Raw genomic sequence first — 72089 nt, forward strand, 5'->3', positions numbered from 1 at the left:
ATATGAAGACACCTAAAGAAATATGGTTGTGACATCCACCAGATATTGACAAACTTAGAGTATTTGGCTGCATAGCCTATGCTCACATTAGACAGAACAAAGTCGAACCTAGAGCTCTGAGATGCATGTTCATGGGATACCTTGAAGGAGTCAAAGCATACACGTTATGGTGCCTAGAGCCAGGTCACAAGAGGCGTATCATCAGTCGATATGTAGTTTTCAATGAAATTGAGATGGCTTTCAAGAAAATTGATGATGTTAGTCGTAGTGCACAGATATCTGAAGAAGAGATGTAACAAGAAGAGATTCTTGTTGAGGTGGAGCATGTCGATGTTGAATTGCGTATCCCAGATCAAGTTGAAGAAGAAGTACAAGATGCTGAAGATACTAAGAAAGATGAGGAAACTGTCGATGAGTACCTATTGGCAAAAGATAGGCTGAGAAGAGTCATCAAGCCACCTCAAAGACTTGGGTATGCAGATCTCATAACTTATGCCTTAATCTCTGCAAGTGAGGTTCTATATGAAGAACCTAGAGACTATAAGGAAGTTATGAGGAGTCGAAATAAGACTGAATTGCTGAAGGCCATGGATGATGAGATGAAGTCTCTTCATGATAACCACACTTGGGAACTGACCAAGAAACCTGCTGGAGCCAGGTTAGTCAATCGTAAGTGGATTTTAAAAGTTAAGGAAGGAATCAAAGGAGTGACGTCAAAGAGATACAAGGCAAGATTGGTCGCAAGGGGTTTCACTCAGAAAGAATGTGTTGACTTCAATGATGTGTTCTCTCCTGTTGTGAAGCACAAATCCATTCGAATGTCACTTGCCATAGTGCCACAATTCAACCTAGAACTAGAACAAATGGATGTGAAGACTGCTTTCTTGTATGGAGATCTAGATGAAACAATCCTGATGAGGCAACTTGAAAGGTATGCAAAAAAGGTTAAGGAAGATTATGTGTGCAAGCTGAATATAACTTTATATAGACTGAAACAATATCCTCGACAATGGAATAAAACTTCAAGGTCGAGTTATCATTGTTAAATGTGATAGTAAAAGTGATATACACATGTCGATAAATTTAGCCTATCATAAGCAATCCAAGCACATCGATATGATGTTGCATTTCGTCAAAGGGGTAATCGAGCATGGAGAAGTCCAAGTGCTGAAGGTTTCGACAGATCATAATGCTACTGATATGATCACCAAGACATTACCAAGTTACAAGTTCTCCCATTGTATGCAGTTGATAAAGCTACATGAAGAAAGCTAGTTTGTTCCCTTGATGTTATAGAGTTTGTTCCAAGGTGGAGATTTGTGAAATATTGGATTAAACTCTAGTATGGTCGAAGGGTAACTTCTTGGTTCGACAATTCGACATGACCTTAGCATGCCGTCGAAGTTTGTTCACATGTTGTAGTCGAAATATGCTAGGATTTTTAGCATGTCAAATTGGGCCTATGTGTTATGCCCAATTATTTAAGTTAGCTTGTTTTCTAAGTTAATTTGTGTAATGGGCATGTGTGTAAAATCCCGTTAGTTTAATATGTTAGTTTTCTTATAAATAGTATACTAGTATTTCATCATTGCATAGTACAAGTCCTAATTAGGGTGAGAGAGGTTATTTGTTATTTTGTAACACTTGTAATCTTGTTTCAAAGAGAAGTAAAGAATAATCGTTTATAACCAATTTCATTGTGTTCTTATTGTTTTCTCCTTTTCTACCCTTGTGGTTTTCTTATCGATCAAGAAACCAATTATACTTTATAATCTCGACATCATTTTCACAATAATCCCTTTTTGATCTCCTCTGAAACCGACAATGCCTCCAGGCTTTGGAACATATGCCTTCTTCCCGTCATGTGCCGCGAGCATCCAGAGTCCAGGTACCATGACTGGTGTCTCAACTCTGCTGCTAAGGATATCTATAACATATATTATTTTATTCTTAGGTACCCACATCTTTATGGGTCCTTTGGGGTTAGTCTTCCCAGAGTTTTTAATAAACTTGGGTTTTTGTGCAGGATATCTATACATGAATGCATGGTTGAAACAGGAATGAGTTTTTGCTTTAGCCTTATGTTTTGAAATTTTTTTACCTTTAGGCATAACTCCATTTTATTTACCATAAGGGACAAAATGGGATTGAAGAGTATTTGGTTTATCATCTTTTTCAGAATCAGATTCTTCATTAGAATCATAACCAATACCCCTTGTTATATTTATGTATACACCATAAATCATTGAAGCCATTAAGCTTATATTCATGCTTTTAGCAAGAAATTTTTGGAAAGACTTATCATATTTCTTTATGATATCATTAGAAAATTTTGGATGTTTTATCATATTTCTTATCAGGTTTGAGACTCTTGCTTTGAGACTCTGATTCATATCAATGTTTTTTTAAGCCGTTTTTAATTTTTGTTTTTCTTGCTATTTTAAAATTGTCAAATTGCTTGAGTAATCGTTGAGAAAAAAGATTTATTGGGTAAAACAAAATCATTATTTACTACTTCCCATCTCATTAAACTTTCATGTTTCCAAAACCTTATTCTCTTTTGATCTCCTGACAAAGTGTGTAATGTTGTATCAGTTATTTCTTGAGTTCCTGATGACAGTATGTCATTGCATATAATTAGGAGAAAAATCGGTGAAAAACGAGCGAAAGATGAGCCAAAATGAAGAAGAAAGACCAAAGAATGAGTGAAAAATAATCAATTATGGAAGAATTGGGACTTAGTAAAAAGGGTGAATTTTGACGCAACTACTAGAATAATAACGTGCGCCATCACGTGCATGATAAATGTTTTTTTGGGCTTTTTACGACGTTGTCTGATCCGTTATGAGTGCTTTTTAAGAGGATTTTTAGCAGTTTGGCAAGGGTTACAAATTCTTGCAATGGAAACACGATTTTACAACATCAAAGGGTGATTTTGAGATCATTGAAAGCCATTGGAGGCCAATACTTTAATGGAATTCATATGTTATTCTTCTTTATTCAATTGGTATTGTAATTTTCATTATGGGTTAGGTTGTATGATGATGAACGTTATTCAATCTTGTTGGCATTATATGTTGGTTTGACTTTGTATGAATCCTTTGAATTATAATTTTATATAGTTGTTGCTTATTCTTAATGCTTTTTATTCGAGATACTCTGTTAATATGATATTGGGCACATATGGATTACTGACCCTTAGCCTACGTGTTAGACCTAGGACGATTGTTCTACTTACGCTGGTTGAATATGAATAGGAGACCTCGAGTAGTGACATAAGGAATTAACGTTATATACATAGTCTAACCCTGCTTACGCTGGAAAACTAGGGATAGAAAGCTCTGCATAGTGGTTAACGAGTTATTTTATGGGGGACTGCCTATAACAGTTTTGTTAATTCGCCGTGAGATTATAAGGATACGACCATTCATACAAGACATCATACATCAACAAGAGAGGATAAGGGAATTGTAATGCACAACATAATCGTTTTTATTTCTTCTGTTTAAAGTCGTAATTTGTTTTCCGTCTAAAAACCTGAAAACTCCCTCAGTTACTATTTTTCCTTTACCTTGCACAATTGTTGACTTGTTCGAACACAATCCTTGCGGGTTCGACCTTTTATTACTGCGACACTATCAGTAGACTTGCCGAGAAGTCATTAGTTTCCAAGATAACTTTCCAGTTGTCTCAGTCATAAATTATTTTTTAATTCTTTCAATCTTTCGCATTTACTTTCTTTTTACTCCATTTAAACACCTATATTATCTCATATTTGTTCACATCTCTTCCTTTCCTTTCAACTCTTTATCTTCAAATCCATCACGTTCTCCTTCTTTTGATCCTAAAACCTTCTGGAAAATGTCTCTCAACACTAGACGCACATGTTATGAATTTATGGCGAGCTTCTCTAATATAGAAGATTGTGATAGTCGATAAAGTTTTGAAGGAAAAAGCCCAAACATAAAAGTCTAAGTGGCTAAGGCGTTTAGTAACAGCAGTTGTCATAGTCAATCAGTTGTGTGACGCATGTGATTCACTCCTTTTGGAGTCATAATGGGAGGAAAACTCCATAGTTTAAACACTTGTTTAGAGCACATATTGATGTTCATGTGCAATCTAGTTTTCCTCCTCTGGGTTTTCCCCCGTCTTCTCTTCTTTTGTTTTTCCATTTTTATAAGTATTTTCTTGTTTTCCCTTTCCTTTTTCCTTTTTCCATGTACGTTTTTCTTCTTTTCTCGCCCTCCCATATTTTCTATTCTTGTTGTCAATATTTTTTGATTTATGGTAAAAGAGGGAGAAATAAGGTTTGATTTTGATTGGTTTTATCCAACGATCAATCCCGAACATCCATAAATCTGGATAAAATTTCTTGTAATTATGATATTATATCAATGAATGAAATTTCCTTCTGATTTATCTTTCTTTCTTATTTAATTTATTTATGTTATACTTGAATGAATACCAATAAATGTTCTGTTATATTCGATTCTAAGTCTTATATTTGTTATATCCCGGAATCTTGTTGTGTATGTTAAAATATCTGAATCTTATCTTACTGAACGATTTTTAAAAAATTTATATTTAATTCTAAGTCTTAAATTCAGGGGTAGCTTGCAAACCTAACTCTGAATTTTAGATGATTGTTAGTGGGAGCTTGCAAACCTCACTCTGAACAATCAAGCTAAATTTTTTTTAAGTCTAAATGTCAGAGGGAGCTTACGAACCTAACTCTAAAGTTTAGATGATTGCTTATTGAATAAAATTGTTCATCAAAATACAATTATTTGTCATCATAAAAAAGGGGGAGATTGTAAGAACAAGTTTGGTTCTACATCTACATATCTTAAGTTTTGATGATAACAAAAGGTAGAAGAACAATTTTATACACTATCTGTGTGTTCAAGTGTGTATATCTACAATGTCTAAAGAAATAGATTATGATTGATAGTCAAATATGTAAAAGAGCCAACTCTGGAAAAAAAGGCTGAAGCAAACAAAGTCAAGCAGCGGGTTTATAAAGTCAACATTACTTCAAAGAAACTTTTCAGAATGATTATGTCAAAAGACTATGTTAGATCAGGCTTCTTAACTTTGATCCTAGAGACACTTTGAATATAGAAACTTTGGACTCTGATATAAGAGACTTTGAAGTCTAGACGTCATAAATATCCAAATTAGTGTTCATAGGCTCAAATAGGTTCCAAACTCTGAATATTTCATCATGTATGCCAAGATATTATTCTAGAGTATTTTAATGGGTGAATAGTTACTATGTGTTGTGCTAATCAAACGTCAAATCAATAAGTACTTTTTCAAACGGCTAGAAAAAGATTTTCTAGCTACCAAAGATTTTTTGTTGTACCTACCTACTCGACAACAAATGTGTACCTGGAAGAAAACGCCAATCTTATCCTCTAACATATATATTCTTCCTATATAAAAAGGCCAAAGGATTTGCATTAAGCGGGGGCATGAAGGAAGATGCACGAAGATGCATGAAGATGGATAATGGTGGATGATTACAAAAGAAAAAGGCTTCAAAGTTGAGACTTCATAATGGAGAAGATCCATTAAAGAAAATCATTTATGCAGAAAAGAAAAGAGAAAAGAGAAACTTTACACTTACATCCATCTATTTCATATCTTGCTTTAGTGTGAAACTCTGATTGTAATTTTGTGTAAGTTGCTTATCAAGATGCAAACTCTGTAAACACAAAACTTGTTATTGTAACACTGATTTTATTCCTCAAGCGACCAGGTTGATTAGGCTCTTGAGAAGTCAATGACCTTTAGATTTCTTAGGGTCCAGTTGGGTCAGAAATCTTAAGAAATCAGTGACAGGTTGTCATTAAGGATTAAATCTTCTTAAGCAACTAGGTTGGTCAGGCTCTTGAGAGTCAATAACCGTCAAATTTCTTAGGGGACCAGTTGAGTCATAATTCTTAAGAAATTAGTGACACGTTATCATTGTTCTTATAATCAATTTGATTATTTGATTAAGTCATTTTCTAAGGTGAAGTCACTCTGACGAGTGAACTGGAGGTAATCTAGTTAACAGTGAATCGGGATAAAAATCCTTGAATATTTTATAACTGTGTTTATTGTTTTGGATCGTGAAAATCTATCATTCTAGAAACTCAATTAAACCCCATTTTCTTGTGCTTGTTAATCCTTCATACCTTATATAATTCAAATAGTTTAATATTGTAGTCTTCATGCATTGTTGCAATCATCATCATGTACACTTGGAAGTTAAATTTTTTAAAGCTTGAACACGTAATGTTCGTTTATCTTTTCAATGACAATATTAACACAATTAAACTACTAGACATTCACTAAGTTTTTGAAAAAACGTATTGATTATAAATTGGACAAATGATGAATATTTAATCAAGTTATAAATGACTTTATACAATGCACCGAAATAATTCCATGGAAGTCATAAAGATTTTACTCTTATACTCTGTTGTTATTTCAACTAAAGTGCACACCATTCTCGTTATTAACTGTATATCGGACAAGTATTATCTCATCTAATAATTCATAAAAGGTTTGTCCATCGCCGTTTTTAAATGACTTCTGAAAAAATGATACCATTACTCACAATCTAAAACTTCAATCATGGTTGCACTCATTGCAATTTAGAAATCCGTAAAAAATTTCTATATCAATTATGAAATGCATGCCGTTTAACTTATCAATTAATCTGCATCAAAAATCATCATAGAAATTCTCTGGTATGAGAACCATCATCGGTGTAAATTCTCACTTGATACCATCACTCACACGAACATTCAACTAGCATTGCATTTTAGAAAAACCAAAACTAATGTATTTCCTCCCTCCCACAATGGTGATCAATTTGAAATAAAATTCCAAAATAAATGATATGTTTTAATTTCCAAAAGATATTTTTCAATTTTATCTTCTAATTAATATTATTTTCATCATTTCCAATACATAATAAAGGTACTTTAATAAAAATATTATTCTCTCTCTTTTATTTATTCATTTTTCTCAATATGTGTGAAGTTGTCAACTGCGCCACTCATTGTGGGACGGAGGGAGTATGTATCAATTATCAAATGTAAATTGTTTAATTTTGAAGGTGATAAAAATACACAAGAAGGTGTGTGGTGTGTGTGTGTGGGGGGTGGGGGGAGGGGGGGGGGGGTGAATTGTGTATGCTAATTCTTTTTCAACTTTTGAAAAATTAGCTCTAGAATCTGAACAAGTTTAGAGTCTAAACACACAATTAGGTTGCAACAGAATGATAAATAATAAAAAACAAAAGTAAATCACTGCTCAATCAATCCTTAAAGAGACTACCATAAGCAATCCTGCAAGACACTTCTGCTCAATCACACTTAAAAGAGACTTCACCGCTCAAGCACACAAGAAAAAGATTTCACTGCTAAAGCAACCTTGCAAGATACTTTCTCTACTTTGAACAAATAGTTTAGTAGAAATAATTATAACTATACTTTGATAAAGAATCATAAGTATAGAAACATTGCAACAACTACAATGTTTCTAAACACTTAAGGTTTCTAAGATATACAAAGATAAGAAATCTTAAGAGTTTGTGCAAATTAATAGATGAAACTTTAACTCAAAGTTTATACTCAACGCGTTCTATTAGATTGTGTAGTAGCTGTTAACCTTCCTTCAAATCTTCAGCTCTCTTTTATAAAGGCAGATAAAAGAGTCATTGGAAAGTTGTTTGCACAAGAGAACCTTTTGAAATGCAGGAGCTCCAAGAGAGAGTCGTTGGAAGACAAATCTTGTTAAGATCTTTAATCAAAGTATAATAATATAGTCCACTACATACTAGGTATAAACCAAATGAAGAGGGCAAACTAGACAAGTCACATAAGCTTGTTTTGAGTCTTGCACTAAGAGACTATAGTTGATTTTTACCCAAAGTTTGGTGTTGACAAGATAGGCTTGCTATCGGGACAAAGTACCGACTGAGCTTTTCAAGTTGAGGGCTCTAGAGTCTGAGCTATCACTAAAGGTAAAAGTATCATGACCAAAGTTTGATCCTTCAAAGGCTGGTCTTTCAGAGTCATCAAATTTTGATCCATCAGAATTTGAGACATTCAACTTGTTAACAAATGCTTTCGGCAAGGTCAATTATGAGTAGACTTTAAGTTTTATGATCCTGCACACTTGAACATATGTTAGTATATCCAATTGTTCTTTAAGTACATTGTTATCATCAAAATCAAGGGATATGAACAAATCTTGTTCCAACAAACTTCTCCATGAACATGCATCTAAAATCATAAACCATATTCTTTGGTTTCAGAGCCATCAACAATGATACCATTACTCACACGTGCATTTAATCAGCCTCACGCGTGCATTCAATTAGCCTTTAATTCATTGCAATTTAGAAAATCGAAACTAATGTTTGTATCAATTATCAAATGCAAACTGAAGTAGGAAATGACGCGTGTCGAAGTAAAAGTCATACGTCAAATATAATTGACATGATTTGTGCAAGTTTGACGTCCAATTTCATAATAATTATTATTATACCTTTTCGGATAGGATCGACTCACGAGTCCAACACATGCTTTTTAAGCCATCCAACTTCATCTTAGACTCAAAATAATATTTTAATATTATCATTAAATAGAGATAAGCCATCCAACTTCATCTTAGACTCAAAATAATATTTTAATATTATCATTAAAAAGAGATTTAAAGTTGTTGATAAATAATGAAGATATTTGATATACTAATTCTTCATCAAATATTGTTTACAATTTTTTTTTCCGAAACATGTAACATAAATCGATGAAAGGATATGTACTTTGGTTTTTTTATATATAATTAATAATTAATATATTTTTATCAACTTTTTGCATAATATTAATCAAATTTATTAAATTCTGTTTTTTTTTTTTTAATAAAGTAACCATCTCCCCTTCGTTCCATCAATTATCATCGATCCAAACATAACTTCAACAAAATCACTTAAAATCTCTTCCTCGAATTACTTAAAAAAATCCAAACTATAATCAAACGGAAAATCGCAAAGAAAACAAAAATCCAAGATCGATCAAGAAGTATTTGAGTTAACTTGAGTTTCTGGGCTTCAAAGTACAAGAACTGAACTAAGCTTGTAGAGAGAGATGAAGAATTCAGGCGGCGAAGAAGAAGAAGCAACAGCATTGTCAAGAGCTGCAAAATCCACAGACGAACTTTACCTTCTTCGAGACACCTATTTTCCCCAAAACCCTATCGATAGAATCTTCAAATTGCAAGAACTTTCCGATCTCATTCTCAATCTCCTCGATTCCGTTCCTCCAGGTACTTCCCTTTCTTGTTTAGGTCTTGTTTGGATAAACAACTTAATTTAGTGATTGTTCTTGTAACATGTTAGGGTTTATGAAAATAAGCTAAAAACAGCTTATGCTGGTTGATAAGCTCATATAGGCTAATTAATTAATCTTGATATGCTTGCTGAGAAATTGCTATACGGTTACTTAGAATGGAATCTTGCACTGTTTTGATCTTTGAAGCATGGACACCGGAAACACGTCACACGTCGACACCGGTAATAATTTGAAATAATGAATAAGTTAAACTTAATCTCAAGTGTAATAATCTCAAGTGTGAGTGTCGGTTTTGGACAATGACACAGACACACCTTTTTTCAAAGGTGCCGTCGGTGCTACAGAGGTTTTGATCAATATTTCAATGTATGACTCTAGGAAGTAAGAAATATTCTCCATTATCTCGTTTGTTTCATTTTAATTTGTTATTGAAGTTTTGTCTCCTTTTTCCAGAAGAAAGAAAATCACCTACGCAACGGGCAGTATTTGAATATCTTAAAGGGAAAGTGTTAGATGTATATCCTGAATATAAGAAAGAAGCTGAGGATCATCTATCAAAAGCTGTAAGCAGGACTGAATTATTAGTTTATGTGATTTACTGTCTTTCTATTGTTCTTTAAGTGATTTATTTAAGTAATGCTTCTTCTGTGGTGCAGGTTAAGTTGAACCCATCTTTTTCGGATGCTTGGCTTTGTTTAGGAAACTGTATTTGGAAAAAAGGAGATTTATCTTCAGCAAAGAACTGCCTCAATCTTGCGTTAAACAAGGTAACAACGGATTGTGGATTTTCATGATAGATATTGAAATTGCCTTTTTTCTTTTTAAGAATATTTGCAATCTGTTGCTGATCCTAGGATCTTTTTGTTTTAATCCCCATAATGATCAAGTATGAACTTAGTCTCCGCACTGCATTAGTTTTGATTTAAATCATTATGTTCATAATAGAATAATAGAATTCTATTATGAACTTAGCTGTGAGGAAGAATGTTTGGATCTTAAGGGATGCATGTTTTCATTAGATTTTGTTAGAATCTGAGATTTCGGGGTCAAATCCTATGTGATTTGGTCCCCCCTAGGAGGATGAGAATTTTGAGGATATAGTTGAAGAAACACGATGGTGTAAGTCTTTCCTCCAGTTGCTATTCTCTCTATTTTTAGATGTATGAATACAATCTTAATTTCCGGAATTTTTGGTATTAGAGTAAGAGGCAGCTGCCTATTTCCAAAAGAAGTTTATGCTTATATTACCAGAACAGTTTATATATAATTTGTGTTGATAAAGCCTATGGAATGGAACAAATAACTGTGAACGTGTGTGTCAAACAGGGCTTAAAACAAGTGAATTTAGTGGTTTGTATTTACTTGTCAGTGATTTTTATGCACAAACTGGTTGTTTTTATTGATGAAAATTGGAAACTGTAAATTTTGTATCAGTTACATAATTTATGTAATGATTTTGATACATGTTGAGTTGTTTATTCTTTTTTCTCCATACTTTTAAGTTATTTCACTACATCTTGAGTTGTATATTCTTTCTTTTTCATGCTCTTAAGTTATTTCACTGCCTCTTTCTGGCTTCTTAAGAGTCTGAGTAATACTAATGTCACTTTTATAAATCATGGTTAACAAAAAATAGTTCGGCTCTTAGTTTTTTGGTATTAGGTGTGAATCTCCAGAGGATCTACTTTAAGAAAAGGACGTTTGTTATATTTAAATATCTTTTGCATTTTCTCCCGAGTCTCAGTATCATTTTACTCTGGTGGAGATCCTGTGTATTGAACTGATCAGTGATGATAGATATTGGTTACTTATGTAGGGTCCTGACAAAAAGATTCTTTGCCAATTATCAATGCTTAAAAGAAAAATGTCTCAAGGTAAGGGATTCGGCTCTTATCTTTTACTGTTTTAAGACTTACTGTTTTTCAATTGTCCTAATTTCTTTAATCACTGTTATTTGGATTTAGCTTTTTAGCCCTTATCTACATATATAATATGACGGAGTGTTATTTTATACTAACAAATCCATGATTTGACTATATAGATACTTAGTTTTAATCCGTTCTTAATGCAGCAGCTAGAAAAAATATCCCTCACTCACCATAGAAATGGGCACAAAATCCTTCTTGAGATTTTATAATTGTAGAAAATATGTTTTATTTCTTACGAGAATGCAATATGTTATGATTGCCTGCAGTTATACAAAGCTGCCTTATTAGTTGTCTCACAAATATGATTATTTGTAGAAATGAGAAAGAAACCCGTAGTCTTGATGTACAGAATATATTTGCAAGTAGTTGTTTTAGTTTGCTTTATTTATGATTCCCCAAAATTTGAGCGTACACAATTGTATTGTGTATGCATGAAAATATGAAGGGAGAGTGTGATGACAGTGGAAAAGTGGTGCACCTGAGAATGGTATAGAATATGTTTTCAAGCTGTTACTTTAGTCTGTTTTATAATCCACAAGAATTTGAGCATGAATACTTGTATGCTGAAAAATGAAAAACTGGGATGCAATATTATTTCATCTCTGTGTTTGGTATGAAATCAGGTGCGGATAATCAAGCAGAACTTGTTGATGAAAGCATTCAACATGCCAAGGAAGCAATTGCTTTGGATGTCAAGGATGGGGACTCTTGGTGTAAGATATTTAATTAGTTGCTGTTATTATTACTATTGAATATATTTGTATATATTAAAACTGAACTTTGATGAGACTTGATTTATTGATTATATATATATTCTTGTAGGAAGCAAGAAAACTAATCATTAATTTGATATGGCAGTTTTAGGTAGTGTTTGTATAACTATGCCAAATTTTGACCTATTACTCCCTTCAAACCAGTTTTTCAGTCATTTTAGATTTTTATTTTTGTCTCAAAAACTTCGGTTCTTTTAGGAAACCAAGATACAGTCATACATATTTTTCCCTTGATACCCCTAGAAAACCCAACCTTTGATGTTTAAGTTTGCAAACAAAGAGTTTCATAGTAAAGAGTTTGTGGTGATTGAATGTAAGAAACCAGTTATTCTTTTCTGGCTGCCCTAAGAGACTTGCTCCTTAATACTTTTAATCCTGGTCCTTGTACATTGTTTGTGACCGAGCATGCCACTTTTTTTGTCTTTCATACACCATCTGACTATATAGTCTTCTTGACAGATAATCTTGGAAATGCATACCTTACGAGTTTTTTTGTCACTGGAGGTTTGGATCATAGCAGACTTTCACATTCTTTAAAAGCATATCAAAATGCTGTGAGTATGAAGAATAATTGTTTAAATTTTAGTTGCAATAATATGCATATGATAGAAATGTATCATCCTTTTGATTACGTTTTACTCTTAAGTACATGGAGATTATTGTTATTTATATTTAGTACTAGTGAATTGGCTTGTTATTTAAATGTGTGGAAGACCTGATGTTTGGTCAACATGTACCAGGAGAAAGATGAAGGGATCAAGTCCAATCCAGATTTTTACTTTAATAGTGCCACTGTAAGTTGCATTTCTATTCTATATCAGAGAGGATTTTTTCCCCATGTAACTTAGGTGTCATATTTGTCTTTATCAGCTACTGCCTTCCAGAATTCATGTAAAAGAGTAAAATTTAATTGTCAAAATCACATATAAAGCATGAATCGTGTATTGGGTAATAACTTGTTTCAGGCTAACAAATATCTAGAGAACTACGAGAGGGCCCTCAGTGGATTTGAGGCTGCTGCTTTGAAGGATCCAGGTCTCAATGCTGCAGAGGAGGTTCAGAAAATCGTTAATATACTTGACAAGGTGTACAATCTTTTGAGGGTAATGAAATTTTCTTTGCCCATGTTGTAATAGTCAATGCCATTAATTTGTTGATAAGCTTTTTTTTCCTAATACCTTGATATCTTATCATATGGGGATCTTTTTCAATTTTGCTATCTTCTGAAATACCATTTGTTTTCCTTTTAAAAGAGATGGGCTGTAGTCATCACATGTGTTTGGTTCTACGATGAAAAAATTAATTCAAAGTGATTGAACAGTAAATTTCAGTGTAAAAATCACGTTTAGACTCAAAAACTACCAATTCTAGCTTCAAGTAGAATCAATTCTGAAAAACATAATTAGTTCGACCCGAGGGCAACCAAACATGTCAAAGTCAATTCTATCCATCCAGAATCAATTCTAAGTGCTCCAACCGTGAAACCAAACATACATCATTTTATTTTGAGGGAGGCAGCTGATTTTTATATACTATTTATTATGTACAGGTACATGTAAGAGCTAAGCGAATGGCCTCTTTGGCAGCATCATTGGCTGCTGTAAATTGTAAGCAATGTTCTGGCATCATCTATAGTATATTATTTTAGTAATATACTGAATTGATTCATGTTTGCATTCTGGTGCAAGTGAAATCGCCATACAGAACAGTTACCATAGATCTTCTGTCAGAGGGCCTTAATAGAGCTCTAGCAGTAGAGGGGAAGGTGCTATTCTCTATTAGTAGTGAGGGTGTTGCTCCCCTGTAAGTCTTCGGCCCCAGAAACATATTTTTCACTGTTTATAATCTTTTGTTTAAGCAATAACCCATTTTGAAAAATAACAGCACCTTCTAACATGTTTTTCATCGTGTTTCAAGAAAATACCAATCATGTTTGGGGGTACTGTAACTTTTCAGAATATATTTACGTGCCCTTTATGTTAATAATATATCTTGAGAATAGTTGCAATGAATGCAGAAATTGGACCTGGATGATCTTTTTCTTGTCATTTTGCAGATACTATTTGCTCTGTGATTCAAACCAAACTTGCTTTGTTCTCTCAGTTTATGGTGTACACCAGGATGTGGTAAGAATTGCTAGTGAAGTTTTATGACTTCCTCTCTTGTTTTCTTCCTAGTCATGTTTTTCAAAGAGTTAAAAATAGTTATGTAATGTCTATATGTTAGTTTTCCGCTTATTTTCATAAGTTTGTCAAAATAATTTATATTTATCTTTATCTTCTCTTCATTTATAAAAAAAAACAGCTTATACATATTATCTTATATGATAAACTTTTATCAAATAATTGTTTAATTAAGCTATTTATCTAAGCACACCGAGTACTTATTTGCTGAATAAAATTTTGGGGCAATTTTTTTCCTTCCCTTTCTACTGTTATAGTTATCAAATGAAGAATTAATGTAGTATTAAATGAGCCCTTGTCAATGTCATCCAGATTAAAGGAGGAGACCAGCTCACATTGCTTGATCCTTGTTTTCGCGACGTTGATTTTACCTGGAAGGAGAAGGTACACTTTTATCAACGATATTCTTGATTTATTTGTTAATTCCTCTTTGTAACAAAACAAGTCATTCTGATTAAGGGTTTTACGTTGCCTCTTTGATTTATTTAAAAATAGCATTACCAGTTCAAATCTATACGCACGGATTTCTATGAGCAAATGCTTGTTAATGGAAAAGCTCTGACTCCTCAGCAAGCTATTCGTTCATTGATAATCGCACAACATAAACCATGAACAGATCACTGCTAGATAGATATGTACTCTACTTCTGCTTGTCTTTGGTTGATGGTGAGTTGTGATTGTATGCTGTGGATATTTAGTTGATACATGTATAGAGGTGCATTTATTGTCCAAGTTGTGGGTTACAAACACAGAATAGGAAAAGATACTCGAGTGTAAAGTTTCACATTTGATTTTCTAGTTTTACATCAAGTTTATTCTTTTAATTTTTTAAAAATCTTTTTGATGCTTCGGAACAACTGGCTTATTGTAATATTCTTGTAGCATGTTGTATTCTAGTGTAATCTTGCACATTATCTTTTAAAACTCATTCATTTTGACTAGAGAAAGAGTGTAAAATGGTTGGAGTTAAATGTATTTAAGAGTTGTATATAGACATCAATCAAATATTGAATTATTGAATGAACTTCCAAAAGTTAAGGACCTTGTAATCAACAAATTTAAAATTTCCTATTCATGTTTAGACTAGCTCTACATATAAACTAATGAAAAAATGCCATTCTTACACTAAAAATTACAGTATTTCACTATTAAAATATTATAATAATAAAATAATATTTTTAAAAGAATATAAGATTATTATTTTTTTGATTAAGAGGTACCGATATAAAATCATGTGATTAATTAATTTCATAACTTGATTAAACAATATTTTATATTTCTTTAACAAACTTTTTTATTATTAAAAATTAATTTTAATATTTGGGCATTTATTAATTAATTTTATAATTTAATTAATTAATTTTTTTTATTTTATTAATTAATTTTATTTTATAACAAAATTATTTTTAATCATTGTGGGTTTAAATTTCATTAATCAACTTTTATTACTAAAAGTTATTGTTCATTTCACTAGGGTATTATTCGCCATCACTTTTTACCTGAATAATATTGTTCACTATTCACATTTTTGTTAACCATATTTTTGAATAGTGAATACATAGATATAAGAAAGAGTGTATGAATAACATACATGCTTACAAAAAATTTAAAATGATTAAAATACTATTCTAATTTGTATTAAATAAGTTAATTTTTAAAAGTCTACAAATTTATATTTGTAAAAAAAAAAAATGTACTTTTACAGAATATTTAAGGAAGCATAATTTTTTTATAGAAAATGGAAAATATTCAAAATCTTAATTGAAATACTTGTCTAAGCTAGAGAAGTTTTTTTAATCTTTTAGCTCCATTTAATTTTTCAGTTTTATAGTTCCTCTATTCAACTATGATAGGTTTTTTTTTCCTTCAGACTTTGGCCTATGTGATAAATGAAAAAGTTGAGTTAGCACTCAATAGTGTCTTGATTTATTTTCTTATTTTAATAATATAGTGTTTTAATTTATAAAAACAAATTAAAACCTTAAAACAAAATCAAGATCCCTAAATCTCGTTCATCCCCTTTCATTCGTCACCTTCATCCACCTAAATCATCTTTTAGTTTCGTTGTTCAGCACAAACAAAGATGTTTATCCTATTTCGTTGATCAACACATGTATATCATGTTTCGTTGTTCAAGATATTCAGAAGATGAATAACCCTTCCAATTTGTCGAAAAACAAAGAAGTGAAATATTGTTTGAGGTATGTGAAATGCTTTTTATATTTTGGGTTTAGGGTTTTTTGTTTTCTGGGTTTAGGGTTTGCTGTAATATATCTGTCATTTCTAGGTATAAGTTATGATTGTGCATTTTATTTTATTTTCCAGGCCATCTCAGAACCGTACAATTAGGTTAAGAATTCATCATAGTGGAAAACTAGTAGAAACACCTGTCAAGTGGTACATTAATTGAGTAATCTCCGAAATGAATTGGCAGTGGGATGTGGACTATATGTCCTATATGGAGCTAGAAGGAATGATAAGAAATGAGGGATATACTAATATCAAGTGTTTGTGGCTTTAGACCCATTAATTGTGATGCTGGTGTTCTTAAGTTTATTGAGGATGCTAATGTGTTTGAATTGATAGATGTGTATGTAGAGCATGCCATTAGTAATCTTGAAATGATAGATGATGCAAAATTAGTTCATGATTATGCTAAGGAAGTACACTTTAATGATGAATTTGCTCCAAATTCTGATGGTGATGAAGTAGAACTTGACAGGGTTGATGATGATGTGCAAGTTAGGAGTGAAAATATTGAGGATGGGGTGTAGGTAGGGAGTCAAAATGTTGAGGATGGAGTACAAGTAGAGAGTGAAAGTATTGACCTAGGCTATGTTAGAAGTGCAGATGATTTGGACAGTGTTAGTGACACTGGATATGAGCATAGTGATGGGATTGATGATATGGATTGGACCACACTCCTACCTTCTGATAAGTTAGTTGATAAGGTGAACAATTGTAATGTGGATGGTGACTCTGATATGTTGCATACACCTCCTGCTAGTGATGATGAGGAGGAACATGAGAGGTTTCCAGCTTATAAAAGTGGAGAGGCCTCAAATTTCAACTAGGTATGATGTTCAACAACAAAGAGATGGTTAAGGATGCTTTGAAGGAGTATGCAATGGAGATGATGAAAAATGTTGCTTTGAATAAAAATGATTGAAAAAGGTTGGTAGTAAAATGCATGGATGGTTGCAAGTTCTACATGAGAAATTCTAAAAGCGCAGGGAACCAATTTTGCCAAGTTGCAAGTCTAGTTGATGAACACAAATGCCATAGAATTGCACATAATAGGCAAGCAAAGACAACATGGTTGACCAAGAAATTTGCACATATTCTAAAACACATCCCTGACATGAAACCAATGGGATTGATTATTGAAGTTGTTGATAGATGGGGAGTAAAGTTGTCCCATGATCAGACATATAAAGCAAAAAGAAGGGCTATGGATTTGATCCAAGGTGTTGGTATGGACCAATTCACCCATTTAAGACGTTATGCACAAGAGTTACTAAAGTCAAACCCTAATAGTAATGTAGTGGTGCAATGTGCTGAATCTAATGAAGGTCATGTATTTGAGAGGATTTATGTATGCTTGGATGCTTGTAAGTCTGGATTTACAAATTATTGTAGGCCACTAATAGGTTTGGATGCTCGTTTTTTGAAAGGACATTGTGATGGACAATTGACGACAACTGGGGGGGGGGGGGGGGGGGGGATGGGAATAACAAGATATATGATATTGATTATGTTGTTGTGGAGGCCGAGACAAAAGACTCTTGGGAATGGTTCGTCAGCATTCTAATGGAGGATATAGAAAGCATAAACCCTAGGGAATATACTTTCATTTCATACCAACAAAAGGTAACTTTTTAATGTAACATCCTTTTTCTTTCAATGTATAAGTTTTACTGAATATAGTGTAATATCATATTGCTTGTCACTTTATATTATTTTTAGGGTCTAGTACCAACAGTGTAGAGTGTGAGTGCACACGTGGAGCAACGCCTTTGCATGAAGCATCTATATGGGAACTAGAAGAAGAGATATCGTAGGTTGGAATTGAAAGAGGTTATGTGGAGTGCAACAAGGGCTACAACAGTTACAGCATGGGAGGGGGCAATGCTAAGGATGAAAAAGCTTGAATGAAGCTGCTTTGAAGGAAATGAAAGATATTCCCGCACAACACTGGAGCAGGTCACATTTTAGGACTTATTCTAAATCTGACCTATAGGTAAATAACATGTGTGGGGTTTTTAACAAGGCAATTCTAGAGTATAGAGATAAACCAATCATAACTTTGTTATGAGGGATTAAGCATTATTTGACTAAGAGGTTAACTAGTCAGAAGGATACATTGAGTAAGTATAATGGTGATATTTTCCCTAGAATACAGTTGGTGCTTGAAAATAATAAGAAGGTTGCTTAAAATTGGATACCTACATAGCATGGTGATGATGATTTATCCATATATGGTGTGACAAATGGAAACAAAACATATCTTTTTAATCTAAAACAAGAGACATGTGCTTGTAGAACATGAGATTTTAACTGGAATCCCATGTTGTCATGCCATAACTTGCATATGAAAAAACAAGAAACAACCATAAGAATATGTCTCAGAATATTACAGGTTTGTGTCAAAAAATGTGTATTGGTTATTGTCATAAAATGTGTAATGGATATTGTCATTTTGTGCATAAAATGTGTATTGATTATTGTCATTCTTTCTGTAGGAAGACTACTTTTAAGAAGACATACTCACACATAATTTTCCCTACCAATGGACCATAATTGTGGCCTCTTGATGACCAAGTAGAAATCAACCCACCAGTGATGAGAAAGGAAATTGGTCTCCCCAAAAATATGTGCAACAAAGTCAATGATGAGCCTAGAAACACACACGTTCTTTCTAAGAAGTTGTCAATTGTTACTTGTCATAATTTCAGGTTACATGGTTTACATCAGGGTTGTTTCAAAACCTCATCAACTAAACAACAACAACACAACATGGTTGACTCAAACTAAAGAACATAGGTAATTCCTAATTCATTATACTTGTAGCAACTAGTCTTATTAACAACACAATGATCATCCCAATTGTAAACTTCAACTAGATTTATTCCACATCTCTGTGTATTGTTTAATTTTTTTTTGTATTGTTTAACTTTTTTTTTGTATAAACTTCAACTAGATTTATCCCAATTGTAACAACACAACATGGGCACCTCTGTGTATTGTTTAATTTTTTTTTGTATAAATAGATGGCTTGGGTGATTCATTTTTCCACATCTCTTTTCATTATATTGCAAACATATTTCGTATTCGTCGCCGCTATGAAAAAATGATTTATTCGAGAGAGAAACCTCTGATGGAGATGATGTTTTGGAACATATGTCGTTTCGAGCAACTAAAGAGGGAGTTGGATCATTGGTTAGATGGAAACATATCTGAAGGGGGAAACTAAAAGTATTAAGAGACTCAATGGCTTACGTGGTTGGGTGCGAGTAAAAAATGATAAGGATGCTAGGGAAGTGATGTTTGGATCAGATGACATCAATTTGATTGTTGTAATCAGTTAGAAATGTTGTTTTTAAATGTTGTGGTTAAGTATTTTATTTTGTGTTGATATTTGTTGTTTGTGTTGTTTATTTAGACTTGTTCGGTTTTAAGTGTGTTTAGGTTGGAGTGATGTTTGCTGTCAACCTTGTTGTAACAAAAAGTTATTAATATATCAAAATCAAAGGTTACAAAAATTGAAATGAGGTACTAAGTTATGATGCAGAGGTTGCTCCTAGATTGGGATATTTTTTCTTATTATGTCCCGGTTGACGACATATACTACATAATCTTATCATTTTATCAGCCGTATCCATTTTTGTTCTAATACACGTGTTGTTTGACCGTCCTTTTTTCTTTCTTCTCATCTCATCGTTGTGTCAAACTATGTCCCATTCATATGGAGGTCAGTATTCCTCCATTGTTGCACTAAGAAGCTTTCGTTATAGACATTCATGACGGTAATGGTCTTGTAAACATCGGATAGATGGATGTAAGTGTCCTGGCGAGTATGGGTGCATGCCGCAATGACATGGGAGCAAGGGATACGGAAGGCCTGGAACTTTCCACAATCGCACCAACTTCTGTTTAGTCTGACAACATAAGATAAATTTGGCCTCCCCTCATTGTGGTCCATTTTTCCTGCACACTGAAATTTTGCCTATGACAGTTAAAGATTGTAACCACGCGTGTGCTAGCTTTGATAGTTTCCTATTTCATCATTTTCATACAACATTCACTGAATAATTGACCTGACATTAACACCGCACTCCATCTTTTACCTCTAGTTGTGAAGGTAGATGCCAACCTAAAATAGGTTGTTCTGACCAATGCGGTTATTGATAGATTTCTAATGCCTTTGAATACGCCATTTTCATGAATTCCACAAGGTTTGTTGTCATGTGGCCCCATCGACAGCCTCTGTCAAATGCCCTTGTCCACTGCTCTAATGGTATGTTATCCACCCACCTTCCTACATCTGCATTAGACAAACTAATTTTGTCACGGTAATGTTAAAATGACGACATGTCTAATGCAATAGACATGGGTAGAAGGAGGATTATGCCATATGTTATCATGGTTATTGTAAGCACTCTCAATGGCACCATGTCTATCTGAAATCAAACAGAGATTGACTTGTGGAGCGACATGTGTTCTGAGATGACTAAGGAAGAAACCCCAACCACCAGCGGTTTCACCTTCAACTAGAGAAAAAGCAATGGGAAAGACATTATTATTGTCGGCTTGTGCAACAGTCATAAGCAAAGTGCCCTTGTATTTGTCGTATAACCATGTTCCATCAATTTTAATAATAGGTTTGCAGAATGCAAGACCTTTGATGCATGGTTGAAACTCCCAAAAGAGGCGGTGAAAAATTCTATTTCCAGTAACACAAGTTCCGTCTGGCATAAATGTTGGCAATGTCTTCATAATTGCAACAGTTTCCGATGTGTATGTTTTAAGTGCCCATAAAAACCGTGGTAATTCTTTGTATGAATCCTCCCAGTTGCCGAATACATGCTCAACAACCTTTGTCCTTGCAATTCACGCTTTCTTGTAAGAGAGAGTATAATTATATTGTGTGAGGATATGAGATATTATTATACTCACCTTCACTGATGGGTTTTTGTTAACAAGCGGAAAAATGTCTTGACATATCAATTCAGCGCTTAATTTTCGGTGATCTTGTACAACATTAGTGGCAATGCAACTGCGAGGTGGGTCTATATAAGCTATCTCCCAAGAATCGCTTCTCTTCTTGTGAGACGTAGCCAACCGAAACTTGCAAAGGACGTTACGACATTCAATGACATACCTTCTCGAATCAGTGCATTTCAAGGTGAAATTATCAGAGTTATCCATGTGAATTTTTTTGATAGCTCGCACACTTTTGTGCGGAACGTGTCTCCCACTTTTAACTCACCCTCCGATTGTAGATACGGGTTATAAAAAACATTTTCAGATGTTTCATCGTCATGCAAGTCCATGATTGACATATGTTGAGGTAGATTATATACATGACTTGGAGGTAATGGCGTTGGATGATCCTCATCTTCAATGTTGTTGTTCAACATATGATCGACATGTGTCTCGGTTTCTTCTTCTTCATCATCAACGACGTTGACTTCTGCTTTTGCTTCTAGGTCGGCTTCATCTGAGTCTTCTGAATCAAATTCATCAGATTCAGCTTGATTAATTATCTGAGATTGTTGAGATGGTATACTTTGTTGGAGATTAATATATAACTCGACAGAGTTGGAACCATAATGTTTGTGACTAACAAACATATATTCAACATCTTCATCGTCCCACACCTTTAGCGGGTAAAAATTATATTGATTGTTTTCAAAATAAATTTGGATTTTGGCATGTGATTTGTGACACAAGACCATATCCTAGGCAAGATTCTATTCGTTTTTTCAAATGCAAGAAATTTGAATTTCTCTTGATCGTAAATCGGATAGTATCGGTGTTTCAAAAACTAAACGTGTATACATCACACCCATATGTCTCATCGTTGTAGTGAACATTGATAATATATTTGGGTGCAGATGACATAGTAATATAAGGAAGTTGTGTAGGTTTACAATGAATGTGTGTTGGTTTGAGGATGAATCTGAATTTGTGTTGGTATGAGGAAGAGTGTAAATAGAGTATGACATGGCATGCATGCAAGAGCTAGCCTCATTCCATTTGGCGTCTCCTTGCAATTTTTGAACATGGGCGTCAGTCCATATGGCGCCTTGTGTATGCAGGCCTCGAGATTCTGCGTTACATGCAAATAGCCATGCAGCCTAGTGAAAAGACCATGCATGCAACCTGCCACGACCTAGGAAGCGTTAGTCCTTATGGCGCTAGCATTTAACAAATACACGTGCACGCCAATCCAATTGGCGCTAGCTTGCATGCTAAATTTTCCATGCATGAACACTTATGCATGTATCTCATTATAAATAGTCATGCAACTCACCATTTCTTCATCAGCAACAATCACTTCTACATCTGCAACAAACATTCTTTCATCTTTAACAACCACTGTTTCATTTGCAACACTACGACAAGATGTCTCTGCTCACTATGGGTGAATCGCATAGAGGCAGAGTTGTAAACATAGCAACTTATGTAAGCGTTTACTTATTGTCATATTTTTCTAACACATTTTTTTATAAAGTAACTTATTTTGTTGTTTATTTTTAGGATGTTTTTAGGTTTCGAACTCATGTCCATGAATTTGTTGCCATGGACGCGTTGATTCAACCTTATGTCAAACTCGTTGGTTTTGGACATGTAAGCAAAATCATGTCTTGGTCGGTTGATACTAAATTTATTCTTGCATTATGTGAAAGATAGTGTCCCGAGACACACATATTTTGGTTTCCAACCGATGAATGTACCGTAACGTTAGAAGATGTCTATATGTTATTGGGATTTCCTATCAAGGGTAAGGCGGTAAATGGTAAAACCAACTATGCCAATTCAATTTGCATGGACCTCTTGGATGCTGACTTGTTAAATGATAACTCGAGAGGTCAAGGTATACTCCTTTCACGCCTTAAGGCATATTACAACAGCTTACAGTTAGATAAAAATTCTACTGAAGACGCTCGAATAATAAAAACTAGGTGTTATATTATATTTTTAATTTGTTTATTTTTATTTCCCGGAGGTAGTGGTTCTAGTATGCACATATTTACCTTTACTAAGACATATAGATAGAATAAGAAGTTACAGTTAGGGGTCCGCTTGTTTGACTTATCTTTATAGCTCTTTGTGTAAAAATGCACACAAAGACACATCTACATTTTTTGGATATGTTGTTTTGCTCTAAGCATGGGATTGGTTCAGACTACCGTCCCTAGCGCCCGTCAACCACAACCTGTTCCCCTACGTACAAAAGTAAGTTCTTAACAATTGACTATATTTACTTACTTGACTGATTATCATCTCTAAATAATATATTTACTTTTATGGTACAGATGGTCGGCATGTGGTATGAGTTACAACAGATGTCCTAGACATTGTATTACCCAGTATCGCAATCTCTTGGATCACCTCCGACCAACAGATGTATTGCCATTAACCTATTTAATTAGTAATAATTTATTAATTTCTTCTAACAAATTTATAATCTAATATATATTCACATTTTAGTTCATTTGGCGTCCATATCTAAACTTGGGTCATGACCATGAAATCAACGAACAAGACGCGGCTGTTTGGACTGCATGCACACCGATCATAAGATTCACCACTGTGGAGATGCACCATAGTGATCGTGTTAAATTGCAGTTCGGTATGCTTCAACACATCTCAGATCCCCCGACAAATCTCGGAGAATGGCATATACGAAAAGTTAACGACCAATTGAACTTTAACCCTTGGCAAAACTTCGCTAGATTTGAGTGTCGAAAATGGAAGCGCCGACAAGACCATGTCTTAACTGACGCTGTGATTCCAACCGAATAAAAACCAACTCGTAATTATATGGCTTGGTACATATCGGTTGGGTTTGAGTTCCTCGCCGAGGATATGTACCTATACGATCCACGCTAGGTAACTTACACACAAGAAGGTTCAACATCTAGCCCCTAACAACATTGTCAGACCGGTTACTCATAATCTCCTATTCATCAAAATTTCTGGTCCACAAACACACAAACATACGACCCTAACATGTCAAACACTCAACCACATTACCAAAAGCATACTTCGTACCACCACCAACAAGTAGATCATCATCAAGACACCCAAGATCACTATGCATCCAACATATCACCATATCATAGCTGCCTTAGACAAAACACTCAGTGATCATTTAACATCAACTGCTCATCCTCCTATTATAGCCAAGAAGCTCAAACATCACAAAACCAAAACATACAACAACCATATGGCTACCAAACACCACAACAATCATTTCAACATTTCCTCGACGTATCATTCACACCAATGTCCCCCTTCAATCGTCCTGATCGCCCTTTAATAACTCAAACACAACCCAACTACTCTGGCATGGATCACGAACTCAACTATGGTGGTAGCTTCATTGCATACACAGGACTACGCGGATTTGTCTGAATATCTTAGGCAATCTCCTGCAGGTGGTGGTGATGTTCTCGGATCCTCAAATACTCAAACACCAGGGGTGAATCATCAATGTGGGTTAGGATCACGCATTCTGATAGCTAGGGGATGTGGGACCGGAGATCGATTAGGTCATCTTGGTCAACGACATTAGTCTTTTTGGTTAACATATGTAAACGCATATTAATATTAATATCAATTGGTCTGGTTTCGACTTTTATCTAAAATGTAAATTATTTTTCAAAAAAAAAATGAAACACATATAGGTGTTAGACTAATTGGCGCCTCCTTTATAACCTAACACACAGACGCCAATTGAATTGACAACACTAGGTGCACAAATCAATCCAATTTGCGCCACCTCTTTAAATTAGAGAGCAGACGCCAATTCATCTGGCGTCATCTCTTTAAAGTGGGATAGTTTGAAAAATAATCGAAAAAAGAATTATTTATATTAGAGTTACTATTTGTTATTGCTAGCTCTTGTGATTGCATAGAAAAGTTGATGACGAAAAAGTGGACACTTTCAATCTGCCAATAAAAACTCTCACCACTTGATGATCCGTAAAATTATTGAAAGTAATGATTTTTCATCATAGAGCAAATGGAGAACAGATTGTCTCCCGTTTAAAAAAAGTTCAGTGAAATCTCATCACTTGATTTCTTTCAAGTACATAAACAAAAATTAATTAAAAATTATTGAATGGTGTTGAGTTCCTCAGGACCCTCTCCAGTCAAAAATTCCACTGGAGACAATCCGTACCCGAGCAAATGGAACTACATTACTATCATTTTTCACTCAAACAGTACCAGAATCTGAAAATGAGAGTTTCACAGCACTCATCTTAAGAGGCAATAAATATTATTCTGACAATATATGAAACTATCAATCAGCAGTATAAAAACTTCAAAAGAATAAATAATGGTGCACGTTTATATTTCCTTTTATGAGTGGGAGAATGCCCTTCGTTAAGTAGAATACAAGTCAACAAACTATACATAAATACTGTCTGTATATGCTTAAGCTATTCACAATCCAATGATAATCCAAACCAACGCAACAGAAATGACACCCCAAAAAACAAGATTTACGAAGGCTACTTTTAGATGAAGAGCTAGATGTGGCTGAATCTCATTTATTTAATAGATATAGTGATCGGAAAGAATATTATATTTATCCTACAGGATGTTTGAAAGTACACTATTGCGGCTTATAATAGCCACCTTGGTGAGGTGGAGGATATGGAGATGGAATAGTATAAGGAGGCCGAGGACCAGAAGCAGGCTGTTGTGGTTGTTGCTGTTGTTGTGGGTGGGTGTGCGCATTGTAGTATTGACCACGCCATCCGGGATACGCAGGTTGTCCATAATCATGGTTTGGTGGTGGCTGCTGATGGACCTGAGGAGGTGGGTATGGGGAAGCTGATGATGGTGGAATTTGGTATGGAGGAGGAGGCTGATGATGTGACGAACCATATGGAGGTGGGGGGTGACCATAAGAAGGAACTGGTGGCTGCTCAGATTGCTGATAGTAAGGTGTTTGGTGACGAGGATCTGTTTGTGTATTTGGTCTTTGATTTTGGTTTCCCACCGGAGGGTAGTTGTTGTTAAATCCACCTGAGTTTTTATCCTGGAAACTCAGACCAGCTACTTGTCGCTGAACATCTTCAATCATTTCCCTGCACTGGATGTTCCTCGTCATTACAAAGTCGTTGCTCTGCTGCTTTACATTTGTGATTGCATCCTAATTGAACAAAGAAATTGCAAATTATTACATTAAAAATATTCTTTAAACAATATCGTCCAAATGCATAAATGGGTATGTTCTTCAGTTCTTACCTGCAGGGTAACATAGAATTTTAACCCTTCATTGATGTTGTCCTTTATTTCTCGAAACTTTGCTATGGCAGCTTCAATCTGCTTGTAGGATTTTTCACGTGAAGCTGCAAAATTACAACAAATTCATCAAAATATCAACTATCGAACAAGGTATACTGAAAAAATAAGATGAAGCATTTTGTATGAAATGATAGAGTCGTTCATTAACTACTGCTGAAATCAACTGAAATTAAAAAACTGAAACTTTATGTACATAAGTGAACAAATGAAAAATATACGCTGCTGCTGCTCTGCTTAATCATTTATGCACATATAAGTATAATATATCCAAAAACAAATCTAACTTCTCAAGTCTTAACGAGATAATTAAACAGATTCAATCTAGAGAAGAACAGCCAAGACTTACCTTTGTAATCTTCAAGATTGAAAAGAGCTGAAAATTCATCATTTTGAGCCTGTGAACAATGGCAAACAATTATCAGAATATCATCATTTTACTTCCTCATTTCCTCTACCATCTATATTTCAATCAAACAGTCTATAATAACCAATACAGCTACAAAGGGATGTTTGCCATGCCCTAGCTTATATACACTGAAACTTTAACAAGACATTAGTTCATTTCACTCAAGATTAAGGAAAGTGAAATATAAAAATAGTAAATCTGCATATGCTGCTAGAGTATTTATTTTGGATTGACCAGTGGTAATGAAGTGTGGTCACATCATAAAAAAGGTATTCCCAAGAGTCTAGTCCCATGTTGGAATAACCAGTGAATGGGAAAGGAAATCCTCATAAAATGAAAACCAAATCTACTAGATAGCTGGGTCATATTTCTATTCATATGTGCATTATCCCTACTTACATGTGTGCCTAGAGATAGATACCTGGATTTGCAGCAACAGTTGCTCTTGTGCCTCAATATTTTGACCTATTTCTTCACAAATATGGTCATATTTTGCTAACTCCTTTTTAAAAAGATCCTCATAAGAACCGGTGGATGTCATCAACTTCGGTAATATATCATCCTGAAGATATTTATAAAATCATAAGCATAGATGATTTTTGTGTCAAACATTTCATTTATGACAAACTACATAGGGGGAAAAATATTCTCATCAATTCTTTGCACATACAGCATTGCAAGAGAAACCTCAAATTCGACATAACAGAATTCAAGCCACTATTTTATCTTGCAAAATAAGTGAACATATAAATTCCAAATTGAAAACTACAAAACTACCATTCTTAATTACAATTCAGTATTTTAGACACTACTTGTCAAGCATCTTGTGTTTAAATGATAGAATATTGAAAAGAAGAGTGGAGGGGAACTCGCTTAATCATCAGACTTAAAAATAAAAAAATAAAAAAATCCATGTATAAAAAAATTTATATATTAAGAGAAGATAATTTGCTCACATAATTTGGAGCCTAAAACTTCAATATCCAGCCTAGAAGGAATTCATGAATGATGAATCCTTTAGGCAAGAGTGAAAATTCAAAATAGAGCCTTTTAGATTTGAGATATACCAACATTGATGGTCCATGTGCATTTGAGTATCAGTATATATTAATATCTGATACAGTGAGGAAGCAGTGTAAGGAAACAAGGATGTGGAGAAGAATGGGTAGAGAAGATAGGAGAAGGTGATTGAATGGAAAATAAGACAAGAGAAAAATCAATTTGGTTTTATGTCAAGTAGGTCAACAATGGAAGCTACCAAGTTGTATGAATATTGATAGAGTGATATTGGTGAAATAAGAAAGAACTGCAGACAACTTATTTTGATTTGGAGAAGACGTATGATAGATTTAGAGCAATCAAGTATATTTATTATAACAAGTTTAAGAACACAAGGTGAGAATATAAAAGTTTTCCCTATGCATATCGTATAAGTATGCAACAATGGTCAACTTCGAGCCCTCGTCTTTCTATTTTGGTTTTACTAAATATGTCCAAGAGAGCATGCCAATGTGCATTCTTGTTCGGGTGAGATATTGTATTAGTTAGAGAAATTAAAAAAGAGATAAATAGAATGTTAAGAGATATAGAAGCATGTTACAGAAACACAAGATTCCGAATAGGTGGAAATAAAAAGGAGTAAACGAAATACAGGGGTCAACTTTGAGCCTTTTACTTTTTATTATGGTTTTAGGTGTGCGTATTAAACATGTCCAAGAAAGAGTGTGATAGAACACCATAGCCACAACTTCTAGAAGGTTGTGGAAGCTGTGGGGATAATAGTTAGTTGGGGTATTCCCTGAATTTTAGGAAGTTCTCGGTTATAAAAGAAAAGGGAGGGAAATGAGTAGGCATTCAAAATGTTTGTTAGAAAACAGCTAGGAGAGAATTCTCTCTGGCTTAGGAGCTTTGCTTTGGTTCAGGAGTTACAAGAAGTCTGGTTTATTCTTCTTTTTCTGTATTTTCCACCATTATAGAGCTTTAAGCTCAGCCATTTTCCATCATACACTTTGTTTCGTAAAATTCTGGGTTATATCATTGGTCCAACCTACTTGATCAGACACTGAGAGCCAGTGAATCGGGATCACCAATGCCACTAAAGATGACAGATCGTGTAGAAACGTTAGAGATGAGAATGGCGACAACGGAAGATTCGATGCGACAAGCTTTGGAAGAACTGTGTCACAACATGCAGGCAGAATTTGCAAAATTGCTGAATCGTCCCATACCAGAGGCACAACATTCACATCAAGGTGATCAAACTGTGTCAGAATTTAAGATGAAACTGTGAAGAACGTTGAGCTGCCGCCGTTCAACGGCAAGGAATTGAACCGTGTGGGCCCTCTTCATTGAGATTAATTGGAAGCTTGAATGGTGTTTCAATTCGGCTCTTGGTGGATACCAGAGCTAGCCACAGTTTTATATCTCCTCAAATGGTGGGAACTGGGAACTTTGCAACTACCAGTAGATCCAAGGCAAAAAAACAAGCGTGAAACTGGGGAACGGTGTTCGCCGCACGACAGAGGGTGAATGTAATGGGCTGGATTTTTAATTTGGGAATTTTTCCATCGTGATTGACGCCTATGTCTTAGAGCTAGGCAAAGTGATGTTTGATTGGGAAGGGAGTGTCACTCGTTTTGATTGGAAGGGTGAATCAATGAAGCTACAAGGTCAAAATTCCAAGGGCTTGGAAACTCACAAGGAACGGGATTCTGGAGTTGCAGCAATGAGCATATTGCAGCCCAAACAGATTGTAAAAAGAGGGGGGAACAAGGTAACCATAAGCTGGGAACCTGAAGCTTAGTTAGAAGATCAGTTTGTTCATGCTAGCCATGAGGACAAGGCTGTTACTAAAGAAGGTGGTAATGATAGAACACCATAGCACAATTCTAGAAGGTTATGAAAGCTGTGGGAATAATAGTTTGTTGGGATATTCCCTGAATTTTAGGAAGTTTTCTGTTATAAAAGAAAGGGGAGAGAAATGAGTAGGCATTCAAAAAAATTTGTTAGAGAACAGTCGGGAGAGAATTCTCTCTGATTTAGGAGCTTTCCTCTGGTTTAGGAATTTCAAGAACTCACTCTTCTTTTTCTGTATTTTCCACCATTGTAGACCTTTAAGCTCAGCCATTTCCATTCAATAATCATACACTTTGTTCCATAAAATTCTGGGTTCTATCAGAGTATCAATGTGCATCCTTTTCCGCGGAGATATTTTCCAAGTTGGAGAGTTAAAAGAAGGGATAAATAGAAAGATGGAGATATGGAGATTGGAAGAAGTTTTGGAAAGACAGACTTCGACTAAGTAAAAATATACAAAATGCAAGTATAATAACAAGAGATACACAAATCCTAGCTTAAAAGTGAAAATGGAGAGCATACAATATCATAAGTCTCACGTTTTAAGTTTGTTGAGTCTCATACAAAATGGTAAGGAGATAAAAGAAGATGTCAATCATAAAATCCAAGTCTAGTGGTTGAAATGGAGAGCCAAACCTACGATGTTGTATGGGATGTTAGGCATTAAAGAGCCGAGAAAGTAAGCTCAGTGTAGCAGTCTAGCGGAGATGAGATTGTTAATAGGGGTAGTTGATTACACGTAATCAGTAAATTGGGATTGCTAATATTGTAGTTGGTATATGGGCGTGTGTGAATATGACCCATTAAAGCATTAATAAATGGAAAAATGCTAACAAGTGCCCTAAGGGCACAAATTAAAAAACCATATTTAGAAATATTCTCTTAAAAGTTGTGTTTAATGTCTTGAAACTTTAAAATTTAACTTTTGTGCACAAAAGTCTTCTTTTATTTTCTTTTTTAATTCATTAACAAGTGCCCTTGTTAGCAAGACAATTAATAAATAAAGTTTACCAAATGATATCCATATTACTATAGTCTATAGGTCAAATTAGAGGTAGGGAGAGCTTAGTGATATTACTTTTGATTCATTGAAAGTCGCCAGAAAACCAGCCTTTTGAGCATATATAATGCATGTTGCTGAAAAGGCAGAAGTATTTTCCACCCCCAAGCTGTAACTAGACAGAAAAGTCTAGCTTCTGCTCCCACCCCCAAGCTGAAATACTTAAATATGTGAATCATATAAGGCTTACCTTTCTTTTCATCTCTCTAAGCATGTCTTCAAGACCAGCTCTTTGAGCTCCTAGTGTTTCTAGTTGCCTCTGTATCAATGAGCACAAAATTTATAATGAACCATTAAAAGACGAGCTACAAATATTTCAGATGAAATTAAAATGCCTTCTCATGCTCTCAGCTCTCATCAACACTCAATTTAATTTCACAGCTCAAATTTATTTCCATAATTTATTGCTCTTTTAGTTGATAGTACAGTAAAGAATAAAAGGAAACCATTCAACGCTTTGCTCATCAGTAGATTCTATAATCCGTTAATCACAATACATAGCAAGGGTAAAGGGAAGCAAGAATCATTAGAAATGTTATAAGTTTGAAAAGTGTAATATAAAAAGGATCACTAAACCAATCAGCCAATATAATATGAGATCTCTCATATATAGACAAGTTCGGATGAAAAAAACAGAGTGTGGCCAAGGGTTCATCCAAAATTTTAGAATTGCAAGCTATAATATGAGATCTCCCATATATAGACAAGTTCGGATGAAAAATACGAAGAGTGTGGCCAAGGAATCATCCAAAACTTTAGAATTGCAAGCTCAAGCATCTTACTCTTCATGGAAATAAAAACATAAGCTTGCCCAAAAAATCTGCTTATATATCAAGAAAATAGCTACAAATGCTTGTGCCAAAATTTTAGTTGGTCAATGCAAAACCAACAAAAATCAAGAATGTCACATTCCAAATGCCCGAGCCAAAACTATGACAACAGTTAACCACAATCACACAACTTAGTTAGAAGTAGAACTTCACTACTAGTTCTGGCCCTGGAACATTGTATTTCAAAATATGCCAAAATAGATTTATCCTTCACCAAATCTGGTGTGGGGGGATGTTGATACTCAGAATAATAAATGGCAGGTATCTATACATTATGAACTCATGAAATAGCCATAGATTTTATTCTTTGAAGATCCAATAGTCATAGATCTTGTATGTAGGGAAATTGATACTCCAAATAATAAATGACGGGTATATACACATATTATGGACTCAAGACATATTCATAGATTTAATTCTTTGAAGATCCAAAGTTCAAACATAACAATGGCGAGACCAGACCATAGGATTGGTCCCCCAGATTAATCGATCCTTGGACCAAATACCGAGTTTTCAAAAAAAAACAATAGCAAGACCAGAAACAACTTACCAAGCTTTGTTTGAGAGACCCTACAATAGCATCTTCATTTTGATCAAAAGACATAATTGGCCTTGCTAGGCTTGGAAGTGCAGATTCAATCTAATAAAAGACAAATGAGAAAGAATGAGTTATTAACGTTTCTGACCACACCAAGAACCAAATAAATTATAACAAATCTCTATGAGAACAACTTACGGGACGGGCATCAAGGATTGCCATGAGTGCGGAGTGTTCTCTAACTGAACGCTCGATCCTAGCATCACTCTCAGAAGCTTGCTTCAAATTACCTGCAAACCTATTCAGTCTATCCAATAAGTTCTTTGTCAAAGTGCTTGACTGAGGCCTAGTCCATTTGGTGCCAAATTGACTTCTAAATTGAGCATCTTCTCTTGATTCCTTCTGCAACAGCTCCTCAGTTTGAACCAACAGTTCTTGATTCACCCTCCTTAGGTCTTTAAGTTGCTGCAACTCTGCTTCCAAACCAGCAGGTCCCCCACTGATCTGCACAGCCTCAACATCTTCTTTGAGATTTGTAGGTAGAGTAAAATTTCCTTCCAAAGCAAGAATAGAATCAGGCAATTCCATTTCCTTAAGCCTTACTCGGGTAAGCTCGCTAGCTTGCTGCAACTTCTCAGCTTGTGTTCTTATAATGTGATCAACCATTTCAGTGTACCTGGAGAGAGCCTTGGCACTATTGTCAGGAACAAGACTTGTAAACATTTTCTCTTTACTCGCATCCAGAACCTCACTCATGACCATCGGTTTCACCATAGCAAATGCCGGAAGAGGTGACAGTGAACTAGGAGAAGGAACTCTCATCAAGTAAACTCTATCATTCTCCTTGACAGCCCTTTCAAGGTTTCTGTTAATATTAGCCTCTAACTTGTTAATAGCATCAAGAAGCTGCGCTGCAGCACCCCTAGAGTTTTTCTTCGCCTCAGTAAGCACACTAACAGCACTCTTCAGCCGCGCTATCTCCTCCGCAATTTCCTCTTTCTCATGCAACTCTAAACCATACCTATAACAAGCTTCTGCATAGAAAATAGCTGCTTTCAACTGTACATGAACTATCCAGGACTTATCGAAATGCTGGTTTAAAGGTGCAACATTCAGTGCAGCCAATGCTTCCTCATAATACAGCCCAACCTACATCAATTTAAAACTCAGGCACATGTTAGTTCACAGCCACAAAATCAAAACCAAGCCATGCTTGGATAAACAGCTTAGTTGAAAGTTCATAGCAATAAATGTTTATCATATAACTCCTTATGTATAAGTTATTTCTATAACAAAAAGATAAGTGCTTATGTTAGCATAAACATATTAATAGCAATATCCATAGTTCATAATTGACATTAACGAAAACAGAACAGAATTAGTGTTAAATTCACGGACCTGCCTAGAGATCTTGGCACAAACACCAGGTGTGCTTCCTTTTGCAATGGTGTTTTCAAAGACACACTCCTGAGCCTGAGCAAGCATAAGCTTCTCCAACATTCCAGAGCACTCGGCGGACAAATCAAGAGTAGTGGAACTTCCAACAGAGATTTTCATAGAGGCATTATCTCTAAGAAAGGCAAACGAGCCAGCGGCACCCATAAAAGCATGAGAGGCTTGCCGCCGTCCATCAACCGTGTTTCGATCAAACGACAGCCCAATCTGACTATGAACCGCGCCCAAATTGAACAACACTGATCCTTTCTCGAGATGAATATTCTGCTGAGAGGCTTTAAGCTTCGATTTGAAAGCATCGAACCAAACGAAGGTGAGTGCGTTGACGTGCTCGGGTTCAGGTGAGATCGGGAACCGGGTTTCGACTTGACAGAGAGCTTTGAAGTAGGTTACAAAAAGGTCACGGCGCGCGGGGAGAGATGGATCGGAGTGACGTTCGATGTCGGAACGGAGTTGTTTTAGGGTTTGGAGATCGTCTTCGAGGTTTTGAGCCTCTCGTTCGGAGTAGTGAAAGGCGATGTAGTTGCGGAGTGGACGGTAGAGATCTACGGTGTTTGTTTTCTTCTCGAAGATGGCTAGCATGATGTTGGTGTTGCCTACGGCGGAGGAAGACTGCGACGCCGCCATGATTCGGTGATGAAACTAGATTTGCCGGTGGGAAATAATGACGTCAGCGTTTAAATGAGACCGGGGAGAGAAAAACTAAGTTTCTTCTCACAAAGTAGAGAGAAACTTCTTCTGTATATCTTGTTCACTTAGCGAGTAAGTAATTAAGCTGCAGTTTTTGGTCCACCTATTTCTCTAAATCAAGGTTTAAAACCCCACCAATCATCGACCCTACTACGACAACCTTTTGACCCGGTTTATATAAATTAAAGATAAAAATATTTAAGAAATATAATTTTGATATAAATTTGTAATTATAAGATATATAAAAAAATTCTGAATTTATTTATACAAATAAATTGAATAATAATTTTACGTAAAATTTCAAATTTTAAACCTAATAAATTCTAAATATTTCTGAAACCCAAAATTATAAAATAAAATAAATTTTAAACATTTTTTGTATTTTTAAAAATTGACTTTATAAAATTATTTTTAAAAATATTATAAGTTTTTTATAATTGTTTTTTCTAAATTAAAAAATTAATTATAACATTCTATAACTTAAACATACATCATATTAAAACATAGTTGAAATTACAAAAGAAATTGTATCTCAAAAATAATTTTTCTAAAAAATTATTTTAAATAGCTTCAACATTAAATGATTTTTTAAAATTTTATAAATAATAAAATATTTAAAATAATTAAATAATATTTTAATAATAACTATACAAACTTTATTTTTATTTGAAACATTTATGAAAGCTTTTTATAAATATTTTTTATACAAAATGATATTATACTATAAAAATTATTTTAAAAAAATAACAACACAAAAGGGCCAACAAAAACATCAAATATATATAAGACTAGTTATTATAGTCTGAAAACCTTAATCAACATAAAATAAAATTCAATATTGTCATTATTAATCCTATATTTTACCACGTTATTTATTCGACTATTTTAAAGTATTGAATCGACAACTTTCAAATTTGTTTTTCTCCCATGATCACACCGCGTGATTTCTAATCTATTTATTTCTCATTAACCCTAACTCTTCTTCTAACATTTCCAACCCATTTTTAGATTTGATGCAAAATTCAAAAATAATTTATATTTGTTACAAATTACAGAAATTTTTTTTCTCTTTTTCATATTCTTTTTAACATCTTTTTCACTTTCTTTAATTTTTTTAGGTTCTTGATAGATATACAAATACAAATACGAAGATGAAAATGGATATTAAAATGCATCGGCAATGTATGTGAAAACGGTAAATTGTCATTAATAATTTTAGGATGTGATTTTCTTAAATATTTGTATTACTTGAATATTTGTATTATAAAATCCACAAATGTATCATTACAAAACCTAAAATTTTATCAGATTTGTTACGGTTTGTAATACTTTTTCGACACCATAGATCTTCTTTTGGTATTGGAAGTTAACAATATTTAAGTTTGGGGTTGAGGGTACTAGAGAATTTAGTCTAAAAAAGGAAAAAGAAAGAAAAATAAGATGTCAAAAATATGGCATTTAAAAAATAAAAATAAAAAGGACCACAAAAATTGAAAAAATCTCTAGTACCCAATATGAAAGAAATAGTGATATAAAAGGGAAAAGATAAGGAATGACAAATAGGTGTCTAACTCTAGTGTTTAAGCCAATTATTTAAAAATTATCCTACCTGACATAAGTCATGTTACAACCATAAAAGTTCTTAATTGTGTGTGTTTAAATATGATCAGACTGATTTAACAGATAACTTACAAACTCACTGATTTTTACTATTGTATGTTGATTGAGTGAATACCCATGCAATTGAGTGTGTAGTGGTGAGTATAGAGATAGGTTGAGTATTGGTGCATGAAGAATTGGTCTGAATTAGTCGAAGCAAAGTAGAGAACAAAGGTCTCAATCAGCAAAACCAAGTGACATTCAGGTGGTAAGATTTGTAATTTATTTCCGACAAAGTTTTAGTGTGTAGACAGGTTACTTGAGGACAAGCAACAGTTCAAGCGCGATGATGGACTATCAGTGCACGTCATTTAACAAGAAAAATCAAAGAATTCTAACAAGAATTAAGCAAGTTAGGAGCATTTAAGTGAGAGAAAAAAATGAAAAAGTGCTTTTGGATGAAGAATAGGACTTAGTGAGAAAATTGGTAGAAAAGGGAACAAAAACGCGTTGAGCCCCTGGAAAATATGCGCCCATAATGCGCATGTGTTGCCTATAACACGCCCACACTGAAAAGTAACATGTTTGCATTGAAGTATTGATGGCACAACGCAGTCGCGTTGTTATATTATGCGCATGCGTTGCAACTTTTACCTGACACATTTTTCAACAGCGTTATAAGGAGGAAAGATAAAAAAAAGGCCAATTCCAAAGAGTAAAAAGTGACATTAAAGAGAGATTTTGGAGCTTTTGAAAGTCATTTGAGAGCTTATTCTTTTGTGATTCGTCATGTTCTTTGAATCTACACTATTGATATTGATTTAATTCAACATGAGTAGTTAGATTCCTCTTAGGTCAGGTCAAATTTGATCATGGACCTATTTTTATTTGATTGGGACATATGATCGGCCGATGTTGATGTTATTGTTCTGACTCTTTGTTATTATTCAATTATTTATCATGTGCATTGCTTTTTGTTTGTTACGGCATTCGATTTGATCTTGATAAATGATAACTATTGACCCTAGGGATATCTATCTAAACTACTTTAATTGTTGAATTCTCTAATTGACTAGGGATAGTATGATTAGGATTTGTGACTTAGGGATTAACGTAAGGTTTTTCCTGGTTTAACGATATACTTGGCCCAGGGGATCAGAGAATTAACACTTGGACTAGTGAGCTACATGCAAAGGGATTGGGTGTAGAGGTTAAGTTAATCATTCGTGTAACTTTATAGTCGTTGCATGTATGCTAATGTGTGTTTCATCAATCAAGTAGTAATAGGAGATTCTGATAATACGACTTAATCACCTTTCTCATTATTGTTATCAAAACTCATTTCTTATGTTTCCGAAGAAAAAAACCAACTTGTGAACCCCCCAATTATTGTTTTTAATTACATCACACATCATCCTTTATTTTAAGTTCGCAATCCCTGTGGAGACGAAATTACTTTTATTACTTTGATTACATCACTAGTCCATTTGCTAGTAAATTGTCATTAACGAGCCAACACAACCAATGAATCATATACAACATGATAAGATATATATTTTTAATTGCCAGAGTTATTTAAATAACACATAACACATTCACAACAAATCCTACTTACAATTTTCTCAGGGACTGCTCTTGAGGCATTTGAAGTGTGCTTTTCATTTGGTTTTTGTAGAGCCCTCTTCCAATTAATCATTGTTTTATCAAGTTTCATGTAACTCCCACGAGAAAATCTATGGGGGTATTTATTTGTTGTCTTGATCAGCTTTCCTGCTTCACTTTTAACCTATTCTAGACATAGGAAAATTATTAACTTGCATGGTTGTATTTATGAAGCATAAGCATAAAATTAGTACTAACCAAGAAATCCTCAAAACTACGATACTTCACAAACTTTTTCAATCCTTATTTAAAATAAAATTATATCTCACCCAACACCAATGTAGTCATGTGTAATCACCCAACTTTTTCAATCCTCAAATTATATCTCACAAGATCAGGCCTAGGATCCACAATGTAGTCATGTGTGAGTCATGACTTAAACCCTCACTAACACATACCAGCATAAATGATCCACTTTTATTTCCAACTTATCATCATCAAAAAACTCAAACACCAACGAGAGTTACATTAGTAAGTATGTATTTGTAATTATAGAAAGTAATATCAAATTGATGAAAATTAAAATTAATATTAATATGTTTGTGCATATGCTCTTTTTCACATCCTTTGGTGCTTCTTTTCAGTCATCTATCAATATATTGACTTTGCTATGTCTAAGGGACGCAACATAACTCTTATAAAGCTAAGAATAAGAATCATCAACTATTAAATATATGACATTAAACTCGATCGATAATTTGTTACCCGAGTTGTGAACTTTTGTTAATTTAGTCATCATTGTGACACCTCTTTGTTTTATTTTTTATTTTATGTCTATAGTCTGAAAATCATTTGTATGAGTTTCATTTGTATAAGTTTTGTTACTACTAGATGAAGAAAAGGTCATATATCTTCAAAAACAACAATAAAAGATTAGTCCAATCTCTTAACCAAACAAATGTGATCATACATATTCCCTAATAATAGCAACTGTAAGAACAAGATTTGGTTTTGCATCTGCCTTTGTGTTTTGATGATAACAATACATAGATTCATAAAGAACAATCTTGTAACCTAATGGTTTTATTAAGTATGTAGATACCATATATAAGTTATGACTTTGAAGAAGTGACGTGTGACGCCATCAGACTTTGAACCTAGTGCACTCTGACTCTAAGATGTGTGTTATACAAGAAAATTAAGTTATGGACTACTCTACCCAATGATTCTTAACATTTCTCATCCAAATATTTATGACTCTAACAAAAGAAGCCTCTAATGTTGTAAAGATCTGAAGCCTTGTGCCCAACGACTTTGATGAACTGCGTCACTAGACTCTGAAGACCAGGTTCTGATGAACTGGATCAAGACTCTGAAGACCAAGGTTTTGAAGACTCTCTCATATATACTATGATTCTTCTTCTATGCATGATTCGTCAACTCTCTATCTAAAGCCCATGAATAATTAAAGATAAGATCAAAAAGTTTTACATGAGAAAATAGTACATAGTACAAGATCAATATTCTTTTTCACTACACTGATTTTGTGGGAAAAGGATTGTACTATTATACCATTGTGTCTCCCATTTTCACAGACCGTTATGCAAGGATACAACTACATTTATGTATTCTATTTCTACCCTACAACGTATCTTTTCGTTGCTTATATATAAATGAGTCTTTGAAGAATAGAATAGTGCCAAAACTAAGAGAGAATATCATCTATGTGAATATTGCATATTATGAAACATTTGAGAGAAAGAAAAACAAGCACACAATGAACTTTTGTTCATAAACTTCATATAATATTTTTGTCTGAAATTATTTGTAATTCATTTGTGTTATCTGCTTTCTTAGAAGCATTTTGTAACACACTTTGTATTTCAATCATTATGATTATATTTCCTCGAGTGACTAGAGTATAGTCATAATTACTCAAGAAGACATTGACAATTAGTCTTTGTGGTTGTAATCAAGTTTATTTATAGTGGATTAAGTCCTTGTGATAAGGCTAAATCACTTTGGTGGGTGAACTGGAGGTAGCTTTGTTAACAACGAACTAGGATAAAGATAATCGTGTTCATTATTTTTATTCTAAGTTTACTCCTTGTCATTTTGAGTTACAAAAGATTTTCATTATAGAAACTCAATCCCCCCCCCCCCCTCTTCTAGTGTTTCCATTATCTTCAATTGACATCAAAGCTATGATTCTAGTATTGATTGTTTATCAAACACTTCACTATGTCAGATCCAATTTTTTTGTGAAACACAATGGCAGAATTCCCTCCACCAAATGCACCTATTGTTAACAATGAAAGAGATCAATATAGTGTTAAACCCCTAGCTTTTGTTGGAGAAAATTTTGACTATTGGAGAGATAGAATATAATTTTTTTTCTTGGTCATGATGGCTACATTCATCTTCTTGATGGTAGTGGTAACAAGTTAGAAAGAAGAATGATGATTGATCAACAAAAGAAAGATTACAACAATCATCATAAAAGTTATAAACATTATATTGAATTATATATCATACTATGAGTATGAGGAGATTACAAATAGAGGCACATCTAAGTATATATTTGATTCATTGAGGATGACTCGTGAAGGAAATTCTTAAGTGAAAGAAACCAAGGTGTTTGCCTTGATACAAAAGTATGAAGCCTTCAAAATGGAGGATAATAAAATAGTTGAGAACATATTCTCAAGGTTTCAGACTCTAGTTTCAGGACTGGAGGTTCTGGAAAAAGGTTACTCAATTGTAGATCATGTTAAGAAGATTATCAGAAGCTTACCCAAGAGATGGAGGCATATGGTAACTGCATTGAAGTTATCTAAAGATATGAGCAACACCACTCTTGAAGAACTTGTAAGTTCTTTGAGAAGTCACGAGATAGATCTTGAAGAGGATGAGCCTCCAATAAAAGTTAAATATGTGGCTCTGAAATCTATGGGAAAGTCTGAAAAGACAAAAGCCTTTCAAGCTGAATAAGATTATGAAGAAGAAAATGAGTTGTCTCTTCTTTCTAGAAGAGTTAACCAATTCTAGAAGAAAAGGCAAAGTAAGTTTAGAGGATTAAGAAGGACATGTGATCGCTTTGAGTTTACATCTGGATTAAAGAAGTCAGGTACTGGTAAAGACATTACCTACTTTGTATATAAGGAGTCAGGTCATTATAAAAATGAGTGTCCCAAGCTAAGGAAAGATATATCTAATAAGAAAGACTTCATAGGGAATAAGAAAGGTTTGATGGCTACCTGGGATAGCTCTGAATACTTAAGACATGACTCTGAGGAAGAACAGGCTAATGTGATGATAATGACACGCACAAAAGCATCTGATGATAAGACATAGTCAGAATCAGAATCAAAATTTGAGTCAAACTCTAAAGAGGTATTTTCTAATCTATCTCATTCTGAATTAGACTCTTGTTTATTTGAAGTTGTGGAAAAATATTAGAAGCTTAATGTCATACGGTGAACTGGACTTTTTTGTGGTTTTAATCGCAATGTCGCGGTTAGCAAGAGTCGCCACCGACTTTTCTTTTATCCAATAAGAAAAGGTGGAAAAGAACAGGAAAGACCTTAATTTAGATTTTGGGTTCGGGAGGTACATTATACAAAGGGAAGGTGTTAGCACCCTTTGTATCCATGGTTATCCATGGGCTCTTAATTGCTCGATCACTTATATTATTTTTAAAAAAAAAGTGTTTGTGAATTGTTTAGAAAAATTGTTTTGAAAAGAGAATTTAACTTTGTAATGATTCTTGTATGAATGTATACAAAGTGATTATCTCGTTTAGTTTTGAAAATTGTTTAGAAAAATATAATTCGGTAATGATTCTAGTATGAATGTATACCAAGTGGTGATTTTCTGAAGGTATTTTGAAAGGTGTGAGGTGTGAAAAAATGTTTTAGGTTGTGAGCCAGCAATTAAGAGTTATACCGACCCAAGGTCTTTATGAGTATTTCCTATCCTTATGAGGGTAAAACTGTCCTTATTATTGAGAAATAAGTAGTTTTATCCTTTGGATGTAAAAGGGTCATCGTAGGGTCATCGATAGGTCATTGAAGGCAACAGTTACGAGGATATCTTAGCATTCGAAGGGACTATCATCTTTTAACCGTAGGCAACATCGGAGGGTCATCGAGGGACAAAGTTGTATATTCGAAGGCAACATCCGAGGGACTATAATTTATTTTATGATGATTTAACCGAAGGGTCTTTGCTAAGGGTATCCCCACGTTCGCGGGACATGACCGTAATATCGTAATCGTAAGGCAACAAAGAGAGGTCCAAGATCACTTATTCAAAGGCAAAGTTTTACAATTAATTATATAATTAGGATGAAACTCCACATTAAAATTATTAAAAATAATATATTAAAAAATTAATACATTAGAAATTAATACATTAAAAATTAATTTAGGGTGAAACTCCACAAGGGTATCCCACAAATAAAGTGGAATACCTAGCCAATAACCTTTTCCTGGGATATGTGAACCTTTACGAAACTCAAAAAAAGAAACATGTCAGAACACCAAATCAGGGTGCAATCGAAGATTACACCGGAGAAATATCACAACAATAAATAGGATAGGATGAATAATGCATGACTATGATAAAAACATAAAAAAAAACAGACTAGAAGAATCAGGTACTGTCTCGTTCGCCTCTGCTTCGCCTAGCGAAGGCCACGGATTTTGAATTTGAAAACAGCCCCATGTTAGGAACTTTGAATTTTATGGCATTTTATCACAGGAATAACATGGTCAAACATTCAGGGTATTCAGGCGTATTTAGATTCCCATACGAAAGCAAATTATATATCAACATTTAATCATGATACATTATATATGTAGATATGGCCAATTGAAAGTATAAACAATAGAGATACGCAAACCTGTTTGCCAATTCAAGGTTGAAGGGATTGACCACTTGTAGTATCGGAATAAGTTAGGCAGCGGGAATTGGACGGCGATGGCTTCGGTGCAGATGGGCTGCCTTCAGGGTTTCTTTACTCTGAATTCTCCGGGTAGGCAGGGTTCCTATGCCAAAGTTTCTATCCGTCCTTCTCTGTTCTCTCTCTTTCTTTTTCCTCAAGGTTTTGTTCCAAGGAAACCTCAGATTGTTTTGCTTCTCTTCCTTCTTTCTCCAGTGAATCTCCCAGTGTAAACTCCAAGTGTCACTCCCCCTACTGAAACTTCAGTATTTATAGACTAATTTCGTGGGTAATGGGCTTGGACTGAGGGAGACCCAAGTCCAAAATAATTTGTTATATTTTATTTATTTATTTATTTTAATTATTTAATTAATTAATTAATTAATTAATTAATTAATTAAAAAAAAAATTCTCTTTTTTTTTTTTTTTTCGTTTTTTTTTTTTTTTTTTTTTTAGGAAAAATGATGGGTAATTTTTGGGGTATGACAGCTGCCCTTGTTCAATATTCTTGAACCGAGAGAGTTAGGATGGCGTGTATGCCATTCGTGGTCTGGAGGTGGAAGATTATTGAACACTAGAATGCCCCAAAAATTTGCACTTGAGAATCGACAGTTGGTCTTGATGGAGATGGGCTTAAAGATGCCATCCGGGAGGTTTGATGACGAAAGCTTCAGATCGCGCCGTATATTAGGCCAATTTGAAGACATGGGTGCCACACTGGGTCGTACGTTAGACCGTATAATGAGTCATCCATTAGGTTGCCGACTTCGCTGGGGAGTCGGAGTGTGTCATATGCTGTTGGGGATAAAGGATCAGAATGGACCATACGCTAGATCGTATCTGAGTTGCAGAATGAGCCGTACGTTAGGCTGAATCTGATGACGAAAGGGGTAGTCGTACGTTAGACTACACTTCAGAAATGTACCGTATGTTAGGTAGGATCTGATGATGAAATGGGTAGTCGTACGTTAGACTACACTTCAGAAATGTACCGTATGTTAGGTAGCATCTGAGGGGATGGACATCCGAACGGGTCGTACGTTAGACCGTCGCAGAATGAGTCGTCTGTTAGGCCGCATCTGATGATGAAAGCGGTAGTCGTACGCCAGACTACACTTCAGAAATGTACCGTACGTTAGGTAGCATCTGAGGGTTGTAAGATCCAAACGGGTCGTACGTTAGACCGCGTTGGGGTTGTTGAAGTTCAGAATGGATCGTACGTTAGATCGTATCCGAGTTGTAGAATGAGCCGTCCGTTAGGCTGCATCTGAAAAAGAAAGTAGTCGTACGCTAGACTACACCCCTGAATGTACCGTACGCTAGGCAGCATCTGAGGATTTGAAGGTCCAAATGGGTCGTACGTTAGACCGCATTGGAGTTGCTGAAGAAGTCATATGTTGGGCTGAATCAGAATGAACTGTACGTTAGGCTGTATCTGATAACCTGTATATGTTGTACTTGCAATAAATGTCTGGGATGGGCTTAGAGATGCCATCGTTAGGAGGATATCGAAGTGTTGTCAGAATGAATGTTCCCATGAACTGTATTTGAAATATGTATCTGAATCTTGAATGTGATTGATAAAGGTGTCTGTCTGAATGAACCTTTTACTTTGACTATATCAGGAGGATAATTAACCTGCAAAGAAAAAGTTAGCTTCATGCTATGTCATGATGCATGAGATGTTTCGTGTTATGCTAAAATAAATGTGAATGTTGTATGCATGCGTATGCTGTGAAAGGATGTAATGAATGAGTTATGCGTATGAGAAGTTCTGCTTGGGGACTCTACTGGGGAAAATAAATCCCCATCTACTGATTTGAGACATTTGTGTCAATGACCCTTTCTCGGCTGGGGATGCTTGATTTCTGTCTGATGGTGGAAATATTCAGCAGAGTCGGGCTGGAGATGGATGAGATGATCAGCCTGTCTGGCGATGCCGACCTCTGTTGGGGAATAGCTGGCTGTGCCGGGGAATACTGCCAATTTCTTCTGGGAAAAATAGGCTTGCTGGGGAAGAGAATTGGTAGCGGATTCATTGGAAGCATGGTTAGACCTTATCCTCGATCCTGAAGTCTTGTAGTAATTGCTATTGCTATTCTATGCATGTATTTTGGTAAACATTGGTCATATTCAAATGCATATATTAATTTAAATTAAATCAATGGACATTTACGCAACCAAAACAGAAAAGTAAAAACAAAAGCATCTTTTTTTTGAAAGAGGGTTGTATTGATTTTGAAAGAAGGCCTATAAACAGGCAATTTGTGTACAAGGAGACAGAAATCCTAGTAAGAGGAAATTGTCGAAAACAAAGAGAAAGCTATGTGGAAGAAGTCCTATTGATTTTAAGCCTACTACTGTCATTATGTCTTCGAGCATCTCATCCCTTGCTGTCGGATAGAAGTGATTGGCTTGGTCAGTCCCTCGAACTTGGATGAAAGTTGACTGAGAACGGGACATAGTCATACGCTTTAATCCCTAATTTTTGCCTGGACCGCCTTTTCAGGTTTTCAGTCCACCAGGATACCCTTTTTTGCCCAAGCCGCCTTTTCAGGTTTTCGACTTGCCGGGTGTACATTTTTTTTATATATCCCTAATTTTTGCCCGAACCCTTTTGGTTCGCCGGGATGCCCTTACTTTTGCCTAGATACGTCGATCTAGCGGGTCTCTTTTATGCGTAGTATTTTTTAACTATGTCCGCGTTCACGGGAGGTGGGAAGTCTTCACCATCCATAGTAGCGAGTATCATGGCTTCACCAGAGAATACCTTCTTAACCACAAATGGCCCTTCGTATGTGGGAGTCCATTTGCCTCTGGGATCACCTTGTGGTAGAATGATACGCTTGATCACCAAGTCGCCAAGTTGGTACACCTGTCTCTTAACTCTTTTGTTAAATGCCTGGGTCATGCATTTCTGATATATCTGCCCATGACAAACAGCCGCAAGTCTCTTCTCATCAATCAGATTTATCTGATCGAGTCGAGTCTGAATCCATTCATCTTCATCTAAGCCCGCCTCTTTCATGATTCTTAGAGAGGGAATCTGAACTTCCACTAGTAAGATGGCTTCCATTCCATAGACTAAAGAGAACGGAGTTGCCCCTGTCGTAGTGCGCACTGAAGTGCGATAACCGTAAAGAGTAAAGGGTAACATCTCATGCCAGTCTTTGTATGTTACTGTCATTTCTTGCATGACCTTCTTGATATTGTTAGCAGTCCCCACGGCGCCGTTCATCTTTGGCCGGTACGGAGAAGAGTTATGGTGTTTTATTTTGAACTGCGTGCAGAGTTCAGTAATCATCTTGTTGTTCAAATTAGTACCATTGTCAGTGATAACTCTTTCAGGAGACAACAGGTTTCTCAAATAGGTATTTGATAGAATCCATCTTAGAAGTCAATAAGGTGGTATGATTCAACATATACTGTCTTAGTCGGCGAGCAGCCCAGGCCAAAGCACAGCAAGCTTTCTCGGGCTGTGAGTATCTTGTTTCACAGTCGGTACCTTTTGCTAAGGCAGTATATGGCATGCTCTTTTCGACCAGACTCGTCATGTTGCCCCAACACACCTCATTGAATTTTCTAACACGGTCAAATACGTAATTAAAGGTCTTCCTTCAACTGGTGGCATCGGAACTGGAGGTTCTTGGCGATATTTCCTGATTTTGTCATAAGCTTCTTGGCATTCATCATTCCATACCATCTCTTGATTTTGTCTCAGTAATTTGAAGATGGGTTTGCAGGTAGCAGTCAAGTGTGGAATGAATCGGGCAATGTAATTCAAGTGCCCCAAGAAACCTCTGACTTCTTTCTTGTTTATTTCAGTACCCAGATTTACAATTTCAATTGATTCCTCATGCGGCTGTATAGTCTTTTCTTCTCGCAGTAGTCGGGCAAGTTCTCCAGGGACTTCACAATCTTCCTCGCTTCCATCCTCGGCTTGGTAGATCGGATTTTCAAAGTCATAATGAACAGTAGCAGAGTCATTACCAACAGGATCCAGAGTGGATATGGATCGGCAAATTGTTACGTGAGTGTGTGCAAGAAACATAGCTTGTTTGAAAAATGACAGGAAAGATAAAGAGCGCAATATTTGAATGCAAAAAGTCCATTGATCTATTGAATATGAATATGCTTATGAAAATGACAAACCCCTAACAAATTAGCCATTGTGCCTCGGGCATAGACACAATGCTTTAAGAAGTTTGATTGTAAAAGAAAATTAAAATTTGCAATTCTAGAATAAACAATAACAATTACTCCTGACTAAAGGAAATCGGGATAATGTCTTCAGTCTTCCAATTGTTGAGTCCGTCACCAATTGTTGGGAAAATCCAGCTATCCAAGTCGCAATCACTATCAGCATCTTCCATAGCATTAATCTGGTTTTTGACTATCTTTCCAGAGTTAAACCCCAGGCCAGCTTTATCAGACTTGTACGGTACATTGATCAGTTGACCCCAACCAGCACGATCACCATTTTCAATCGCGGCTTGAGCATCTTTCAGAGAGATCATGACAGGGGGAGCACGAACAACCTTGGGCACAAGGGGAGTTGGCTTAAGGACAGGACTGGGTGGAGGAACCACTTCAAATGACTGAGAAGGAGTCTCAAAGAATTCACCATCCATCTCGACGTATTTGAAGGCTTGCACACTACTGACAATATACTCTTCTTCTCCACATACAGTGACAACCATGCCTGCTATTGGATACTTCAGCTTTTGATGAAGCGACGAAGCTACCGCACCTGCCCCATGGATCCAAGGGCGCCCCAACAAGCAGGAGTAGGCGGGACGAATGTCCATCACGTGAAAGGTAGTGTTGAAGACTTGAGGTCCTATCTTGATAGGGAGAACCACTTCACTATAGACAACACTCTTCGCACCATCGTAAGCACGCACCACAACATCACTAGGTTTCAGTTCAATGCCTTTGTAGTCAAATTTATCGAGTACAGCTTTCGGGAGCACATTCAATGAAGAGCCGTTGTCGATCAACACGTGAGCCAGGGTGATCCCCTCACACTCGATGGAGATATGCAGAGCTTTATTGTGATTCTTTCCTGCTGGCGTCAGGTCAGCATCGGAAAAGCCTAGGCCATTGTCAACAGTCAAATTAGCAACATAATGTTCGAATTGATCGACGGATGTTTCTTGAGGCACATGAGCGGTCTTCAAGAATTTCATCAATGCATTGGCATGGGATTCAGAGGATAATAACAAGGACAACATTGAGATTTTAGACGGAGTATGCCCCAATTGTTCCACTACATCAAAATCGCTCTTACGGATGATTTTCAGCATCTCTTCCATTTCCTGTTTGGCAACATCTTCAGAAGTAACTTCGACCGATGTCTCTGACTGAGGAGGATTGACTGGTCTTTTTCCTCGAATTTCGGGAGCGGGAGGTGAGATTTCTGGGGAGTAGATCCTTCCACTTCGAGTAACTTTACTAGTCCCCACAATATCATTAGGATTAGCAGAACTACCAACCTGCTTTATGCCATGGATGTAAACGTCGCCTCCATAGTTCCACGGAATAGCTTTGCTGGAGGAATATGGCACGGGGCCAGGTGCGGTAATAATCAGGGGAGCCACTTTGGGCTCAGCGGTAATCTTCACAGGCACTCTAGTAGCGGTAATCTTCACTGGAGCTTTGGACCTAGCAATCACAGATACCTCTTCAATAGAGTTGTCCACCTTAGGAACCCTTTCAAATAGAATTGTACGATCATCCATCAGCCGTTGAATGTCGTTCTTCAACTTCAAACAATCATTGGGTCGGAGTACACAGAGATCGCAATCTTCAGCACAACCTGGAAATAAACCAGCTTGCAATAAATTCTTCTTAACGATTAGGAGAGGAGATGCTAAATCAGCAACGTCAGTAACGTGAGAATTGTCGTCCACAACATTAACATTCTGGTCATGATTAGGCATAGGTGCTGTGATGACATTGGGGGTCGCCGGAGGATCAAATTCAATTTCTCCAGCGTCGATCATATCCTGAATCTTGTTCTTCAACAACCAGCAATCATTCGTATCATGCCCGGGGCTATCGGAGTGATAGGCACACCTGGCGTTGGGATTATAACGAGGAGAAGTAGTGTTGGGATTTGCAGGAGGGCCTCTGAGGGTAATCAAATTGGCCTTTAACATACTCTGCAGTGCTTGGGTTAAAGTCATATTGATCTTGGTAAACTGTCTTCTCGACCTGTCTTGTCTGTGTTGGAAGTTCTGAGATGGCGGTGCGACAATTGTAACTGCCCCAATAGTATGGTCACGATTCTTCTTGTTATGCTTCCTCTCACTGTACACAGCATTTGATTCATTCTTTCCCTGATAGGACTTTTTGGTGCTTGCAGAAGTAGCTGCCTGTATCTTTCCACTTCGAATGCCGCTTTCAACCCGTTCACCTGTCAAGATAAGTTCAGTGAAACCTGACGAGGAACTTCCCAGTAGATGGCTGTAGAATGGGCCAGTCAGTGTACCCATGAACATGTCCACTAACTCTCGATCAGTCATAGGGGGTTTGACTCTGCCAGCCAAATCTCTCCACTTTTGAGCATATTCTTTGAAACTTTCTTTAGAGCCCATAGTCATATTTTGTAGCTGTAGCCGAGTAGGCGCTAACTCAGAATTATACTGGTAGTGCTTGTAGAAAGCTGTTGCTAAATCAGTCCATGTGCGGATGTTAGAGCTCTCAAGCTGATAATACCACTCTAACTGTGTGCCAGACAGACTCTCTTGGAAGAAATGGATCCACAGTTTCTTATCAGTAGTGTGCGGCTGAATCTTTCTCACATAAGCCCTTAGATGCATCTGAGGACAAGAGGCACCATCATACTTAGTGAAAATGGGAACCTTGAATTTGCGGGGAATGACCACATCAGAGACCAGACCCAAGTTTTCGAAATCCAGACCGGGCACTTTCTGCCCCTCCATAGCTAGCATACGTTCTTCCAGCAACTTGTACTTATCATCCTTCGGAGAGTACTGTTCATGTTCATAATCTTCATCGTCGTCCTCAGAATTGACGAGATTAGGATTCTCATCTTCCGAATCATTCTCGGTCTCTTCTTCTGAATCCTTCGAAATTCTAATCTTGACTCCTGTAACCTGTCCCTTAAGCCTTCTCCCCGGGTTGATGTAACCCACAGGTTTCTGGTCCTTCTTCTTCTCCATCAAAAGAGCTTTCAGTTCTTCCTGCCCCTTAGATAAGCTCAGCATCATTTCCTGGAATTGAGCATTCTGGGCCTGGAGATCTTTGACAGTTTGTTCGAGAGCCATTGTTCAATCTGTTTGAATCTGTTGGAATCTGTTTGATAGGAAAATCGTGAGAACACTGATCCTTTAGAATACCTGTTATGCGATGCAATGCAATGTATGAAATGTTTTCAAGGACTTTCGGGATTTAACTTTGCATAAACTAACAAAAAGAGCTTTTTTTTTCTTTTCTCTTTTGTTTTTGCTTTTGTTTTTGTTTTTTTTTAGCAGAGTTAAATCCCTAAATCCTTGAAATGGTTAGTACAATGCCATGATGTTATGATGTTATGATGTTATGTTGTTAGATAAATAACAAGCACAAGCAAGTCACACAACAATCATTCCTAGGTTTTAAGGCTTGCGTGAGTTCCATAGGTAAATACCCTCCCCACTGAAGTTTGGTTGGTTCAACCTGTCTTAGAATAGTAACCGGGTTCTAGAAGGATCTCAAATCATTGACCTTTCCTTAAGTCCACTTCAGTGCAACACCAAGTGGTTGACCGAAGCTTCCCTAAAGTCCAATCTCAAAGAGTGTAGTATCGAGTCTCAACCAACTCCAGTCGGAACCGAAGCCAGTTATCTCACTACTTTCTAATGGCCAGGATGAGTCAATTAGGGTTCTAAAGGTCTGGTTAATGCTTTTATGACACCACGCGAATGCCAAATATTTCCTCAACTAACATGAGGAACATCAGGACATCCAAAGTGCCACATTAACCGTAGCCATCATTTTGACCATTCCAGTATACGCCGGACAGTCGCGATGATCTCTTGCTACTTACCTAAGGTACACTAGATCCGGGTGTAGGATCTTTCACTCAAGCATAACATACCCAAGCAATCCCTTAAAAATAAATCAGACAAATTGAATAAGTGATCTTGTTTTTAAGGTAACCTCTCTTTTTAAATATTTAGGCTCCCCAGCAGAGTCGCCAGTTCTGTCATACGGTGAACTGGACTTTTTTGTGGTTTTAATCGCAATGTCGCGGTTAGCAAGAGTCGCCACCGACTTTTCTTTTATCCAATAAGGAAAGGTGGAAAAGAACAGGAAAGACCTTAATTTAGATTTTGGGTTCAGGAGGTACATTATACAAAGGGAAGGTGTTAGCACCCTTTGTATCCATGGTTATCCATGGGCTCTTAATTGCTCGATCACTTATATTATTTTTATAAAAAAAGTGTTTGTGAATTGTTTAGAAAAATTGTTTTGAAAAGAGAATTTAACTTTGTAATGATTCTTGTATGAATGTATACAAAGTGATTATCTCGTTTAGTTTTGAAAATTGTTTAGAAAAATATAATTCGGTAATGATTCTAGTATGAATGTATACCAAGTGGTGATTTTCTAAAGGTATTTTGAAAGGTGTGAGGTGTGAAAAAATGTTTTAGGTTGTGAGCCAGCAATTAAGAGTTATACCGACCCAAGGTCTTTATGAGTATTTCCTATCCTTATGAGGGTAAAACTGTCCTTATTATTGAGAAATAAGTAGTTTTATCCTTTGGATGTAAAAGGGTCATCGTAGGGTCATCGATAGGTCATTGAAGGCAACAGTTACGAGGATATCTTAGCATTCGAAGGGACTATCATCTTTTAACCGTAGGCAACATCGGAGGGTCATCGAGGGACAAAGTTGTATATTCGAAGGCAACATCCGAGGGACTATAATTTATTTTATGATGATTTAACCGAAGGGTCTTTGCTAAGGGTATCCCCACGTTCGCGGGACATGACCGTAATATCGTAATCGTAAGGCAACAAAGAGAGGTCCAAGATCACTTATTCAAAGGCAAAGTTTTACAATTAATTATATAATTAGGATGAAACTCCACATTAAAATTATTAAAAATAATATATTAAAAAATTAATACATTAGAAATTAATACATTAAAAATTAATTTAGGGTGAAACTCCACAAGGGTATCCCACAAATAAAGTGGAATACCTAGCCAATAACCTTTTCCTGGGATATGTGAACCTTTACGAAACTCAAAAAAAGAAACATGTCAGAACACCAAATCAGGGTGCAATCGAAGATTACACCGGAGAAATATCACAACAATAAATAGGATAGGATGAATAATGCATGACTATGATAAAAACATAAAAAAAACAGACTAGAAGAATCAGGTACTGTCTCGTTCGCCTCTGCTTCGCCTAGCGAAGGCCACGGATTTTGAATTTGAAAACAGCCCCATGTTAGGAACTTTGAATTTTATGGCATTTTATCACAGGAATAACATGGTCAAACATTCAGGGTATTCAGGCGTATTTAGATTCCCATACGAAAGCAAATTATATATCAACATTTAATCATGATACATTATATATGTAGATATGGCCAATTGAAAGTATAAACAATAGAGATACGCAAACCTGTTTGCCAATTCAAGGTTGAAGGGATTGACCACTTGTAGTATCGGAATAAGTTAGGCAGCGGGAATTGGACGGCGATGGCTTCGGTGCAGATGGGCTGCCTTCAGGGTTTCTTTACTCTGAATTCTCCGGGTAGGCAGGGTTCCTATGCCAAAGTTTCTATCCGTCCTTCTCTGTTCTCTCTCTTTCTTTTTCCTCAAGGTTTTGTTCCAAGGAAACCTCAGAGTGTTTTGCTTCTCTTCCTTCTTTCTCCAGTGAATCTCCCAGTGTAAACTCCAAGTGTCACTCCCCTTACTGAAACTTCAGTATTTATAGACTAATTTCGTGGGTAATGGGCTTGGACTGAGGGAGACCCAAGTCCAAAATAATTTGTTATATTTTATTTATTTATTTATTTTAATTATTTAATTAATTAATTAATTAATTAAAAAAAAAATTCTCTTTTTTTTTTTTCGTTTTTTTTTTTTTTAGGAAAAATGATGGGTAATTTTTTGGGTATGACACTTAAGAATAAATACAATAATATGAAACAAGTCCAGGTATCTAAATCTGAAGCACATAGTAACTTTAAGAAAGATTTATCCATTCTGAATGAAGAAAATTTCATTCTTAAAAATTACAACTCTTCACTTCAAAGTAAGAATTCTAAATTAGAGGAAGAAATTATTTCAAAAGCATTTGTTGATTCTGAAAATGTCATAAAGAAATATAACAAAAAAAATCATAAATTTCTAGCTAGAAACTTAGATATAAGCAAAATGGTTTTAATGATCTATGGAGTTAGCAGAAATGGAAGAAGAAGAATTTGTTAGGTGCCTAAAGAAAAACCTATGTTAATACAAAAGACAAAACCAAAAGCTCTTTATTCCCATTTCTCTTATGCACATACACAAAATGATTATTCAGCACAAAGACCCAACTTCTCTAAGAACTCTAGGAGAACTAACCAGAAAGTACCCGAAATGATGTGGGTACCTAAGGACAAGATAATATATGTTGTATGCATCCTTAGAAGCACATTTAAAACACCAATCATGGTACCTGGACTATGGATGCTCATGACACATGACAAGAAGAAGGCATATGTTCCAAGATCTAGAACTTAAGCTAGGTGGCTTTGTGTGTTTCAAGATTATAGGATCTAGAACAATTGGTAATGGTTATCCCCTTATATTACTAATATGTTATTAGTTAATGGATTAATGCATACTTGATTATCCATAAGTCAATTAAGTGATAATGGTTATGATATAATCTTTAATCAAAAGTCTTATAAAGTTGTTAGTCAGAAGGATGACTCCATTATTTTTAATGGCAATAGGAAAAATAACATTACAAAATTAGACTTTTTGATCTTAAAAATCAAAATTCTAAATGTCTTGTGTTTGTTAATGAAGAGCAATGGGTCTACCATAGACGATTGGGCGATGTTAGCATGAAAAAAAAATTCTCAGCTAAATAAGCTTAATTTAGTCAGAGGCCTTCCAAATCTAAAGTTATCTTCATATTCTTTATGTGAAGCATGTTAGAAAGGAAAGTTTTCAAAAACTCCTCTAAAAGAAAATATTGTTATTCTGCCTCTAGGCCTTTGAAATTATTGCATATTGACCATTTTAGACTAGTGGAAATTGCTTCTGTCAATGGCAAAAAATATGGTTTAGTCATTGTTAATAACTACATCAAATGAACATGGGTTAAATTCTTAAGACACAAGGATGACTCACATTGTGTATTCTCTACCTTTTGCTCACAAGTGCAAAATGAGAAATACTTTAAAATTGTTAAAGTCAGAAGTGATCATGGTGGTAAATTTGAAAATGAATATTTTAAAAAACTCTTTGATGAAAATGGAATTTCCCATGATTTTTCCTACCCTAGAACTCCATAACAAAATGGAGTTATAGAGAGGAAGAATATGACTTTGCAAGAAATTGTCAGAACCATGATCAGTGAGACAAATATGGTTAAGCACTTATGGGCAGAGACAGTTAACACAACTTATTGTATTCATAATATGATATATATAAGACCTATTATGGGTAAGACTCCTTATGAATTATGGAAGAATAGAAACTCAGCATTTCATATTTTCATCATTTTGGATGTAATTGTTTTATTTGAACACTAAAGACAATATAAACAAGTTTGATTCTAAGGCATAAAAATGTGTAATGTTAGAATACTCTGAGTACTCTAAAGGTTATATAGTATATAACATTGAAACACGAATTGTTGAGGAATCAATTCATGTCAAATTCGATGACAAGCTTGACTCAGAAAAGTCGAATCTAGTTGGGAAGTTTGTAGATATGGAGATTACATATCCAGGCTCTGAAGGTAAAGAATCAGAAGCTAAAGAATTTGAGGCAAAAGACTCTGAAAGTGTTCAACCAGAAGTTGTTGAAGCTCAGACTCCTCCGAGGAAGCACAAACAAAAATCTTCACATTCTGAAGAATTGATTCTCGGAGGTAAAACTGAACCAGTAAGAACCAGATCCTTATTCAAATCTTCTAAAAATATGCTTCTAGTTTGGTGTCCCTCATAGAACCTACATTTGTTGATGAATCACTTATGCACACTAAGTAGATTATGGGAATGCAAGAAGAATTAAACCAATTCTCCATAAATTATGTGTGGAATCTTGTGCATAGACCCAAAGGGATTCATGTCATTGGGACAAAATGGGTCTTCATAAACAAACTGAATAAGAAAGGAGAAGTGGTAAGGAACGAGAATTTTTTACAAAAATAACCCACTTTTTAAAGGAAGATCCCAAAATACCCCTATTTCAAAAAAAAATCCCAAACTACCCCACTTTTAGGAGGAGGCGCCAATTCAATAGGCGACTCCTCTTAAATACTTGAATGGAGGCGCCAATTGGATTGGCTAGGGCATATGCCCTAGCCAATCCAATTGGCGCCCATGTGTATTACTTGAGAGGATGCGCCAATTGGATTGGCACCTCAGTGTAAAATGCAATTTTTTTGGTAAATGATATACGTGATAGATAAATTTGACATAGGACCAATTGATATTAATAAAATTTTCCGTTTACACAAAAAAGCCTAATGGTGATGACCAGGATCACCTAACCGACCTCCGGTCCCATATCCCCTAGCTACCCTAACCCGTGGCCCTAACCCACGTTGTTAATTCATCACTGGTGTTTGGGCATCTGAGGGGCCAGGAGCGTCACTACCCACTACAGGAGATGGTCTGTTGAGGTAGTCAGACAAGTCGGCATAGTCTTCAGTAAGCATCAATGGTGTACCGTCGTAGCTGAGCTCATGACCCATGCCAGAGAAGTTGGGTTGTGGTTGACTCATTGATGGGCGACCGGGACGGTTGAAGGGAGATATTAGTGTGAATGATGCGTCGAGGAAAGGTTGTAAAAGTTGTTGGGGTGTTTGGTAGAGATAAGGTTGTTGGATGTTTTGGTTTTGTGAGGCTTGGGCTTATTGGCTATGGTAGGAGGAAGGGCGGTTGGTGTTGAATGATCATTGGGTGTTCTAGCTAAGGCAACTTTGGTAGGGTGATGGGGTGGGTGCGAAGCAATGTTGGGTCTCAAGTTGATGGTCAATTTGTTAATGGTGGTATGAGGTATGCTCTTGGTATTGGGGTTGGGTGTATGACATGTTTTGGTTGTATGTTTGTGTGTTGATTGAATGGAACGTTTGACGGAAAGAGGGTTGTGTGTATCTGGTATAACATTGTTGTTGGGGGATTGATGTTGAGGTGTCAGGTGTGTAAGTTATCTGGCGTGGGTCGTACAAGTACATATCCTCGGCGATGAACTAAAAACCAATCGATCTGTACCAAGCCATATAAGTACGACTTGGTTTTTCTTCAATTGGCATGACTGCGTTAGTTAAGACATGGTCATGGTGGTGCTTCCATTTGTGACACTCCGATCTTGCGAAGCTTTGCCATGGATTAAAGTTCCATTGGTCGTTAACTTTGTGCAGATGCCATTCTCCTAGGCTAGCTGGGGGATCTGAGATGTTTTGGGGCACCGAACTACAACTTCACACGATCACTGTTGTGCATCTCCACAGTTGTAAACCGTATTATCGATGTGCATGCAGTCCATACGGCCGCGTCTTCATCGTTGGCCTTATGGTCATGATCCAAATTAAGGTATGAACGCCAAATGAACTGAAATGTGAAAGAAGATAGGATTATAATCTAGGTAGAAGAAGTTAACAAAATATAACGAAATAATCAAGTTATTATCCTTACGTCTGTCGGTCGAAGGTGATCCAACAGGTTGTGATACTGAGTAATACAGTGTCTTGGACATTTGTTGTAACTCATACCACATGCAGACCATCTACACCAAAAAGTAAAAAAATATTAGTTAGAGATAATAATCTTTAAAGAAGTAAGTAAAGATATAGCAATTTAAACAACTTACTTTTGTGCATACGGAAATGTGAAAGGGTTGTTGTTGACGGGTGCTAGGGTCGGTAGTCTTGACCAACCCCATGCTTGTAGCAAAACAACACATCCAGAAAATGTAGATGTGTCTTTGTATGAGTTTTTGCACAAGGAGCTATAGAGATAGGCTAGACAAGCAGATCCCTAACTGTAACTTCCTATTCTATCTACATGTCTAAGTAAAGGTAAATACATAATATGCATGCTAGAACCACTACTTTCGGGAAATAAAAACGAGCCAATTAACATCATAATGTAACACATAGTTTTTATTATTCGAGTATCTTCAATAGAATGATAATCTAAGTATAAACTATTATAGTACGACTTAAGGCGTGAGAGTAGTATACCTTGACCTCTTGCGTTATCATCTAACAAATCAGTCTCCAAGAGACCATGCAAATTGAATTTGCATAGTTGGTTTTACCATGAACAGCCTTACCTTCAATGGGCAGTCCCAAAAGCATGTAGACGTCTTCTAACGTCACGGTACACTCACCGGTTGGGAACCAAAATGTGTGTGTCTATGGTCGCCATCTTTCACATAAAGCTAGAATAAATTTGTTATCTACGGACCAAGATAAAATCTTGCTTATATGACTAAAACCGGCAAGTTCAACATAAGGTTTAATCATCGGATCCATATGGACATATTCGTGGACCCGAGTCCGGAACCTTGATACATACTATAAAAGAAAGAACAAAAAACTTGACTAAGTTGGTATGTTAAAATAAAAGGGGGTTGGTGAAGATGAAAGAAAAAAAGTTAACAAAAGAAAAAACTTACATATGTTGTAATGTTTGCAACCGTTCCTCTATGTGATTCGCCCATTGTGAGGATAGACATTTTGCCGGGGGGTTGGTGCAGATGAAACTACAAGAAGTTGTTGCAGATGAAATTGTAGAATAAGTAGTGAGAGTGACGACGTGGAAGAAGTGTTGATGAAGTGGATGTATTTATTGGCAAATGGATGGGAGCATGAAAAGTTATGCTTGCATGGTGTCTCCACTTGAATTGGCGACCATGTACAACCTTTAAGAGGTGTTGCCATTCAAATTGGCGCCTCCATAGGGACATGCATGCAAGACCTAGGTCTGATTGCTTGGTTTCGAGGTCTGCATGCATGCTTTGACAAGGTGTCGCCAAATGGATTGACGCCCATGTGTAAGGAATAAATAGGGGCACCAATTCAATTAGAGTGTGTGTCTGCATGTCTAACATGTGGTTATCCTCTCTCTTGTATGCTGAACATGTCACTTCTTAGTAGCTTGCATGGTTGACACATCATTTCGTAGTAGCTTGCATGTGTGACACGCCACTTCGAACTAGCTTGCATGTGCGACACGTCACTCCGAACTAGCTAGCATGTGAGACACATCATTTCCCTATTTAAGTGTCTTACTATCAACATCCAAGACACTTCACTCACATTCATCTGCAGCAAGAAAATAGTTTTCATCTGCACAATGTCATCTTCACCAAAATACAGTGTCAACGTTCACTACAACGGTGAAACATACGAGTCTGAGTTGTATGGTTTTTGTTTTCGAAACACTGATACCATTAGACTCACGATCAAGAGAAATGCAACCTTCTTGCATTTGAAAAAAAGAATACAATCATGTATAGGATCGGGTATTGTGTTAAAGATCACGTATCAAAATCTAACATTTTTTTAGAATAGTCAATGCAAGTTTTTTCCCCTTAAGGTACGAGACGATGAAGATGTTGAATACATGTTTGTTAGTCATGAACATTCAGGCTGCAACTGTATCGAGTTGTACATTACTCTTCAACCATGTATACCATTTCAGCAGTCTCAAATAACTAGTCAGGATGAATCTGGTGAATTTGATCCACAATGGTCAGATGACGTCAACCCAGAAGCAGAAGCAGAAGTGGACGTCGTTGATGAAGAAGAAAAGGAGACCGAGATACAGGTTGATCACATGATGAAGAACGACATTGAAGATGATGACCAACCACCACCAATACCTTCTAGTCATGTCTACAATCCGCTTCAACATATGACAAATATGGATCTGCACGATGATGAAACATCCAACAGTGTTTTCTATAATCCGTATCCGAGATCAGAAGGCGAATTAAAGGTGGGAGACATGTTTCGTACCAAAGAAGAATGTGTTCTAGCTATCAAAAAATTCCACATGAACAACTTTGCTGATTTTACAGTGAAACGCACTGATTCTATAAGGTGTGTTATCGAATATCGTAACATGCTTTGTAAGTTTTGTTTGGTTGCGTCTTACAAAAATAAAAATGACTCTTGGGAGATCGCTTCAATAGACCCACCTCACAGTTGCATTGCAACTAACGTTGAATAAGATCATCGTAAACTAAGCGTTGCGTTGATATGTTAAGACATTCTGTTGTTGGTTAATAAAGACCCATCAGTGAAGGTGAGTATAATTATATCTCATATCAGAACAACATATAATTATACTTCATCTTACAAGAAAGTCTGGATTGCGAGAATAAAGGTTGTTGAATAAGTATTCGGCAATTGGGAGGATTCATACAAGGAATTGTCACGGTTTTTATGGGCACTAAAAACATATGTCCCAGGAACTGTGGCAATTATGGAGACATTGCCAGCGATGATGCCAAACGGAACCTGTGCTATAGGTAATAGAATCTTTCACCGTCTCTTTTGGGCATTTGACCCGTGCATCAAAGGTTTCACATTCTGCAAACCTATTATTCAAATTGATGGCACTTGGTTATATGGAAAATACAAGGGTACTTTGCTCATGGCGGTTGCACAAGACAACAACAACAATGTCTTTCTCATTGCCTTTGCTCTGGTTGAAGGTGAGACGGCTGGTGGATGGGGTTTCTTTCTTCGACATCTCAGAACGCATGTGGCTCCACAAGTCAATCTCTGTTTGATTTCTGATAGACATGCTACCATTGAGAGTGCCTATAATAACCATGACAACGGATGGCATGATCCTCCTTCTACCCATGTCTATTATATCAGCCACATTGCACAAAACTTCATGTTTGCTATAAAAGATAAGAATCTTCGCAAGAAGGTGATGAATGTTGGGTATGCTCTAACTCAGCCGTCATTTCGATATTATCGTGATGAAGTTAAACTGTCTAATGAAGATGCAGGGAGATGGCTAAATAAAATACCAGTAGAGCAGTGGACAAGGGCATTTGATAGAGGTTGTCGATGAGGCCACATGACAACAAACCTTGTGGAATGCATGAACGGGGTATTCAAAGGAATTTGAAATCTGCCAATAACCACCTTGGTAAGATCGACCTATTATAGGTTGGCTTCTACATTCGCAACCAGAGGTGAAAGATGGAGTGCGTTGTTAATGTCTGAGCAAGTATTCAGTGAGTGTTTCATGAAGGTCATGAAAGAGGAGAGCATCAAAGCTAGCACACACGATGTAACAGTCTTTGACCATCATAGGAAAAATTTCAGGGTCCAGGAAACAATGGATCACAACGAGGGGAGACCAAATTTAGCCTATGCTGTTAGACTAAACAGAAGTTGGTGCGATTGTGGAAAATTCCAGGCCTTCCGCATTCCTTGCTCCCATGTCATTGCAGCATGCGCTTATACTCGTCAAGACACTTACATCCATTTATCTGATGTGTACAAGACCGTCATCATCATGAATGTATATAATCAAAGCTTCTCGGTACTACCAATGGAGGAATACTAGCCTCCATATGAAGGTGATATAGTTTGGCACAATGACGAGATGTGTAGAAAGAAAAAAGGAAGGCCAAACAACACAAGTATCAGGACAGAAATGGATTCCACAGATGAAATGATAAGATTATGTAGTATCTTTCGTCAACCAGGACTGTAATACCCCATAATTTACCCTTCATTTTTCCTGGAAGCATGGGATTATGTTTTACACTTCATTAACATCATATTAGGTCATACTCATTGCATACTGCATTAGTGACATAGAGATCAGGTTTTGATCGATCACTCCTTAACAAAAGGAACTCACACAAAGCAAGATTGAGAACTGGACTTCATTTTCTAAGTATACAAGTCTCAAGGTTCTCAGGGGGGGTCCAAGTATCTTATTATGGTCTTCAGTTCATCAGTGAATGATTCAAAGCTATCAGAGTGTTCATCTGGATTTAATCAGAAATTAGGGTTTCATGGCTACCTACAACAGGCAATGTTTGGTTGTAAGTAGATGAGCTCTCCATGTCATGATTAGAGAGGCATCTTGGCCTAGGAAGATTCACAATTATCTTAGAAAGATCCATTGGCAATCAGTGCAATCAGTTCCTAATCATTTTGCCCTAAAACTAGGGTTTGGTATAAAATCAGTTTATTTCTGATTCTTTGGGTTAAACTCTTTTCCATGGCCCTCCATATGTCCACAAGGGTATACATACAAAAAATCAGCTCTTTACTTGAGCTAGAAGTGCTTCAATTGATCAATGGAATCGAGAATCAGACAATTTGGAAAAAGTCAACTGTGGGGCCAGAAAAGTCAACTCCTGACATTTTGAGAGTGGAATCTCAAAATCCATGCCTAGGGGATCCTACATGTGAAATTTGATCAAGGTTGGATCATGGATTCATCATTTAATCAGGAATTGGAAAAGTTACTTAATTTGGAAATGGGTGACTTTCCATTTATGGCAAGTTTTCATGATCGTTGCACACACTTTAAGCCCATTTTGCATCAAGATAAAAGCTCCATTTGAACATTTCTCCAACACTAAAGTTGTTCCTCTTGTTCCAAGCTTTCTAGAGATATAAAGTTTGCTCCATTTGGATTAGAATTGAGAAAGTTATGCTTAGTCAAAGTGAGACATTTTTTTAGGACACTTAGAAAAAATTCTAAGTCCAAAATCTTCAAAATTTGTCAAGACTTCTTGGCTAGTTTTCTTGCACTTCAAGGCATTATTTGAAAATACTTTATTCACAACAATTGTACATTTCCATGTCCTCTTTCACATCCTTTTGGAATCATCTCATTTGGATCCATGGTTTTAGAGGTACCTTCATTTAAAGTGGGCATCATGACTTGATTTTCTAGGCAGATTTTGGGTCTGGCTGGCCCAATCATATTTTCTAAGCATGCTGCACAAATCAGTCACGTTTTTTTACCTCTTTTGGTCATGCATTGGACATCCATTCACTTAAGTTTGGCCCAAAATAACAACATTTTACACCTCAATTCACATTTTTATTCTTATGGATAAATCACTTATTAAAAAGCCCATGAGAACACCTAATCCACCCTATTTAAGAAGCTGAAACCCTAACCCTAAAGGAGCATTGGAATTTCGTGGCAAGGAGGAAAAGTTTCATCACATATCAGATTCCATTCCACTCCTATTTTCCATTAGGTAATCATCTCTTCCATGACCATGTTTTGATATATCTACGCTTGCTTACCATGTTCATCACCATTAATCCTTCCATTTTCATATTTCTTTTTTTTATTTAAAATATTTTCTTCGTCCATAAAATTACCCAAAAATATTTTTCACTTTTCTTAACGTTTTATTTAATTTTATATAATTTTTATTTTCGTATTTTTTTAATATTAATATTTTATTTTAATTATTTGTTCTAAATGGTCCATTTTAACACACTTTTTATATTGATTTTATTTTTATGACTTAAAATTATTGTTAGCATTTGATTTTTGGGATGAAGGTTGACCACCACTGTCTCATGGTCAACCTGACCTTTTCTTTGAATTTTATTTCACATTTTCAATTTATTTTGGATTTATTTTTGACCTAGTTTGGTTGGTGGACTTTTAATTTGACTTCTGTTTTATTTTAATTAATTCACGTACCAATTTTCATTATTTTTAAAATCTTTTTGGGGGATGATGATGTCATGACCCCATCTTATTTATTTTAATTTTTCATAATTTTCTTGATTAATTTACTATTTATTCTTGATTTATTTCTAACCTAGTCTTATTAATTGACTTTTGGTTTGACCTATGTTTTGTTTTAATTAATTCACATGCCAATTTTCATTATTTTTAAAATCTTTTTGGGGGATGATGATGTCCTGACCCCACCTTATTTAGTTTAATTTTTCATAATTTTCTTGATTAATTTGCTATTTATTTGTTATTTTTTAAGTTGACTTGAATTTTCAGTTGACTTCTTTATGATCGATGTTTGACTTAGGGATTGCTTATGACAATTGAAGAGATCTTTTGATCATCCCTCATTCATCTCATATGCCATGTATTAGAGGCCTTTTAACTTGATTTTATTTGGTCCTTACCTCATTTCCTGATTAAATTATTCAGTGGACCCTTCGTGTGCATATTTTCATCTGTTTGATTCATCTGCTATCTTTTATACTTGTTTCTCTCATTCATGCTTTCTATTGCTTGATTATTTAACATGTTCATACTCCCATGAATTGTTTAAATGCTCCATTATTTGATTCTTTGGTTTGATTATATATTGTTTATTTATCCGATCTTATTGATAACTGTTGCCTACTTGTATGATGTATGAGGCATATATTCTTATTGTTTGTTTGCCATGAACAATCCCCATTCATAGCAAATGTACCCCTCTCCCATAAAGTGTATAATATTTGTTTGTTTGCCATGAACAATCCCCATTCATAGCAAATGTACCCCTCTCCCATAATTGAATATAATTGATAGAGCAAAATATCCACAAACATGTGATTTCTCAAGAGTCCATTGAACAACATGTGATTTCTCAAGAGTCCATTATAACATAGTAGCATCATAGATTGATAAAAACATTGCACCAAATAGTTGCTTCTATTAGCAAATAATGAATTGCTCCTATTATGTATCAAAAAAGAGGTAAAGGCTAACTTTCTTTGATTATGGATTGACTTATATAAGGCACAATACAAACTTAATTGATCACTAGCTTCTAATTACATATAAGTTATAACTATTAATAAGTTTTAACTACAAACTAAATTGATTGAGGATTGACTTAAGCAAGGCACGATACAAAGTGAATTCAAACAACCAAATATATTAAAATGAAGGTGCACCCAAAAGATTGCAAATGATACAATAGCCATGTCATACCAGGAACCACACACGCAAATAAGTAATAGAGTATAATCACCTATCCAAGACCGAAACTACAAACATAAAATGGAGACAACAAAACAGTCTCTTGTAATGCTAACCAAACTAGCACCCTTAAATAACTAACTAAACCAAAACATCCTACAAACTTCCCACCATAGCAGGCCAAATCAACACCAAACCGTGATTTTCTATTGCATAACAACCCACACAATAATAAACTCCCACCAACACTATACACATAAAATTGGCAGAGGCATTACTGTTGGCATAACCTAGTAACCAACAGGAAAAGTCCCTAATAAGTCACACCTCTGAGTCTTCAATTTATGTTATTGCAATAAACTTGGAAATGATTAAGAGAAATATTTAGAAAAAAACTTATATATTTTTAAAATGTTAAGCCAATAAAAATGAATTTTCATGAAGAAGTTACACTATGGTTGAGTCAAATTATATTTTGCGTCCAAAACATACCTAGAAATTAAATCTCCATAACATGTATTGATTCTGAAATGTTATGGAGAAGTTGACCAACCTATGAACCCATATTTGCTTTCATTATGCTCCATTAAATTTTGTGAAACAGGGCATGAAGGTTACCTATTCACTTTATATCACATTCTCTGCATCATAAACATTTGAATTAAGTTGATGTACCAAGTTGCCCTAGTGTTAACAGCTACACGAGAACACATTAACAATGGAGAAAATTAGCAAAAGTGTAAAAATAAAAATTGGTTAGATATTCATTTGCAATAAATATGCATATACAAGAAAGCATAATTTAAGGTAGATGGAAAATTGGAAAAGAAGAAACGAATTACAAGTACAAACTTTACATGAACCAAAACCCAAATTTAAATAAATAAGGTGTTTGGTTATCTTGATTTAGGAAAGCCAGAGACATCATTGTGGAAGAGATAGATGGAAAATGGACACTCACATATGAAGTCATATTATTTTCAATAACTTGCCATAGAATATGAACATTGATTTTGCAGTAAACTTGCAAAAGATGAGAATATCATGAAAACCTAAAAATATCAAATGAAATTCAATAAATCATGACAAATTAGTGAAGAATAGTCATGCGTGAAAATGAAGGTTGAGAAATGTGAATTTTGACAATGATGAGGCATCCACAATGGATGATGATGCAAACTCGGGAGAATGAGATCATCCAATGTCTATTACAAGGCAACCTTGCAATTCCTTCCCCTTTATAAAAACCCTAATTTAAAAAATATTGTGAATTTCAGACTAATTTCAAGTTGAAATTGAAAAGGGGTAAAATAGTTATCGATTCAAGGAAGGAAGCAACAAGGTGAAGGCAAATGAGACTTGGATCTAAGTTGTAGTAATAGTTAAGATCCTGAGTTGTGTATTGGATCTCACAATAGTAGAATTATGGCGAAGCAGTAGTCTTGAGGTGTTCTCGCAAAGAAGGTCAAGATTTCAGAGATAATGATTTGATAATCGAAGCTCTAGTTAAAATTGTAACCCTCAAATTTGAGATAAGATTAAAGGGTGTTCAATGAAGGTGATTACGAGAGTTTATAAGATTTATTATAGTGATAGAGCAATAGATGTTCGACAGAGGTGAAGGTTCATTCGTTGAGAATCGGAGAATCATTGAGAGGGTGAGGCAATTTTTTAATTAAAATATGGTGAGTTTTTTATTGAAAATGGTGATACTTTTTTTTGTTTAAAAAAGTTAGACTTTTGAGAGCATAAAAACGTGAAATAAAAAATTAGTATTTTTTTAATTTGGTAAAACATTTATATTATTGCTTTTAAGGATAAACGACATTAAAGGGTACTACTTTTGTTAACGAGCACTCCAAAAGCCCTATTAAGCCTCCCTACCATTTTTTTTAATTAAACCCTACAATACCACTTTTATTAGGGTTGCTATTATTGTGTGCATTCTATAATAGCGCCGGATAAAAAGCGCTATCTTAAGTCTTTGTGTGAAACTTTTAATACCACTTCACAAAAAAGTGTTATTATAGACTAAAATTGTAGTAGTGAATCAAATGTTTCCAACCCCGATGTTACATGATCAGAGCAAGACTCCTAAGTAACTATAAACTAAACGAAGTAACTCCAAGAGTATCTAGAAGATGTTTATGGTGGACAACATGAAAGAAAATGGGGGTGAGAAACAACAAGCCAATATAAACAGTTTAAATAATATTAAGGTGGAGAACACAACAAACACATATTCATTACATATTCATCGACAACATGTTCTCACACCCAAATCATGATAACATTTACACAATCACATCCAAGCATCAACATCATGAATAATCAACTATATATTCCATCATATATGTAAATGTACTCCACAACTAACACATTATACATGTAGTACCATTTGTGAACACTAAAGTTCATCTCGCTCCCGATCCCCATCATAGGCTAAAGCATACCAAATCATTACCAACACCATACATAACGATTCACCAATTCCCACCTGAAATTGACTACTCGCTCCCGATCCCCGCCACAGGACCATAGCACACCGAAACTGGATCGAAGCCCGTATACCATGATACATGAATCTCATCAACATGCATTGTCACAAAAAGGTTCACCAAAAGGATCCCCATACACATCTCACCATTTATGCATCACATCAGTCATCATACGCAACAATCAATCTACTTTACGAAATCAATAAATAACAACAAAAACTCAACAAATGTAAACTCATAAGCATTTATTCATGTTACTTCACCAAAACAACGACACGTCATTGTATAACCATACGTTAACCGATCACACAAGTTGAAACAAACATTGACACATTAGGTACAAAATTATATTTTAAATGGTTCACCAAGAATCACCATGTGATAGTTCTGTGTGTTATCTTTCCAACACTTCAAACTGCATCTCGTTCCGAGTTACGAAACTCAAGTTATGATAAAAACGGTTGGAACCAAAAATCAGGATTTCTGCAATGTTTCTCTTCACTAAGCGAAGTCGCCATTGCTAAGCCAACTCGTCTAGACCTATAAAATGCATAATTGTGAATTTCACTGTTTGAGGCCTCCCGGACCTCCAATTTCATAAAAACTCTTGACCTCAGAATTCGACATACTACAATTATTCACTACTACAAAATAGACATTCTGTAACACTAAATTACGACGGTATGACTGTTAACCTTGGTAATACCTCACTTTTGTATGCGCTTTGATTTTTATATTTACCAAAAAACATTACATTATAATTAAACTATTTAACCGTGATTATACACTCATGGAGTGACAGGGTTCGAATCCCAACTCCAACAATTTTCTCCTTTTTTTGTTACAATGGGTGTTGTCCTTATTTTATACATATCACCACGGTTGGTAATGCCAACCATTGTGAAAGGAATTACATTTCATAATGATTTTTGAATATGACAATGGTGGAATTTTTTACCCATATATAAGCGACTTAATTCTCGCTTCTTGATAGTATCGTTGTAACACTCACAATAAAAACTTAATACACATTTTCTCTCTTCTTCTTCGTCATTAGCTTTCCTATTCTACCGTATATACTAAATATTGTTCTTCACACATAAATTTATTATTCTTTGTCCTTATTCTCTTGTGTTTCTGTATATTGTTGTAATGTTTCACATGTTTTTTGCTCCTGTTTATGGATTTTTTTGTTGTTATATGTTATTTCGAAACAGGGTTTCTCTTCTTGTTCGGATTTCAGATCTTTCTCTCTGATTTCAGATCTTTCTCTCAACATGAATAATGGGAACAAACTTATCCACTAGAATGAGGCTTCAAAGGAAGTTATTGATATTGTAGAGTTATGGTTGAACAAAGCCAAAGAAGCTGGAGATGTTAAGGATCACATTAGTGTTATTGAACTGTCTGGTGGAACAGGCTATAAGAAGATCTTTTTCAAGAATCTTAATCCTGGAAAGATAAAGAATGTCGAGGCTATTGTGAAGTACCTAATGAATTTGGATGCAACTGATTCTGAATTAGATGAATACCTTAAGAACTATGATGACCTTGAGAATGAAGACCATAAGAACTGCACGAATTCAACTAGGCATGAAAATTGAAGACTTTGTTATGTTTCACATGATTTGTGTTTGGTTGTTGTTGTTATGTATGTTGATAAACATTTGTTGGATTACAATGTAATGCTAGTTTATTTTAACATGTTTTTTCATGGTTTTTGTAGGATTACAATTGATTTCTGTTGCTTTGAATAAAAAATACAAGAGAGGATGAAGCTGAAGTGAAAGATGTAAACTTGTGTGATAGACCTACAATGACATTCATTCAAATTTATCACACAAGTTTACAACTTTCCCTTCAGTTTCATGCTCATTTCATTTTACAAGTTTGTCTTAATTTTCCAGGAATGGTTAGTTATCAAGTTCTCCCAATATATGTTAATAATTGATGTTTTTGTTGATAAATGTTGTTAGTGAGTTTGTTATATCATATGTGATTACTTGTTTCACTAACCCGTCATTAAACTTGCATTCATTTAAATAGATTTTTGAGATAATAATCAAAAACGTTAAATTATTCTTGAAAAACAACTTAGACGATCTAGTGTTTTTCGAATTGCATGCATCTTGTAATTCATGATTTCCTCTTTAGCCCATAGAATTTGATTTAATGCCACAAATTCTTCAAAACAATGATGATAAATGAATGTCAGTCTCAGTCTTTCACACAAAATTTGATGTTTATAAAATAAACTAGAAAAAAAAAGAGGAAATCAAATTTTGTGTGAGAGACATATATGGCATCCCTTCATTATCATTACTTTGAATAATTTGGGATAAAATCAAATTATATGGGTTAATGAGGAAATCATGAATTATAAGATAAAATGCATGGAATTCGAAAAAAATTGGATAGTTTGAGTTATTTTTCAAGAATAATTTAATTTTTCTGATTGGCATCTTAAAAATCAAATTGAATGGTTGTATATGGTTAATGAAGAGTAGAAAAATACAAGCAAACTCATATTTTATAATAAACTTTTACATATACCATCTCGGTTGGAACAAAAAATTGTCGTGAAAAGTTAACTAAAGAATGAGTTGTTGGGATTTGAACCTAGGACCTTTAAATTATTTCATAATGGTTGGTTTCTTTAACTGTTGTTATAAATAGCACGCTATCTAACATACCACCACGGTCATTCGCCCGTTGTGGAATCCAGCATACATACACACACGCTACCTAACAATGAACGTGAAATCGTTATTATATGTGTTTTTGCAACTGTCATTATTTGTGTGTTTCCATAGTAGTGATTCAATGATTAAAACAACAAATTCACATTATATCATAGATTGACATCAACAAACTTATTCAATCTCATTAATTCATGTTTACCCAAACCTTCAAAACCCTCAAACATGGTGGAAACATCAATATCTCAAAACAGAAAATTATACACATATAGGCACCCAAAATTCATCATTGAAAACATCCAACAACATCAAAAACATCATAGAAATTCATAATCATTCACATCCCAATTGCCTTAAAGAGCGTAAGGACCTCTATTTCTCTATCATTCATGCAATACACCTAGATTAGTAGCTCTTTCTTCCCTCTTACCTTAGATTCCCAACATTTGATGGTGAATTGGACAACTTCTATGAGTTCCCTCTCTAATTATGAAATTTACCTAACTCATTACTAGATTATGTATTCCCACCACCTATTTTCTTCAATTCTCACAAATGACTCAATTCTATCATTTTATTATCTATTTTAATTAATTCAAATAAAACATTATATTTATTCCAATAATTAATTAAAATTCTAATAACTTCTAAACAACTAAAGTAACCTCTTACTCTCTCCATACCATTATTCCAAGGATACTCACCCCCATAATCCCACAATAATAATTTATAAACACCAATTAATCAAATAAAATTATAAATAATTTAATTTAATTAAGTAATCGAATTCGGGTTGTTACAACTCTCCCCCATTTAGAAAAATAATTTGCCCTTAAAAATTACCTGAAGGAAATAGAGTCTGATACGACTCTCTCATTTGACTCTCCAGCTCCCAAGTTATGCTTCCATCAGTCGCTCATCCCCACACTACCTTCACCAAGGCAATCTCCTTACCACGCAACTGCTTCACTTCCTGATCCTTTATCCGTATAGGTGATGTCTCACCAGTCAGATTCTCTCTCACTTGTATATCGTCCACTTGGATCACATGAGACAGATTCATAATGTATTTCCTCAATTGAGACACATGAAACACATCATGGAGATTAGCAAGCGGCGGTGGCAAGTGTAACACCCTTCTAAAATACCCCAAATATTTAATTAAAACAACATATAAAACTCAGAGTAAATATGCAGTTAAGGGTGTCACACACTAACACTGCACACCATTCAACAATATAACGGTCATGCTCTTTTATTAATTCAAAACATAAACATTTGCATAAAACACAGCGGATATAAATTTCATCAATCATGTAAAACATTACATGTAAAATGGTTCTCAACCAACAATAAAACATTTAAAACAAGTTAAACATCCCATCCCGATGTTACATCTATCAGAGCACGACCAACTAAGGAGACTACACTAGACTCCAAGCATTAACTTCTACTCAGCTCATTGCTCGTTACCTGAAAAATAGTTGTAAGGGTGAGTTCCTCAATCGATATAATAAGCATTATAGAATATAATGTCATGTTAAGTAATTTAACACATTAATCACCCTAATCGTATTCGCACATTCAATAACGGCACACCAACTCAAACATCATACTCAACACCAATACAACTCATATTCATACTCAATAGCAACACCACACACGTATAATATTGGAATACATCCATTCATATTATACGCCATGCATAATTTATGCAATGAGACTCCACACATGCGGTACCGACTATTCTTGAACATATAGTTCAAGCTCACCGATCAAATCCAGATACGGCTACTAAGCTCACTAGTCCCACTCATTTGAGACCTAGTGACTCACTCACTAATTCCTCACCATGGGAATTAGCTACAGCCCCGAAGGCTATGCTATGCATACTAATCATCTAGCATGCAAACATCAACAACAAATCCACAATGATTCACTCACTAATTCCTCACCATGGGAATTAGCTACAGCCCCAAGGCTATGCTATGCACGCTAATCATCTAGCAAATGCAACATCAACAACAATCCACAATGGACACATGCTCACACTCTAAGCCATACAACAGCCCATTCACAAATACATGCATACTATATACATTCGCAACGTTATGCATATCATCATACATCATCAACACATTTGTCAGAACATCATATCATCTCAAATAAATGAACACAGTATTAGCACACTCTACTAATACCTATACTGTTCAGAACAGCGGGAAATAATCCCTACCATATCACACACTGATATAGGCAACCACCAATTAGGCACACAACATTTAAACTAATAATTTTTCCACTCTGCAACAGCGTTAACCGGTTAACGCCCTGGGTTAACCGGTTAACGTAGGCAAAACGCGCTTACTGCCCAAAACTTAACAGTGTTAACCAGTTAACGCCCTGGGTTAACCGGTTAACGCAGGCAAAACAGCACTAATTCTCAACTCGTAACAGTGTTAACCGGTTAACACCCTGGGTTAACCGGTTAACGCAGACAAAACAGTAGTTCCTGCGCTAACACAAAGCAGAATGCAGAATTCTCCGCATTTTCCGCCGTTAGAGGACTTCCGGACCTCCGATTCCAATTCCGTAAAAAGCTATACGTTAGGGAAATTACAACACACTCAATTACAGGTTCAATTTCAGTTTTTTTTTACACAACATATCCATCACAATTTTCAGCATTCGACAATCCCAATTAGGGTCAATTCAACGATTTATCACTACCCATTACATGCTAACCCATAATACCCATTAAACGACGATAACCCCCCTTACCTGAGTTAATCCGGCAATCTCTAAGCTCCGAGCTCTTCTCTTCTCCAAATCTTCTTCCTCTTGCTCTGCCTCTTTGCCCTTTCTCCTCTTTCTCAATCGCTTCTCTGTTTCACGTGAAAACCTTTTCTTTACCAAATGGGCTCTTTTTCTTTATTTCACACTTATATATTTTCCAATTTATTTTATTATCCCAATAAAATAATAATTCAAT

The 72089-nt window shown here is 35.5% G+C and overlaps 2 protein-coding genes across 3 annotated transcripts; one reads left to right on the forward strand and one right to left on the reverse strand.

Moving 5' to 3' along the window:
- The first annotated feature begins 8900 nt into the window (after positions 1–8900).
- LOC127097959 (uncharacterized) lies at positions 8901–15166 on the forward strand. 2 transcript variants are annotated; one of them, XM_051036458.1, is made up of 13 exons: positions 8901–9324; positions 9804–9913; positions 10007–10117; positions 11167–11224; positions 11902–11991; positions 12511–12605; positions 12792–12845; positions 13017–13136; positions 13601–13658; positions 13740–13854; positions 14108–14177; positions 14547–14618; positions 14730–15166. In XM_051036458.1, exons 1-13 carry the CDS (start codon positions 9147–9149, stop codon positions 14844–14846), a joined length of 1248 nt encoding a protein of 415 aa, XP_050892415.1. In that variant the 5' UTR covers positions 8901–9146; the 3' UTR covers positions 14847–15166. The 2 variants fall into 2 exon arrangements, with proteins under 2 accessions (XP_050892415.1, XP_050892414.1); XM_051036457.1 differs by having other exon boundaries at positions 8903–9324; positions 13017–13154.
- A 10631-nt stretch (positions 15167–25797) lies between these two features.
- Positions 25798–34728, reverse strand: LOC127097961 (vacuolar-sorting protein BRO1). The gene is made up of 8 exons (XM_051036459.1): positions 33872–34728; positions 32672–33622; positions 32486–32575; positions 31296–31364; positions 27611–27751; positions 27130–27178; positions 26724–26827; positions 25798–26628 (listed from the first exon to the last, which is right to left on the reverse strand). The coding sequence occupies exons 1-8, from the start codon at positions 34553–34555 to the stop codon at positions 26086–26088; spliced, it is 2631 nt and encodes an 876-aa protein (XP_050892416.1). The 5' UTR covers positions 34556–34728; the 3' UTR covers positions 25798–26085.
- Between the last annotated feature and the right edge of the window lie 37361 nt (positions 34729–72089).

The sequence above is a fragment of the Lathyrus oleraceus genome, chromosome 6 (genome assembly GCF_024323335.1).
Source record: "Lathyrus oleraceus cultivar Zhongwan6 chromosome 6, CAAS_Psat_ZW6_1.0, whole genome shotgun sequence".
Taxonomy (NCBI): domain Eukaryota; kingdom Viridiplantae; phylum Streptophyta; class Magnoliopsida; order Fabales; family Fabaceae; genus Lathyrus; species Lathyrus oleraceus.

Excerpts from the sequence above, each read along its gene's own strand:
- LOC127097961 (XM_051036459.1), bottom strand. The coding sequence starts at position 34,555 with ATGGCGGCGTCGCAGTCTTCCTCCGCCGTAGGCAACACCAACATCATG. Across the intron at positions 26,828-27,129 it reads CAATCTTGAAGATTACAAAG|CTTCACGTGAAAAATCCTAC; the intron begins GTAAGTCTTGGC and ends GTAATTTTGCAG. Across the intron at positions 26,629-26,723 it reads AATTCTATGTTACCCTGCAG|GATGCAATCACAAATGTAAA; the intron begins GTAAGAACTGAA and ends TTGTTCAATTAG.
- LOC127097959 (XM_051036457.1), top strand. The coding sequence starts at position 9,147 with ATGAAGAATTCAGGCGGCGAAGAAGAAGAAGCAACAGCATTGTCAAGA. Across the intron at positions 13,155-13,600 it reads AGGTGTACAATCTTTTGAGG|GTACATGTAAGAGCTAAGCG; the intron begins GTAATGAAATTT and ends TATTATGTACAG. Across the intron at positions 14,619-14,729 it reads ATTTTACCTGGAAGGAGAAG|CATTACCAGTTCAAATCTAT; the intron begins GTACACTTTTAT and ends ATTTAAAAATAG.